Below are 60,877 nucleotides of genomic sequence, written 5' to 3' on the forward strand. Positions count from 1 at the left end.
CTCCATAACTATCAGCCAATCAAGTTTGAAGTGCGATGCATTGCGTTATCTGTTGGTTCTCTCAGCAACCTCAAATCGCGCATTAATTTCCCCTGCAACACACCTTCCCACCCCCCAACAATTAGTGCGTGTGACAATAATATTTAAGTTTGCACCCCTCTGAGGTGGACAATTCAGAGGCACACAGCGTCAGGGTGCCCCAGGGGAAAGCCGCACGGTCCCAGGGATCACCTGTGTTACGGTTAGACCCCTGTCCTCTGGCAATTGTGAACAAGCCGGTACTTCATAAAAGTGCAAGTTCACGGCCAAGACACTCTGTGGCTTCACTTACCAAGGCCCAGTTTCTCAATGCTTATTTTTAGCCATCTCCGCAACTCGCCCCCAATCACATTTGACAAATTACTTATTTAACCGCTTCCCCCATCTTTAGCAGCTTCACCAGTGGCGTGAAGGTCAGAACTGGTGACCTTCAGTGATGATTACACTATATCAGATTCAGATTTATTTATTGCATGTGCAAAGTTCAAAGTAAGTTTATTATTCCGAGATTAAATTTCTAACATGTGCATCAAAACCTGCAGTGGAATGTGACAGCCAACTCGTCTGAGGATGTGCTGAGGGCAGCCTACAAGCGTTGCCGTGCTTTGGTTTGTGAAAACACAGCACGGCCGCAGTTCTCTGTGGAACAACACAAAACCCAACAAGGCAATAACAGTTCCTCCCTCAACCTCACCCATGCACAGACATCTTTGGCCTCTAACCTGTTATGGACTTGGACTGACAGACGTTGCTCCACTTCCTGAGGAGATTGAGGATTGAGGCAAGCAAGCCCCCCCTGAATCGTAACTGAGCTTTACAGGAGCACCATCGTTTGTCCTGACAAGCTGCATCTCCACCTGGTATGGGAGCAGTTGAGCATTGGCCCTGAAGTGCCTACAAGGGTCTGTGAGAACTGCTGAGAGGATCATAGGGGTCTCCTTACCATCCGTAAGACACAGAAGCAGAATTAGGCCATTCAGCCCTTCGAGTCTGCTCTGCTAAACTGTCATGGCTGATCCCGAATCCCACTCAACCCCATACACCTGCCTTCTCGCCCTATCCTTCGATGCCCTGAGCAATCAGGAATTTATCAACTTCCATTTTGAATATATCCACAGGCTTGGTGTCCACCACAGTCTGTGGCTGAGCATTCCGCAGATCTACTACTCTCCGGCTAGAAAAAAAATCCTCCTTTCCTCTGTTCTAAAAGGTCAACCCCTCAATTTTGAGACAATGCCCTCCAGTTCTGGATACTCCCGACATAAGAAACATCTTCTCCACATCCACCCTATCTAGTCCTTTCAAAATTCAGTAGATTTCAATGAGATTCCCTGTGTTCTTCGAAATGTGGGGGCATTTATCAGGAGCACTGCAATCACAGGACCCTTAGTATTATCAAGGATCCCACTCATCCATCCAGCATCCTCTTTGACCTTCTACCATCAGGCAGGAGACTCTGATGCATAAAGATGAGAACGGTCAGGATGGGAAACAGTTTCTTCCCCCAGGCCTTTAGGCTTCTGAACTCCCTGCCACATAACATTTGAAATGTCGCCAGATAAATTGTCCTGTCCCCTACAATATTTAATTTATGCACTTTAACTATGCATAATTCATTTGTAGATTTAATTCTTACTTTGCTAAGTTATGGTGTGTTGATGTGTGCTACTGTGCTGTACACCCTTGTCCAGAGCAGTGTCGTGCCATTTGACAGTACACGTGTATATAGGTAAATGACATCACACGACTTGACTTCTCCACAGGACCCACAGAGACTCGCAGACTCGGGGCTCCAGCCATTGGGCCCCAGTGTCTGTTCCATTTGCAGCCCCTCAGCAACCGAAGCAGCTCGCCCAGTCCAAAAAGACAGCACTGAACACTGAGGCAGGGGCAGTGGCCTCTTACCATCTCCAAGTTCGCCACTGTCAGCATTCGGGGTGGGACTCGGGGGGGGGGGGGGGAGCTGCCCCTGCAAGTTGCACGCTATCCTGACTGAGAAGCGCATCTCTGGCACACACACACACAGAGTCCTGTCTCACACAGATACACCCAGCCTTGTTATACACACACACACACAAACGTTCTGCTCTACCATTTCTGGTCACTGTGGAGACTCAGCAGGCTTGGGGGACGGGAGCTGCCCCTGGCAGTGAGAGGCGAAGGGAGGCAGGTGTTCAGAAAATCATCTTGTCCACTAGAGGTCTCTTCCCTGTCATGGGAAGCCCAGCCCACGGGCTCTGCTTTCAACGAGAGCCCGTGCTGAGCTGACAGACCTCCGAGAAAGGAGGCCATTCAGCCCCTCTTAGCCTGTCAGCTGGAGAGAGCAGGAGACTCATGTCAGCAGTGTAGGGTTTGTATGCTACCCCACTGACCATGTAGGTTTCCCCTCACTTTCCAAAGTACAAGTCAGGGTTGGTAAGCTGTGGGCACCGGAACATGATGACACTGCGGGCTGCACCAGCACATCCTCAGACTGTGTTGACGCAAAAAGACACATTTCACTGTACCTTTCAGTTGTCATGTGACAAATAAAACTAATTCAAATAAACACATGCTTAACAATAGGCCGGTCCCAGTAATACCAGGTTGGCAGTGGTGGCAGTCAGGATTAAGAGTGATGGGCGATGCTGGCACTGAATGGGAGGGCAGCTTCGTTGTCCTTCTGTGTTGTGTGTGCTCTTCCAATCCTCCCCTGCTCCATTCGAGATTCCACTTCCACATCTATCACACCCCTCGGGATAGAGTCTGCCAGCTGCCCGCTGCCTTTCCCGGCTCCCTCTACCCATCCACCCCGTGCTCACCACACTGCCCGAGTCTTTGGCTCCCTCAGCCTTAGAGTCAGCGAAAAATACAGCACAGAAACAGGCCCTTCAGCCCATCTAGTCTGTGCTAAACCACTTCAGCTACCTACTCCCACAGATTTACTGGGATCTGCGCTAAAACATTGGAATTCTTTATCTACATCTTGCTGTATCTTGGCTAACTCTTAGGAAGGCAGGCTTCAACTTCACAACAGCCGATGCCTCATGTGGCTGAGCTGTCTCGTGTCCTATTGGCACAGTGACCCAATGGTTAGAACCACTGCCTCATGACTGCAGAGATCCCCCAGTTCAATCCTGATCTCCGGCGCTCTGTGTGTGTGTGTGTGTGTGAGAGAGAGAAAGACAGAGAGAGAGAGTGTGTGTGTGTGTGTGTGAGAGAGAGAGAGAAAGACAGAGAGAGTGTGTGAGAGAGAGAAAGACAGAGAGTGTGTGAGAGAGAAAGACAGAGTGTGTGAGAGAGAGAAAGACAGAGTGTGTGTGTGAGAGAGAGAGAAAGACAGAGAGTGTGTGTGTGTGTGAGAGAGAGAAAGACAGAGAGTGTGTGTGTGAGAGAAAGACAGAGTGTGTGTGTGTTGAGAGAGAGAGAGAGTATGCTTGTGTGTGAGAGAGAAAGGCAGAGTGTGTGTGTGAGAGAGAGAGAAAGACAGAGAGTGTGTGAGAGATAGAGAAAGACAGAGAGTGTGTGAGAGATAGAGAAAGACAGAGAGTGTGTGTGAGAGAGAAAGACAGAGAGTGTGAGAGATAGAGAAAGACAGAGAGTGTGTGTGAGAGAGAAAGACAGAGAGTATGCTTGTGTGTGAGAGAGAAAGGCAGAGAGTGTGTGTGTGAGAGAGAGAAAGACAGTGTGTGTGTGTGAGAGAGAGAAAGACAGAGTGTGTGTGTGTGTGAGAGAGAGAGTATGCTTGTGTGTGAGAGAGAAAGGCAGAGAGTGTGTGTGTGTGAGAGAGAGAGAAAGACAGTGTGTGAGAGATAGAGAAAGACAGAGTGTGTGTGAGAGAGAAAGACAGAGTGTGTGTGAGAGAGAAAGACAGAGAGTATGCTTGTGTGTGAGAGAGAAAGGCAGAGAGTGTGTGTGAGAGAGAGAGAAAGACAGTGTGTGTGAGAGAGAAAGACAGAGTGTGTGAGAGATAGAGAAAGACAGAGTGTGTGTGAGAGAGAAAGACAGAGAGTATGCTTGTGTGTGAGAGAGAAAGGCAGTGTGTGAGAGAGAGAGACAGAATGCATGTGTGTGTGTGAGTGAGAGTCTGTGAGTGTGTGTCTGAGCATGTGTGTGTGTTTGTGTCACGGTCTGGACACAGCCTTCGCTCTCTTCCTGAGACTCTGGTTTTCCCCGGACATTCTGGTTTTCTTCCACATCCTGAGTTGGTGGATTAATCAGCCGGTGTGAAATGTCAGATTTCACCCCCACACACACATAAACACACTCTCACACACACACACTCTCTCTCTCTCACACACACACACAGACACACACACACACACACACACACACACACACACACACACACACAGTTGCGGAGTTATCTGGGGCCTGAGATTGTTCTGAGCCAGCTCTGACTCAATGGGCCGAATGGCCACCCGGAATTATTCACTGGTTGTCTGTCACTGTCACCCCTAAAAACTCCCCTGTCAAGAACAGGGAGGAACACTCACAACACGCTGGAGGAATGCAGCAGGTCGGGCAGCATCCGTGGAAACGATGAGTCGATGTTTCGGGCCGGAACCCTTCGTCGATCCATCCCAGTCCTCATGGGGGAGGTGTTCCCGAGTCACCATCGGCTAGAGATTTCTGTGACTTAGTTTTGTAAAAGCCGTCTAAATGTACCTTCCAGTCAGGAGAGGGGAGGGGGACCTGCGGGCCGTGTTCTTCCATCTGCAGACTCAGCCCACGTGATTACCAGGCTACTGAGGGGGAGTGGGATGGGGAGAGAGGGAGGTGGTGGAGGGAGCTGCAGTGACTGAGGTTGGCGATGGAGGGTAGGACGAGAGTACTGAGGGTATTCACCAGGACGGAGACTTCTGTTACGGGGGGCAGGCTGGGACTGCTTGCTCGGAAGCGAAGGAGGCTGAGCGGTGAGCAGCCAGAGACATATACACGTTAGATAGCGTGCTTCTCCTGATGTGGGTAGATTTAGGAGAATCTTTCTCAAGCAGTGGTGAGTTTCTCACTGTTTGCTGTTACATCAGACTGGACCAGGAGTATTGGAATGGGTTTCTTATTCGCACCTGCACTGAGACACGGTGAAAGGTTTGTCGCAGACTGTCCATACAGGTCAGATTGTTACACAGGTAGGAACAAGCTAAGGCAAGGGTGAGCCTGGTGGCGTGTTCATTCAGGCTTCTGTACCTTCTGCCCAGTGGGAGAGCAGGAGAGAGAATGTCTGTGGTGGGAGGGGGTCTCTGATTAAGCTGGCTGCTTTACTGAGGCAGAAGTGTAGTTAGAGTCCGTGGAGGGGAGGCTGGTTTCACCGCACTAAACATACCAGATCCTGAGGAGATGCAACAAGAGAGATATGTTTCCACCAGCCAGAGAGCATCAAACGAGAGGTTAGACTCACGAGGATAGGGTCTGGTCGTTTAAAATTGCAGGGAGGAGGCACCTCTCCTCGCAGAGGGTACTGGATCTTGGAATTCTCTGCCCTGGGGATCGGTGGAAGCCGGTGTTTAAAAAGGGAAAGATCGGGATGCTGAGGCCTGGCGTGGATGAGTGAACGAGCCTTGGGGCAGATCAGCCATAGTCATATTGAACACCAGGGCAGGGCAGGCTTGAGGGCTCCCCTTTGTTCCTGTTTTGTTGAGATCAGAGGTGGGAAGGGAGCAGCGAGAGGGGAAAAGGAGAACCCCAAAAGAATGAACAACAGAAAAATGTCAGTACCCCAAAGCCCCCTCTCCCACCTCCCCCCCCACACAAGCAGCAACAAAGCAAAAACCCTCCCGCTCCCCCACCCATTTCAGCATCCACCAGCCACCAAGGAGAGACCACGATCTGCAGGCAACAAAAACTATTGCTTACCCAAGAGTTCAGTAAGCCACGGACTCCCTCTCTCTCACTAACAAGTCCCTCTGTAATAGTCCATTAAGCTCCAACAGATTGTTCAAATATCCCATCTAATAAGTGGTTTCACTGCTTCTAACACTTTCTCAGTATGTATTCCCCCTACAAAACACTAGTTAGGCCGCACTCGGAGCACTGCGTACAGCTCTGGCCACCACATTGGCTTGGAGACGCTGCCGAGGAATTCCATGGATTTGAGGACTTTAGTTATGGGGAGAGGATTGGTAGGGACTATTTTCCCTCAAGTGAAGGAGGCAGCGTGCTGAGGGATATTGATAAGGTAGATAGTCAGAATCTTTTTCCCTTCATGTGCAGCGTCGTATGACGTGGGCAATCACAGTCTCATCCATCACCATGAAAGTTCTTGACAAATTTTTCACTCTGGGCTGTGTCTTTACAAGATGGGTGCCCCCCCCCCCCCCCCCCCAGCCACTATCAAGGCTCTTCAGAGATTGTCTGCCTGGCGTCAGTGGTCACATAATAAGGAACTTGTGACATGCACCGTCTGCTCATACGACCATCCACCATCTGTTCCCATGGCTTCGTGTGACCCTGATTGGGGGGCAGGTGCTACACCTTACCCAAAGGAAACCTGCAGGCTAGTGGAGGGAAGGAGCACCTCACACCTCCCTTCACCCTTTCCCCTCATTGGGGTATCAAAAATAAGGTGAGATTTTGAGGGGAAGGGTTCTCTTTTGCACAGAGGGGGTGATATCTGGGATGTGCTCCAAGAAGAACTGGTGGAACCAGATCAAAGCGTGCATCTTAGAGATGTTTGAACAGACACTTGGCAGTGTGTAGATACGATGCTAGTGCAGGTAAATTGGATTAGTTCAAAGAAACTTTATTATCAGAGTACACATGCCTACTGCCCGTTTCACCACTGGCGTTCAGGGCAGCAATGAAGGTCCTCCATCTCTGGCGGTGTCAGGGTTTCCTTCGTCGTGCCGATAGCTTCCTCTCGGCTTTCACTGCTGTCAGCCACGCAAGTCCCGGGTGGAGACTCAGGAATACCGTCACACAGATGTAGAAGGATTCTTCATTGTTTCTGTAACCGTTTTGCTTGACCGGTCAGGGTTGTTAGCCCTGAGCTGAACCCCTAAACCTGGAGGAGCAGTGGACCCCTCTTAGTCTGGCCTCTACCCTTTGACCTGTTAGGCATGGGTGACTCGACCAAGATCCAAAGCAGAAGGCCCTGACTCCAGCCAACATGGCTCTCCAGGTCATTGAGGCACACAAGCCTCCAAACCCATCGACAAGATTGTAGTCCTCTTGGAGGAAAAGTGCACGTATATCACCATGTATCACCCTGAGATTCCTGTCCTTGCAGGCATTCACAATAAATACAAAAAGACAGCAGTATCAGTGAAACCTGCACACAAACAGATAATGCATAAAAAAACAAGTAATATTTTAGAAGAGTAGCGCTGAATCTGTAAGTAAGTAAAATTAACTCAGTTCCATTGAAGAAATCCCCTTTCTCGTTAACCTGCGATTTCTTTCCCAAACTCAGTGGATTTGAAAAGCTGTCCCTTCAGTACAATTGACAACTTTTAAAAAATGTTGCCCTTCGGTGAGCAGGGAAGTCAAAAGGCTTTAGCGATCTCTTCCCTTTGCAAAACACAGTCTCACAAAGTGCAAACTGATTAACTGCGGTATCCCACCCAGCCAATGAGTTGGCCCATCTGGCCCCTCCCCATTTAATAATTCAGTACAATTAACACCCTGGGCCGGTGGTGGCTGGATGGCAGGAGTGGTTTCTCAGCTGTCGAGGCAGTGACCCATTTTAAATGGGAAAGTCTTTCTCTCAGGTATCTGGAGCTCCCTTCCTCACTGGCCACGAATGAATCAGAAACACGTTTATTACCGCCCAGATATTCCATGAAATCGCTTCTTGTGGCTGCAGTGCAGGACATCAAAAAGCTACTTGCCTTTCCTTGCCTTGCCTTGTGCCCTTAACTCCTGGTGAAGTCATCGTGACAGGCTTTGCACCAGTCTGTCGCGGTTGTGTGCCAGAGCCTGGGTCACTGCAATGTTACTGTTACATTAAAAAATAAATTGTGCTGAAGTGGAATAGTGAGGTCGTTCCCATGGGCCCATGGACCATTCGGAAGTCCGATGGCGAAAGGGAAGAAGCTGGTTTAAAACTCTGAGCGGGCTCCTGTACCTCCTCCTCGACGATAGTAATGAGAAGGCATGTCCCAGATGGAGAGGCTCCTGAGTGACAGATTCTGCCTTCTTGAGGCATCGCCTTTTGAAGATTACCATGATGGTGCGGAGGGTTGTGGCATGATGGAGCTTGCCGAGTCTACGATCTTCTTCATTCCCTTGTGATTCCGTGAATTGGAAACTCCATAACAGGCAGTGATGCTCTCCACGGTTCATTTGTTCATTATGTGCCGTGCCATAGCTCTTTCCATGACCTTGATTGCTCTTGGCAAATTCCTCTACAGAAGTGGTTCGCCTTTGTCTTCCCCTGGGCAGTGTCTTTACAAGATGGGTGACCACCGGCCATTATCAGCACTCTTCAGGGGTTGTCTGCCTGGCGTCACTGGTCGCATACCCAGGACCTGTGATATCTACCAGCTGCTCCCACGGCTTCATGGGGCTACACCTCGCCCAAGGGTGCCCTGCAAGGCTAGCAGAGGGAAGGAGTGCCTTAAATCTGCTTTGGTAGAGATGTATCTCCACTCTGCCACCCATCTGTACCCCTCCTCGGTACATGTGTAGAAATCTGCTGGAGTCTTTGGTAAGACCAAAGGAGACAGACTCTTAATATGTGGTGGGAGAGGGTAATTGAAGATCCCTGGGACTGGCTGAAAATGTGAGGTACCAAGAGGGGCAAGACAGTTTGGGTTTGAGTTCCTTGGAGTTCAGAAAAGTGACAGGCGGCATTATTCAAACACACAAGGTCCCGCACAGTTGGATGCAGAGATGTCTCCACTAGTGGGGGAGTCCCAAACAAGGGAACGTAGTTGCAAAATAAGGGGTTGGTCGTTTAACTGTGAGGTGCGTAGTAATGTCTTCCCTCAGAGGGTGGTGGATCTCTGGAGCTCTCTGCCTCTGAGGGTGATGGAAGTTGGATTATTCGAAGAAAAGATGGGGTCTAAGGCAGATCAGCCTCAATTGTCCCAAATGGCAGGACAGGTTTGAGCTTGATAACCTTTGGTAAGTTGTCCCTCTGCACGCACACTGTCTTAGTCACCAGACAGATGCTGCTGGTAGATGTGAAGCAATCTTTTACTGGACAAAAGGAGACACAGCACACATCATATTGAAACCCTTTCGGAGGAATAGGTCTGCTCGACCCAATATTACATGACTTTTATATGCTAAAGATCAAGTATAACTTTCACATTTCCTTCTTTGCACCCATCCTTCAAAAAATCAGAAATGGATATTAAATCAGCATTGTCTGGTCTTCCAATAACTATGGTTCATAGTTATTGTGCAGAGCTGCATTTTAAATTTAATCTACAGTCCATATTCAGATCTGAAGATTGGCAGCTAAAGTTAATGTTTTGCTAGTGCACCGCTGTCCAGAATCTGCTCTGACACATATACATGTGCACACTCTATCAGACACACACACACACACACAAAAATACACACTCACTCTATCTAAAGCACGTAACACACTCGAATACACAAGCACACTCAGAATCAGGTGCATTATCACTGTTGTAAATGTGACATTAAATTTGTTTTTTGGTAGCAGAAGTAAAGTGCAAGACATAAAGTCACGATGCATTAGAAAGTCTAGCAGTAATATGTTAATATGCACCTACAGTCTCTCACACCGTGCCCCCCTCACACTCTGTCTGATTTTCTCTCCCACACACACACTTACACTATTGTAACCGGTTGCTCCATGGCCTGGCACGGAAGCACCAGTGCCCAGGAACGGAGAAGTCTACAGAAAGTGGTGGATACAGCCCAGTCCGCCAAGGGCAAAACCCTCCCCACCAGCGAATACATCTATTGGCACAAGAAAACAGCACCCTTCATCAAAGACCCACCACCACCATCCAGGTCACTCTCTCTTCTCGCTACTATGATTGGGCAAGATAGACAAAAGCTTCAGGTCCTACACCACCAGGTTATTACCCTTCAGCCGTCAGACTCCTGAGCTGGCGCGGATAAATTCATTCACCGCTATGAACTGATTCTGCAACATACCCACTCACTCTCGCGGACTCTTCACCAGTTGTGTGCTCAGTTATTTCAGCTTATATAGTTTGTTTTCTCTTACACATTGGTTGCCTACCAGTCTACGTCTATAGCTTTTCATAAATTTTATTGAATTTTGTTCCTGCAAAAATTAATCTCAAGGTTATATATGACATAACCTGTTTGTACTTTGATATTTACTTTCAATGTTGAGCTGCCACTCTCACATTGTCTCTCAAACTCTTCCTCACACACACACTCACACACGCTGTCTCACACACACATACACACTCACACACGCTCTCTCACACACACTCACACACGCTCTCACACACACACACACACACACTCTCTCACACACACATACACACTCACACACGCTCTCTCACACACACTCACACACGCTCTCTCACACACACACACACACACTCTCTCACACACACATACACACTCACACACGCTCTCTCACATACACTCACACACGCTCTCACACACACACACACACTCTCTCACACACACATACACACTCACACACATAGTCAAACACACGTTCTTTCACACACACTCTCTCAAACACTTTCACACTCACACAAGCTCACTTGTACACACTTTCACACACATGTTCTCTTACCCACAAACACTCACACATGCCCTCTTACACACACACACACGCTCACACACACACACACGCACGCTCTCAAACACTAACACTCTTTCACACATATTCACTCTCTCTCTCCCCGTCTCTAACCCACCGTTGAGGACCCAGTGCATTTGTGCATCCACCATCTCACCGAGTGAACTGCTTTTAGCTCAGTAACACAAACACCATCCCAGGAAATCGGGCCAGGCTGAAATCGGCATTGTGCAATCTGTCTTGGTGGGGAAAAGGTAGAGTGTTTACAAGGCAGATCCTGAGTCAGCTCCTTCTGCCTTGGTGTTATTCTGCTGTGTGCGTTATTCTGCCAGGCGTGAGTCAGCGGGGCTGAGAGCTGAGAGCTGAGAGCCAGCAAACACCCCCCCCCCCCGCCCCATCTCCAGCTGGCCAAGGACTTCTCTGTTTCTAATGCTGCATTGAAGGTGCAGGCTGCTCTTGTAAACTTGCTCTAATCTTAATTCAGTCTCCGTGCGTTGGACACTAGCAATGTATGTTTATGCTTGCCTTCTGCATGCCTGTGTGGTGTTTTTCCTTTGCAGCTACATTTTCACCCCCTCCGCTCTCTCCCTCTCTCTCTCTGTCTCTCTCTCTCTCCCCTGTCTCTCCTTCCCCCCTCCCTCTCTCTCTGTCTAAGTCTCTGTCTCTATCTCTCTCCCTCCCTCGCTCTCTCTCTTTCTCTGAGTCCCAGTCTCTATCTCTGTCTCTGTCTGTCTCTCTCTCTGTTTCTCTCTGTCTCTCTCTGTCTCTGTCACTCTGCTCACTCTCTCTCTCTCTCTCAGTCTGTCTCTGTCTCTCTCTGTCCCTCCCCAATTCCAACCCCCTCAGCGATAAGGTCAGGCTTCTGAAGCTGGGAGGAGCTACTGGTGATGTAAATATAGAAGGGAAAGGTAGGGGGGTGGTAGAGAGAGAGAAACAGATATAAGAGATTGGAACAGTAATCACCTCAGAGAGAATAGCAAATCTGGACTGCATAAGCACACGCTCTAACTGCTCCCAGTACAAGGACACTCAGCAGGTTCTGATCTCTGCCGTACCAGTTGATCAGTCTGTCCTTCAGCAGAACCAGGTTGGGAGTAGGTAGTGAGGAGGAGGGAGAGAAAACTTGTTAAGTATTTTGAACGCTCTCCCACCAGCCCGCTCCCGTTTCCTCTTTGATGTCTGACCTCTCTCTCTCGACCTCCACGCCATCTACTTCCCATCTGTTGCCGTTTGCTCCCTGTCCGAGGTAGAGGTGAAGAACGTCTGAGATCGCGGCTGGCTGTCTTGGAGTTGGACCGTTTTTTTTTTTGCCCCCTGGACTTTGATTTGACTTGTGCTGTCTAGCCACCGACCACGACTGCTTTTTCCACCCCCTTCAAGCTGCTTTCAGACTTGCTCAGGTTGTGAGTTTTCACTGTTAACCTCCGAGTCTTCGTCCATCCGTCCCCTTCTCCACAGACTGGACTAACTCCTGGCGGGCAAGATGACTGAGGGGAGCCGACAGCGAAACCTGCCCCCGGCCAGCAAGGGGTCCATGGACAAGTTGCCGGGCAGCGGGAAGAAGGAGGAAGGCGGTGTTTCTCTGAAGAAAGAGATCGGACTGATCAGTGCCTGTGGGATCATTGTTGGTAAGTGACACCACTGTTGACCCACCACAACCGAGGGGTTCAATACCCGAATGCAGTGTGTAGCGGGAGTAGGTGGGGGGTGATGAAAGTCACTGTGTTTGCCTGTGTGTGACCAAGGTTAGACCCCCTTCCAATCCTCCCAACCCCCTCTCCCCTCATACCAGCCCACCACCATCCACAGTAGGGTACCCAACTTCCCCAGGTCCCCATGGGGCCTCTGCGAGAGGAAGTGCAGTGACTGGGAGGATGGGGTCACAGCTGGGGTTGGGGGAGACATGGAGGGGGGGCACCAGTCACTGGGTGTGAAGGGGGCAGGGGTTTGACACTGGGGGTGAAGGTAGGGGAAGGGGAGAGAGGGGCAGGCAGTGGGAGAGTTGAGAGCTTGAGGAGGAGGGTTGGGGTGAGAGATGAGGGTGGCGGGAGGTTCGGCAGTGGCAAGGTGACGGAATGGGGAGGAGGGTGTTGCCACGGGGGGCGGGGGGGGTGTTGTTGGTGGTCCCATTTCTGACCGATTCCCACCCCAAAGGACCCGTTGGGACACGGAGGGACTGACAGCACAGATGTCAAGGGGCAGCAAGGGTTTGAGGTGAGCTCCCTGTGGTACCTATACGCATGTCCTGTTGTCCCTACTCACACTACACACAATCCTAATGGATAGTGGGATTGAAAGGGAAGGGGTGGGGGTCTCTTCCACCTCCCCTCAACCACCCCCGTAACCTACGTTAACCCCTTCCGCAATCTGTGCGCCTCCCAAATCCAGCAAAGCGATGGCTCACTGCCAACTGTCATGCCTGCTGCTACCCAGCCATGGAGTTACTAATCCTAAACTCCTTTCAAAAGATCCTGCTCCTCCAAGGTGTTTCTGTGTCTCAGGCCTAATTGTTCCAGTGAGGAACTTTGGAAGTACGGGCGCTATACAAAGGCAGGGTGTGTCGTCAACACGAGTAACTCCACCAGGACAATGAGCGATTAACTATTTCCAGACAGCAAGTCAATCAGTAATCAGCAGTTCCTGGGTGACCAAAGCATGGCCAGGGAGCCATGAGTTTCAGAAGTAAAATCTAATTATCTGTAAATTAAATCTTCCCCTCTGCTTTTGTCTGAGCCTTGGCTCATTAGATTGTTTGTTGATTGAATTTAGTCGTAGGCAGGCAGGGAGGGATGTGTTCACAGCTAGGGACCCTCCCCCCCACCCTCACCATGCCCAACCCTGCTGCCCACTGAAAGACCTTTGACCATCTCCTCACAACAGAGGATATGGTTCCTCAAGGATATGGTGCCATTGTGGGAAAGGATGGGAGATGTGGGTCCACTGGCGAGTTCAAAGTAAATTTATTATCAAAATACATATATATAATGCTGAGATCCAATTTCATGAGGACATAATCAATAAGTCCGTAGAATAACCAAAATAGAATCAATGAAAGACCACGCCAATTTGGGCATTCAACTAGTGTGCAAAAGACAGCAAACTGTCAAGAAGAAAGAAATAATAATAATAAATCAGCAATAAATATTGCAGACATGAGATGTAGAGCCCTTGAGAGTGGGGTCCCATTGGGATTGTGTGTGGTGGAATTGAATGGGAAGGGGTAGGGTCCCATTGGGATTGTGTGTGGTGGGATTGAATGGGAAGGGGTAGGGTCCCATTGGGATTGTGTGTGGTGGGATTGAATGGGAAGGGGTAGGGTCCCATTGGGAATGTGTGTGGTGGGATTGAATGGGAAGGGGTAGGGTCCCATTGGGATTGTGTGTGGTGGGATTGAATGGGAAGGGGTAGGGTCCCATTGGGATTGTGTGTGGTGGGATTGAATGGGAAGGGGTAGGGTCCCATTGGGATTGTGTGTGGTGGGATTGAATGGGAAGGGGTAGGGTCCCATTGGGATTGTGTGTGGTGGGATTGAATGGGAAGGGGTAGGGTCCCATTGGGATTGTGTGTGGTGGGATTGAATGGGAAGGGGTAGGGTCCCATTGGGAATGTGTGTGGTGGGATTGAATGGGAAGGGGTAGGGTCCCATTGGGAATGTGTGTGGTGGGATTGAATGGGAAGCGGTAGGGTCCCATTGGGATTGTGTGTGGTGGGATTGAATGGGAAGGGGTAGGGTCCCATTGGGAATGTGTGTGGTGGGATTGAATGGGAAGGGGTAGGGTCCCATTGGGATTGTGTGTGGTGGGATTGGAAAGGAAGGGGTGGGGTGCAGTGGGATTGGAAGGGAAGGGGTAGGGTCTGCTGAGATTGTGTGTGGTGGGATTGGAAGGGAAGGAGTGGGATGTGGTGGGATTGAATGAGAAGGGGTAGTGTCTATTGGGATTGTGTGTAGTTGGATTGAATGTGAAGGGGTGGGGTCTGTTGGGATTGTGTGTGGTGGGATTGGAAGGGAAGGGGTGGGGTGCAGTGGGATTGAATGGGAAGGAGTAGGATCTGCTGGGATTGTGTGTGGTGGGATTGGAAGGGAAGGGGTAGTGTCTGTTGGGATTGTGTGTGGTGGGATTGAAAGGGAAGGGGTAGTGTCTGTTGGGATTGTGTGTGGTGGGATGGGAAGGGAAGGGGTGGTGTGCAGTGGGATTGAATGGGAAGGGGTAGGGTCTGCTGGGACTGTGTGTGGAGGAAGTGAATGGAAAGGGGTCCCAGGGCAAGAGGAACACCCTGATTGCCTGTGGCTTGCTGGGTGTAAACTGAGGCCCATCATGATGGCAGACACCTCACTTGGAAGAGTAATAACAGGGGCCACCAGTACGCTTTCAGTCGCGGTGTTCTGCAGGAAAGCAGGGAAGGGCTGGAGATGTGGCAGGATGATGGACAAAGGATGGGGATGGTGTCAAGCCACTGCCTTCAAGCCTGCGCCACAGACCTGCTCTGGTGCTTCACACGCACCGCATTCTGGGGCTCTGCGCCAATAACAATAAGTCAGTGGCCCATGTTGTCTCTCTGAATGAACAAAGCCAACAAGATGCCTTTTATACTCCCTTGAGTGCACAGAAATGTCCCACACCGGATTAAGATCAAACATTAAATGACTGCAGAGTTCAAAAGGTTACAAAATTGGCCAGCGTTGTCAGTTTTGATCATAGAGACCCAGGGAAGGGGAGAAGGAGAAAGAAACAGAGGGAGACAAACAAGATAGAGAAAGAACAACAGAGATGGAAAGAGAAACACAAAGGAAAAGAGAGACAGAGAAAGAAAGAGGTGGCGACAGAGAAACAGACAGCGAAAAGCACACACACGTAGAGGTTCAGAGACAGAAGCGTGAGGGGCTACAGAGGGTGGGTTTCCTGAAGGTACAATGGAATGGTTCGCTGTCCAGGCATGAATTGTTGGGGGGAGGTGGGGGCTGGAGTCAGAGACTCAGATGAAGGATGTGTGTGGTTTCTGCCCATTGAAGACGCAGGGTGGTAGGGTGTGAGGTGTGTTGGGAGGCACAGGATGTGGACACGGAGGTTTGAGCATGGGTGGGGTTTAAAATAAAGGCATAATTGGAACACGTAGCAGCCCCCTTCCCAAAGGCCTGTGTCGGTTGAGTCTGGCATGGATCCTAGCCTTGTTGACCATTTGCTGGGGGATAGGGTCAGCAGTTGAGTCCCCAGCCCCGACGGACAGCCCAAACCTCTGCAAGGCTGGAGACCATGGGGGCGTTAGGACGAATGGAATGCATCACACATCCTTCTCGACCCTCCTGGTAAAAACACTAGAGCAGAGACACGCAGCTCCAGAGACCCCGGTTCAGTCCCAGCCTCTGCCAGTGTGTGCGTGTGTGAAATCTGCACGTTCGTCCTGCGACCCGATGGGTTTTCTCCATTTCCCTCCCCCGTCCCAGAGACGTGCGGATCAGTGAAATAATCAGCTATTGTGAATACCCCCACTCGCCTCCCCAGTGTGGGGAGAATTCCACACGGGCGGATCGGTGTGGTAGGGGGTCAGCATGGAGTCTGTGGGCTGAGGGGGTCTGCTTCCATGCTGGATGCCTAGATGACAGCTCACCACAACGGGCCCTCTTTCTACCTTAAGGACCATGGGAGGTCCCCCATTATCAAGAGACAGAGAGAGGGATAGAGTGGGGGTGGGAAGAGAGAGAGAAGAGATTGATGGGGTGAGAGAGAGCGGAGGTGGAGACGGAGGGAGAAAGAGAGGGAGATGGAGAGACGGGTGATCGGGGGAGAGTGAGAAGAGAGGGGTTAGGAAAGGAGGGAGAGAAGGTTGAAGTAAAGAGAGGGAGGAGGAGAGAAAAAGTAGGGGTGGGGGGAGAGAGTGAGAGAGATGGGGTAAAGTGGAAAGAGAGCGGATAGCAGGATGGAGGAATGAAAGAAAGAGAGAGAGAGGAAGTATCCAGTACTGTGGGGCTTCCACAGAACTGACACCAACCCTCATCCTAAAGATATCCCCCTTCCCATCCCCAATTCCTCTGCTCTCGCACCCGTCTCCAGGAGGGCTGCCGAGGGTGAGGGCCGTCAGATTAACCTGCCTCCCTGCCCTTGTCAGTTTATCTGAAAAGGAGCTCTATGAATCAGTCCCTCTGTTCTCCCTCAGAACGCCACTTCAGATAAGTTTTAATCTCATTATGTCAAGCTCTGAACAGATTACTCAGCACATGACCACATTACCCTCGCAACAACTCCCTGCTCTCGCCTTAGTTCAGCTGTGCCTTCCCCCCTCCCTTGTGCTGACACATCGATGGCCTATCCCCTTCCCCACTCTCTCTTCCACCTCGCCCTTACCCCTTAGCCTGTCTTAGTGCCTCATCCATCTCTCTTCCGTCTTTCTTCAACCTGTCATCCCCTTCTCCCTCTTGCACTCCCTCCCCTCTCACCTCTCCCCTCCTGATCTTTCCTTTCCCCCTTTTTCACCCTATCCTCTCCCCACAGTCCAACCCTCGCCCCAACTCTCCCTCTTGCACACTTCCCCCCTCCTCCCGCTGTATCTCCCTCTCTCTGTCTACTAAACCCTGCCCCCCATATCTCCTTTTCAATTCTCACTTCTCCTATCTCTCTCTCCCTCGCCTTTCCTCCCCCTCTGACTGCTGCTCCTGTTTCCTCACTGCACAGAACCAGACTGGCCCACTTTTACTTCCTGCCTCAGCTTCCCCTTTGAGCCCTATTGCATGTGTAGCTTCGATCCTGCAGGCTCAGCTGTCATCTGGCAATCACCACATCCACGTGAGTGTGTGTTCTTGCCCCACACCGTTCAACCACAACACCCCTGCCCCTGCTCAATCAGCGGGAAGGATGAGGCCCTGCTCTCTATCACAGTCCGTCCCTCAGCAGCGGGTCACTGTTAGGGACAAGTAAACACTGGTTTATTTATGGCAGTCGGTGTCCCACTCAGCTCCCAGCTACATCCACGGGACAAACAACACCGCAGGAGATAATGTGACACTGAAAAATGGCAAACTGCTAGACAACTGAGTGCTTCTGGGCTCTCCCTCCCTCCACAGGTGCTGCCTGGCCCAGTGCTGGTGCTTTCTCTTTTCCTTCTCAGTCTTCCACCATCGTTAGCGATTCGATTTTCACTCAGCCTCAGGTTTATTGAGATGTGCCCGTGTGTGATCAGGCGTAATGAGAAACTCACTCGCGGCAGCATCACAGGCAATCATTAGAAAAGCATTGATTGAATATACAAGGAAAGTGTCCATGGTAGTGCAGAGCGGGCGCGTCGTTGCTGACCTGAGGGAGTGACTAGGGGTGTGCAGGTTGGGTCAGGGACCGAACGGTTTAAGGGAAGCAGCTGTTCCTGAACCAGGTGGTGTGGGACTTCAGGCTTCTGTACCTCCTGCCCGATGGGAGCTGTGAGAAGGTGGCACGGCCCGGGTGGTGAGGATCTCTCACGGAGCGCTCTACAGGAAAGCAGCAGCCTTCATCAGGGACCTCCACCCCCAGGTCGTGCTCTCTTCTCACTGCTGCCATCAGGAAGGAGGTGCAGCAGCCTCAGGACCCACACCACCAGGTTCAGGAACAGTTATTACCCCTCAAGCATCAGGCTCCTGAACCAACATGAACAACTTCACTCACCCCCACTCTGAACTGATTCCACAACCTATGGACTCTCTTTCCAGAACTCTTCATCTCATGTCCTCAGTATCTATTGCTGATTCATTCATTATTGTTATTTTTGTATTTTCAGTTTGTTGTCCTTTGCACGTTAGTTGTTTCCCTGTCTTGTGTGCCACTTTTCATTAATTCTATTGAGTTATTTGCTGTGTTTGCACGGTAGAAAATGAACTTCAGGGTTGCATATGGTGACATAAATGTACTTTGATAATAGATTTACTCTGAACTTTGACAGATGTTGCCTCATGTAGTTACGGGCGATGGTGGGGAGGGATGTGTTTGCAGCTTCTGGCAATGCTGCACATTCAAATTGCTGGAAGAGGAGTTTATTGTCACGTATGCCAGTGTGCAACAAAACTCCTTGTTCTGGTGAAGCTGACAGAGGGAGCAGTGTCACTGGCAATAATAAACAGCAAATAATACGGCGATGAGCACCAAACCAACTGTTCAAAGTCCAGCAGAGCGCTGCAGTGATTGTAGTAATGCAGAGAGAAATGCTGATGTGACACTAAGTGAGAAAGGAGGAACGAGGAGCCCGAGGACGTGGCAGCTGCACCGGGGAACAGGATGGGGAAGAAACGAGGCGAGGCTGGCGTTCCACTCCTGAGGTCTGAGCGGGTGACGGACTGAGGTCAGACCGCAGCAGTCAGGACACTTGACCTCCGGGAGAGAAGGGTTCGGAAGGTTGAGACAGAATTTGACTGGGTTCCCGATCAAAGCGGGTGCCGGCAGGGGGAGGGGGTCGACTGATAGTTTGAGGGCCAGAGTCAAGGTGGATGCAGTTGGAAATGCCCCTTGCAGAATTCACACGTCACTGGGACTAGACGAGCTCTTGCAGAATCCACGTGGGGTAAACATCGTGCTCTGACGAAGGGTTTTGGCTCGAAACGCCAACTGTTTATCCCCCCCTGCTGAGTTCCGCCAGCATTTTGTGTGTGTAATGTCTGCGAGGGTAAACGTTGCCAGGAGAACGGTGAGGGTTGGCGCCCACGGCGGCTGCAGGGAGGGGAAGAGGGATGTGAAGGGGTAACCCTGCTGGGCTGCTGGGAACGTGGGGAGACGTGAGGGGTCAAATCTTCTCCTGGGGAGCCACATGGGAGAAGGGCAATGAAAAGAGGGGTGATTAGGGACCTCGTGATTGGCGGCTGGGGCAATGTAACTGGGGGGGGGGGTGTCTTGGGTCAGAAAACTTAACCAACGTCCTTTCTCTGAAGCAGAGATTGAATGATCCCACAGACTGGAGACTATCTCCACAATCTGCCCCATCACTCTCGTCTCCCTAATCACTCTTCCATCCTCTTTTCACCACCCTTCTCCCTTGCTGCCCCCTGCCGTTCATCCCTCCCTTCCTTCTGATCCCCACCCCTCCTCTCCATCCCCATCACGCACTCTCTCATCCCTCGGTTTTCCCCTCACCACTTACCTCTCTGACCGCCTCCTTCACTCTCTCCCCACAGGGAACATCATTGGCTCAGGGATCTTCGTCTCCCCGAAGGGCGTGATGGAGAACGCTGGTTCAGTCGGCCTGGCCTTGATCGTCTGGATCATCACGGGCTTCATCACCGCCATTGGCGCGCTCTGCTACGCCGAACTGGGAGTCACCATCCCGAAATCAGGCGGTGACTACTCCTACGTCAAGGATATCTTCGGCGGACTAGCAGGGTGAGGTGCTAGCGGTGCCCTCTCACCCCAGGGACAGGGGCCGGTCTGGGCGGGGACACACTCTCTCCTTGAGACCCATGGCAGTGGGGTGCACGGTTTGGGTTGCATCAGGCCCTTGGGGGGGGGGGGCGGATCATGGGGGATCAGACACATCAAGAGTGGGATGATAAGATCAGCCCCAGTTGGAGACGGTGGGTGTGAGAGGGATGAGTGTTGTTTCTTTCTGATCCCATTGGAGGGGGTTTGTGGATTGTATCTAGGACTTCTGGGTGAGGCAGTGGCCAGATGTCTCTCTGTTCTCTCTCCACCGATTTGTCCCCTCTATACCTCTCCCTTCCCCACTCCTTTCCCTGTCCCCTTCCATACTTGCCCTCCAATCCCCTCCCTTCTTCTCTCCCTCCCCTTCTCCCCATTAACCTCCCTTTCCCTCTGTTCTCCTTATTCCTCTCCCCTCTCACTTACCCCTTCTTCCCTCTCCCTCCCATTCTCTCCCCTCCACTCTCCCTCTCCACTCTCCCCATCTACCCCTCTCCCCGTCTTCCTCCCCTCCTTCCTCCCCCTCCTCTATCTTTCCCTTTCCCTCTTCCCCGCTCCCTCTTCCTCTCCCTATGTATTTCTCCTCTCTTCCTGCCCCTCTTCCTCATCAACCTCCCTTTCCCTCTGTTCTCCTCATTCCTCTCTCCTCTCGCTTTCCCCTTCTTCCCCCTTCCTCCCCCTTCCTCCCCTTCTCTCCCCTCTTCTCCCTTCACTTTCCTCCATCACCTAACCATCTCCCTCTCCACCCTCCCCATCTACCCCTCTCCCCGTCTTCCTCCCTTTCCCCCTCCGCCTCTGTCCCTTTCCCTCCCTCTCCCTATCTATTTCTCTCCTCTCCCTCCCTCCCTTTTGCCTTCTATTCTTTCCCTCCCATTCCTTTCTTACTTTTCCCTTTTTCCTTCCCTTCTCTCTGGCTCTCCCACTCCTCCCTTTCCTTCTCTCTTGCTCCATGCCCTCTACCCCTTCCCACCATTTCCCTCTCCACCCCTTCTACTTCTTCCCCCGTCTCCCTCTCTCTCCTTCCTCTCAATCCCCCCTCACCAGTTCTCCTCTCCTTGCCCCTTCCCTCTTCCCCCTCTCCCCAGTGCAATGTTACAGGAGGAGTGCCGTGAGTCAGTTTACCTGCTGCTGTGTGTGGGTTTCAGGCCGGGGATCGGATTATCCAGCGGGTTGAGTGTTACGGGGCAAGACAGCCTCGCCTGCTCCCCCAGTGCTGGTCTGCCTAACTCCCCCCTCCCCACCTCTGCTTTGTGTGCAGCTTCCTGCGACTCTGGATCGCCGTGCTGGTCATCTACCCAACCAACCAGGCCGTCATCGCACTGACCTTCTCAAACTACGTCCTGTACCCGCTCTTCCCCACTTGCCTGGCCCCCGAACTGGGCCTTCGTCTGCTGGCTGCCATTTGCCTCTGTAAGTACATGCCGGTCCCTCGTCAAGCTTGTGTGTTGCTTGGATTTCCACAATCTGCAGATTTTCTCTTGTTTGTGACAAGAAGCATAAGGTTGTGATGGTAGGCGGTCTTAATTTTCCACATATTGACTGGGAATCCCACACTGTAAAAGCACTAGATGGGATAGAGTTCGCTAAGTGTGTTCAGGAAAGTTTCCTTTATCAGTACATAGAAATCCCAATGGGAGACCTTGCGATACTGGATCTGCTAGTAGGGAATGAGACAGGGCAGGCGTCAGAAATGTGTGTGGGGGAACACGTTGCATCCAGTGACCACAAAGCCATTAGCTTCGAGTTGCCAAGTGTGGATTGGGACAGGCTGTTTTCTGGCAAAGGTGTACTTGGTAAGTGGGAAGCCTTCAAAATAGAAATTCTGAAAGCACAAAGCTTGTATGTGCCTGTCACAATAAAAGACAAGGATAACAGGTTTAGGGAACCTTTGGATTTTGAGAGATATTGAGGCCCTGGTTAAGAAAAAAATGGAGATGCATAGCAGGTATAAGCAGGCAGGAGCAAATGAGGTTGTAGATGAGTAAAAGAAATGCAAGACAACACTTAAATCAGGACGCTAAAAGAAGACATGAGGTTGCTGTAGCAGACAGGGTGAAGGAGAATCCGAAGGGCTTCTACAGATATGTTAAGAGCAAAAGTGGGACACAGTTTGTCCTCTGTAAGATCAGAATGATAATCTATGTGTGGAACCAAAAGAGATCAGGGGATCTTCAATGGATTTTTTGCATCTGCATTTACTCGGGAGATGGGCACAGAGTCTACAGAATTGAAGCAAGGTGGCAGCGGGGTCATGGACTCTCTACAGATTACAGAGGAGGAGGTGTTTGTTGTCTTGAGGCAGCTTAGGACAAATCCCCTGTGCCTGACAAGGTGTTCCCGCGGACCCTGAGGAAGGCAAGTGCAGAAATTGCCGGGGCCCTAGCAGAGATATTGAAATCATCCTGAACGACAGGTGAAGTCCCAGAGGACTGGAGATAACTAATGTTGTTTCACTGTGTCAGGAAGGTTCCAAAAATAAACCAGGAAATTATAGGCTAGTCAGTCTGACATCAGTCGTGGGAAAGTATTCCAAGAGACTGGATATATGAATTGTTGGATAGACATGGACTGATTGGGGATAGTCAGCATGGCTTTCTGCATGGTAGATTGTGTCTAACCAATCTTATAGAGTCTTTTGAGGAGGTTACCAAGAAAGTTGATGAAGGGGAGGCTTGTTGTCTACATGGACTTCAGCAAGGCCTTTGACAAGGTCCCGCAAAGGAAAGTTTCAGTCACTCAGCATTCAAGATGAGGTTTTTTTAAACGCAAACAACAGGAATTCTGCAGATGCTGGAAATTCAAGCAGCACACATCAAAGTTGCTGGTGAAGGTCCTGACGAAGGGTCTCGGCCTGAAACGTCGACTGCACCTCTTCCTACAGATGCTGCTTGGCCTGCTGCGTTCACCAGCAACTTTGATGTGTGTTGCTTCAAGATGAGGTAGTGGATTTGATTGGACACTGGCTTTGTGGGAGAGGCCATAAAGTGGTAGTAGATGGTTGCCTCTCTGACTGGAGCCCTGTGACTAGTGGAGTGCCACAGGGATCGGTACTATGTCCGTTGTTGTTTATTGTCTATATCAATGATCTGTGTGATAACTGGATCAGCAAATTTGTGGATAACACCAAGGTTTGGGGTGCAATGGACAGCAAGGGAGATGATCAAAGCTTACCGTGGGATATGGACCAGATGGATAAAAAGCAGATGGAATTTACTGCAGGAGGAATGTTGCACTTCAGTAGGACCAAGCAGGGAAGGTCTTACACAGGGAACAGTAGGGCACTGTGGAGTGCGGTGGAACAAAGGGATCTGGGGATACAGGTCCATAATTCATTGAAACTGGCATCACAGGTAGACAGAGTCGTAAAGAAAGCTTTTTGGCACATTGGCCTTCATAAATCAATGTACTGAGTTCAGGAGATGGGAATGTTATGTACAAATGTTTGTAGGAATTGTATAAGAGGTTCGTGATACCTAATTTGGAGTATTGTGGCAGTCTGGGTCACCTACGTACAGGAAGGATGTAAATAAGATTGAAAGTGTACAGAGAAAATTTACAAGGATGTTGCCAGGACTGGGGGACCTAAGTTATAAGGAAAGATTGAATAGTTTAGGACCTTACTCCATAGAATGTTAAAGATTGAGAGGCATACGGTGTATTGGCCTTCATCAATCGTGGAATTGAATTTAAGAGCCGAGAAGTAATGTTGCAGCTATATAGGACCCTGTCAGACCCCACTTGGAGTACTGTGCTCAGTTCTGGTCACCACACTACAGGAAGGATGTGGAAACCATAGAAAGGATGCAGAGGAGATTCACAAGGATGTTGCCTGGATTGGGGAGCATGCTTTATGAGAATAGGTTGAGTGAATTCAGCCCTTTCCCCTTGGAGCGACGGATGAGAGGTGACTTGATAAAGGTGTATAAGATGATGAGAGGCATTGATCATGTGGATAGTCAGAGGGTTTTTCCAGGGCTGAAATGGTTGCCACAAGAGGACACAGGTTTAAGGTGCTGGGGAGTAGGTACAGAGGAGATATCAGGGATAAGTTTTTTACTCAAAATAGTAAGTGTGTGGAATGGGCTGCTGGCAATGGTGGTGGAGGCAGATACGATAGGGTCTTTTAAGAGACTTTTGGATAGGTACATGGAGCTTAGAAAAGTAGAGGGCTATGGGTAAACCTAGTTATTTCTAAGGTAGAGACATGTTCGGCAGAGCTTTGTGGGCCGAAGGGCCTGTATTATGCTGTAGGTTTTCCATGTTTCCATTGAGAGGAGATTTGATAGATGTATACAAAATAATGAAGGGTATGGATAGGTTTTTCCCATTAAGGTTGGGTGAGACTACAACTAGAGGTCGTGGTTTAAGGGTGAAAGGTGAAATTTTTAGGGGAACATGAAGGGAAACTTCTTCACTCGGAGAGTGGTGAGAGTGTGGAACAAGCTGCCTGTGTCTGTGTTGTAGTTTTCTGTGACTTTAGGACTCTATCAAGACTTCAGAATCCCAAACAAGTTTATTATCATTGACAGGTTGTGAAATTTGTTTTCTGGTAGCAGTACAGTGCAAAGAGACAAATTGTTACTATAATTTACAATAAGAAATATAAAAAGAAAGTAAATAAATAACACAAAAATGGAGCAAAATAACAAGGTAGTGGTGATGGGTCCATGGACCGTACAGAAATCTGAAGAGGAGAAGAGACACACAGAATGTTGGAGGCTCTCAGCAGATCAGGCAGCATCTATGGAGAGGAATAAACAGTCGACGTTTCGGGCCGAGACCCTTCTTCAGGACAGAATGGAAGGGGGAAGGAATAATAAGAAGGTGGAGGGAGGGGACGGTGTACCGGTTAGAAGCCAGATGGGTGGGGAAGAGGGGGGAATAAAGTGAGAAGCTGAGAGGTGATAGATTGAAAAGGTAAGTGACTGAAGAAGGAATCTGATAGGAGAGGAGTCCTGACGAAGGGCCTCAGCCCAAGACGTCGACTGCTTATTCCGTTCCACAGATGCTGCCTGACCTGCTGAGTTCCTCCGGCGTTCTTGCGTGTGTTACGCTGGATTTCCGGCATCTGCAGAATCTCTTGTGTTTTGTGAGGTGGAGAAGGATTTGAGTGTGGATGTTCAGTTGCAGTACCTCCTCCCTAATGCGAGCAATGAGAGAGCGTGGCCCTGACCCAGATGCTGAGAGTCTTTAGTGATGGGTGCTGCCTTTTGTAGATGTCCCTGATGATGGGGAGCGTTGTGCTGGTGGTGGAGCTCGCTGAGTCTGTAACCCTCTGCAGCCTTTTCCCGATCCAGGCCGTAAAGCGCCCAGTCAGAATGCTCCCCATCGTACATCTGTAGAAATTTGCCAGTCTTTGATGACATACCAAATCTCATCCAACCCTGAATGAAATATAACCACAAGGTGGTGTTCATTTTGAGAGGTGCTGGAGGATCTCAGCATGTGTTCCAGTTCAGAGACCCTTCATCCTGACTTCCTCCAGCGCTTTTTGTGTGTTGCTCAAGATCTCCAGCATCTGCAGAGTCTCTTGTGTCCAAGAGTTCATCTTTCAGTCCATGAGAGGTCTGTTCAAGAGTCTGATAACAGTGGGACAGATCCCATCCTCTGCTCTGCTGGTGCATCTGCTCAAGCTTCAGTATTTTCTGGGGAGGAGAGGAGGGTGGGATGTGGCCTTCGCTGCTTTCCCAGGGCAGTGGGAAGTACAGGGGAGACTAGTATCTGTGATGTGCTGAACCGTGTCCGCAACCCTCTGCAGTTTCATCACAGTCAGTGGCATTAGCAGAATGTCGTCTTTCAGTTACAGAGAAGGTGCATTGCATGCAGGGTCCCAAGAGCTACATGGGGGTAGATTGGGAGAGCTTTTGTGTTTGAGAGTGGGGTAGAAGCTGTGCTTGAGACGGGGTGGTATGTGCTTTGAGGCTTTTGTATCTTCTACTCGATGGGAGGAGGGGGGAGAGGAGAGAATGACCTGGGTGGGAGTGTTCTGGGTTATCTTGCTGCCTGACCATGTGTAGCCGGCGGAAACAGAGGGGATGTTCACTTTATTCAGCAGGTTAATGACCTCAGCGTATCGCCGTAGCGGCTGGTGGAAGGGGTTTGGGTGTCAGAAGCTGGGTCACTCATCACAGGATCTCCAGCCTGTGGTGGGTCTGGGGGGACAGGAGTAGAGAGAGGGGCTCAGTGTGGTCACTGTTCCCTGTGGTCAGCGCGTCCTCCGGAAAACGGAGGTTCTCTGGTGCCTGAGGGGTCAGCACGAGGCTGAGGTTGGTGGATCTCCAGCCTGTGGTGGGTCTGGGGGGACAGGAGTAGAGAGAGGGGCTCAGTGTGGTCACTGTTCCCTGTGGTCAGCGCGTCCTCCGGAAAACGGAGGGGTAGTTGCTCGGGTCAGCACGAGGCTGAGGTTGGTGGATATCAGGATGCTTGGGAATGGAATCATGGGGTTTGAGCAGGTGGCGCACACACACACACACACACACACACACACAGAGTCTCCATGCCCCCCCCCCCCGGCAGTGATCTCTTGAGACCAGAGTCACCTCCCACTGACCCCCTGACCCTCACTCTCTACGCTGAGGTGCTAATCTCCTTGCTCACAGCCCAGCCCCAGTCACTGGCCCCTCAAATCTCTGCCGGTCACCTCTTCCTCTGCCATAATTCCCTCTCATTGCCATCTTCTGGTTCATTTGCTCTCAGTCACTCTTTTTATATCTCTTCTCTCCATTCTGACACTCACTCGCTCCCTATGTCTCCATCTCTCTCTCTGTCTCTGTTCCTTTCTTACACACCTTCTCCCCATTTTCTGTGAGTAAGCTTTATCTGTCTCCCCTTTTCCAGTCCTCACCGCACTCTCTCTCTCCCTGTATGCCTCTGCCTTTAACTCATTTTGTGCTTGTCACTGTCCTTGCCTGTCTCTATCTGCCTGTCTGTCTCACTCATGCTCTCTATATATACCGCCGTCTACCACTCTCTCTCAGTTACCTCTCTCTGCCTCTGTCTGTCCACCCCTCTCTTGTCAGTTTCCTTCCATCATCTTCTTCATCTTTCATTCTTCTCTCTCTCCGTCCCCCTTCCCCCTCACCCCCACCTTCCCTTTCCTCTGTTTTGCATTCCTGCCCCTCTCTCCAACCTGGATAGGACAAGCCCCTCACCCCAGGAGCCTCTCCCGCCTGGTGATCTGTCTCCACATTTCTTCGGCAAGAGGAGCAAGGCTGTGGCCTGTGGATGGAGTGTGGTCTCCCCAGCGCCCTGTACCATCCCGACAAAACAACCTTCTTTCTCACCTCGCGCCAGTTTGCAGTAAAGGCCAGAGTGCGGAGATTGAGCTGTTCACTACACCTGAATCATGCATGGGAGGAAGAGCCCTCTGACACATCTCTCCAGGATCTGTGCCCTGCCACAATCCTGGCCCCTTCAGACACACTCTCTCTCTCTCTCTCTCACACACCTGTCTGCTTGTCCTCTCCTCTTCTGTTCTCTGCTCTCTCTCTCTCTCCCCATCTCTCTGCCCTGCCCTTTCTCTCTATCTCACTCCAACTTCTCTTTCTCCCTTTCTCCCATACTCTCCCTGATCTCTCTTTTCCTCTTTCCCTGTTCCCCTTCTCTCTCACTATCCCTTTATCTCCCTCTTCACATTCCCTCCTCTTTCCAGCCCCTCTCTCCCTCCTCCTCCTTCAAAACCACCCTCTTTGCCACCTACAGGGGTGCTTTTCACTGCCGATTAACATTAAGGAGTGCTGGAGATGGTGAGGGGCATTCATTAGGCTTCTGCAAGTCAGTGGTGGGAGAATCGATCTTCCATCTCCTCATGCCTTTTGGCCCTAAAGGTCTCTGCCCGCTCACAAGATCCCATTACGCCCCCCCATTTACCTGTAACTCCTCCCCACATCCCCATCAACAACCCCCAGCTCGTCCACGTAGCCCACACAGTGGGGCAATTGACACCCAGCCGCAAATGGCTTTGGGATGTGGGAGGGAACAGGAAACCCAAAGGGTTACGAGGAGAACGTGCCGTCAAACCCCACCCATGTACAGGTTCACACAGACAGACAGACACAAACCCCACCCACATACAGGTTCACACAGACACAAACCCCACCATCAGCCCTACCCCCACACATACACACAAACCCCACCCTCAGCCCTACCCCCAGCCCACATTCACACAGACGCAAACCCCACGCCACAACCCTCCCCCACACACCTACACCCACCCCACATACTCATTCACACACACACAAATCCACCCATACACCTCAACCCCCACACCCCCACACACAAACCACAGAGTCTCTACCCCGTGTGCTGCGAATGGGATCAGAGAGGGCTGAGTGAGAAAGGAACTTGTTAGTTGCATTTTGAAAAGACAACTGGGGTCACCATCTATTTAATGGGCAGAACAGCCTCTCGTGGTGTTGCTTGAGAAACAGGGTGGCATCGAGGTGCCAGTGGGCCCCTTCTCCTTTTCCCCCAGTACCTGACTTCCTCCCACCCTCACCATCCGCTCCAGCCATGTGGAGCCCCACCCTGTCCGTGCTACCTAAACCCTTCCCCCCCCGTGTGATGGTGAGACATCGCCATTGGGTCCAGTCCAGGCCATATCGAGTGACACTCGCAAACAAGCTCTTCCAGAAGTAGCTGGCAACGGCCCGTCCTATCTGTGACTCCCCCCCACCCCCACCCGGCCTTCCCCGGGGACAACTCACAAACACCGAACTCACCGTCCCCACCCCTGAGCGGCCCCAGGTTGCCTCAGGAGATGGGCAGCTCAGCTTCTTGGCACCTTCCTCGACTCCCCCACCAACACCTGAGGGGGGAGCAAAGTACTGCCGTCTTCAAGTTACACACCCTCAGTACTCTGTTTACCTGATCTGCTTGTCTCCCTCTCTCACTTTTCTGTGTCTCTCCCATTGTCCACGTCTCTCTCTCTCTCTCTCTCGCATCACTTGTCAGTGTGCCCCCTTCTCTCTTTTACCTATCCCACTCTTTCTGTGAGCGTATCTCACGCTCTTCCTCTCCCTCTCTCCATCCTCCCTGCTCGCTCTCCCTCTCTTTCACATTCACTCTCTCTTCTCACCTCTTCACTGCCTCTGGCTCTGTTGTCCCCTCTCTGCTGGTCTCCATCTCTGTTACCAACTCTGCGCGCCTACCCACGTGCCCTCCCTCCCTCACTCAAACACCATTGCCCACCTCATCCTCCCCACTTCACTCTCCCTGCCCCACCGCATCCCTCCACCCCTCTCCCCTTCCCTCTCTCCCTTTGCCAGACCCCCTCCTCCCCTTTACCCTTCTCCCCCCAGCTCCTCTCCCTCCCTCTCTCTTTCTCTCCCCCCCTCACCCTTGCTCTGTGCCTCTGCAGTCCTCTGCAGTCTCCCTGGGCTTGGGGCCAGAGCTCTGCTTCAGACAAATAAACATGTTTGGTTCTATTACAACTTGTTGTTCCTGAAAGACCTGCACCTCCTCCAACCCCCGGCCCAGACTTCTGTCCCCATTCCACTTTGCCCTCTCACTCTCCCTTAATTCCCCTCTCACTCTCCCTCAAATTCTCCTCACAAACCCCTCACACTCCTCTCAAATGCCCCTCTCACTCTCCCTCACTTTCCACTCACACTCTCCCCACCTGTTCCCACATTTTCTCCCTCCGTCCGTCTCTCGGAAAGTTGTTGGCATTGCTGATTTGTTTACTGGGATTCGACAGCTGGTGAGGGTTTAGATGTGATCTAGTGCTCTAAGGGGGGAGGGTGGCCAAGGGGTCAGCAGACATGTGGGAGAGGTCAATGAGGGGTCAGGGGCCAAAGCAGAAGGGATGGAAGTCAGCAGGTAGGTTGAGGGGTCATTAGGTGAACTCTGTGGCATGGGAGCAGTTGGGAATGGAGGGTAAGAGCTTGGCAGTGGGGCAGGTCGGAGGTCACTTGTCAGGAGCTTAGCAGTGGGGCAGGTACGAGGCATTGGTCAGAGGCGTGCTGGCAGGTGAATGGAGGTCACAGATCAGCAGAGTGAGGACCATAGAGGGAGGTAGGCCCTACACCTGGCACCAGTCCCCACTCCAACTTCACACTCGCCCCTCCGGTGACCAGATTCCAAAAAGCCCGTTCACCGCTTTCACTACTGTCATTTGTAGTAAGCCTCGGTTTTCCATTTGTATGTTCTCTCACATTTCTCCATTGGCTGTTTGCAATGTATCTCAGTTCACTCTGATTCTGCAGTGTACCTCACTGCCCCTTCCAGCGGCTATTTGCCGTGTACCTCACTGCCCCTTCCAGCGGCTATTTGCCGTGTACCCCACTGCCCCTTCCAGTGGCCATTTGCAGTGTACCCCACTGGCCTTTCCAGTGGCCATTTGCAGAGTACCTCAGTGCCCCTGCAGCGGCCATTTGCAGTGTACCCCACTGCCCCCTCCAGTGGCCATTTGCAGTGTACCCCACTGCCCCTTCCAGTGGCCATTTGCAGTGTACCCCACTGGCCCTTCCAGTGGCCATTTGCAGTGTACCCCACTGGCCTTTCCAGTGGCCATTTGCAGAGTACCTCAGTGCCCCTGCAGCGGCCATTTGCAGTGTACCCCACTGCCCCTTCCAGTGGCCATTTGCAGTGTACCCCACTGCCCCTTCCAGTGGCCATTTGCAGAGTACCTCAGTGCCCCTGCAGCGGCCATTTGCAGTGTACCCCACTGCCCCTTCCAGTGGCCATTTGCAGTGTACCCCACTGCCCCTTCCAGTGGCCATTTGCAGTGTACCCCACTGGCCCTTCCAGTGGCCATTTGCAGTGTACCCCACTGGCCTTTCCAGTGGCCATTTGCAGAGTACCTCAGTGCCGCTGTTGGAAGCCAACTGCAGGGAGTGTTGGGGACCCGTGTGCAAATACTGACCCAGGTGCCCGGGTCAATGACTGCATCAAGTGTGCAGCATTGAACTAAAATCAATGATACTCTGCAAGCTGAGAAACAAATCCAAATGTTATTTCTGTTTACATTCAGGTAATTGGGATGTTTAGTGATCATATTGTCCACAATTATTAGGAATCTGTGATGTCTCATCATCATCCAGTCCTCGTGGGTGAAACCACGGGCGGAGGGATGTAACTCCAGGTTTTATCAGGCCGAGCCACTCCCACTCCCCACCTCAGGACTGTGTGACGGGACTGTGTGGAGGGAGTCTGACCCTGTCCCTGGGAGTGTGTGACGGGACTGTGTGGAGGGAGTCTCACCCTGTGTCTAACCCTGTCCCTGGGAGTGTGTGAGGGGACGGTGCCTCACCCTGTTTGACCCTGTCCCTGGGAGTGTGTGACGGGACTGTGTGGAGGGAGTCTCACCCTGTGTCTAACCCTGTCCCTGGGAGTGTGTGACGGGATGGTGTGGAGGGAGCCTCACCCTGTGTCTGACCCTGTCCCTGGGAGTGTGTGATGGGATGGTGTGGAGGGAGCCTCACCCTGTGTCTGACCCTGTCCCTGGGAGTGTGTGACGGGACGGTGTGGAGGGAGCCTCACCCTGTGTCTGACCCTGTCCCTGGGAGTGTGTGACGGGACTGTGTGGAGGGAGTCTCACCGTGTCCCTGGGGATGTGTGAGGGGACGGTGTGGAGGGAGTCTCACCCTGTGTCTAACCCTGTCCCTGGGAGTGTGTGAGGGGACGGTGCCTCACCCTGTTTGACCCTGTCCCTGGGAGTGTGTGACGGGACGGTGTGGGGGGAGCCTCACCCTGTGTCTGACCCTGTCCCTGGGAGTGTGTGAGGGGACGGTGCCTCACTCTGTTTGACCCTGTCCCTGGGAGTGTGTGACGGGACGGTGTGGGGGGAGCCTCACCCTGTGTCTGACCCTGTCCCTGGGGGTGTGTGAGGGGACGGTGTGGAGGGAGTCTCACCCGGTGTCTGACCCTGTCCCTGGGAGTGTGTGACGGGACGGTGCCTCACCCTGTGTCTGACCCTGTCCCTGGGGGTGTGTGAGGGGACGGTGTGGAGGGAGTCTCACCCAGTGTCTGACCCTGTCCCTGGGAGTGTGTGACGGAACGGTGTGGAGGGAGCCTCACCCTGTGTCTGACCCTGTCCCCGGGGGTGTGTGAGGGTACAGTGTGGAGGGAGTCTCACCCTGTGTCTGACCCTGTCCCTGGGGGTGTGTAAGGGGACGGTGCCTCACCCTGTTTGACCCTGTCCCTGGGCGTGTGTGAGGGGACGGTGTGGGGGGAGTCTCACCCTGTGTCTGACCCTGTCCCTGGGGGTGTGTGAGGGGACGGTGCCTCACCCTGTTTGACCCTGTCCCTGGGAGTGTGTGACGGGACGGTGTGGAGGGAGTCTCACCCTGTGTCTGAACCTGTCCCTGGGGGTGTGTGATGGGACAGTGCGGAGGGAGCCTCACCCTGTGTCTGACCCTGTCCCTGGGAGTGTGTGATGGGACAGTGCGGAGGGAGCCTCACCCTATCTGACCCTGTCTCTCTCTGCAGTGCTGCTGACGTGGGTGAACTGTTTCAGTGTTCGGTGGGCTACTCGGGTCAGGACATCTTCACAGCTGGCAAGTTACTGGCCCTCGCACTCATCATCATCATGGGCTTCGTGCAGGTGTGCCGAGGTGCGTACTCAACCTGGTCACAACTCCCTCACAGTCGCCATCCTCAAGCCCGGTCCAGAACGACCAGAGAGACTGCCCAGTGTCACATGACTGATCTCCTCCACAGTTCCTGACACTTCCTCCACCCTGTGACCTCTGGCACTGCCCTTTGACCCCACTTACTGAACTTATCCCACACCCCACGGACACTCTCCCCCCGTCACTGACTCTCCCCACACTCAGTGAATCCTCTCCCCCACCCCACGGACACTCCCCGTCACTGACTATCCCCACACTCAGTGAATCCTCTCCCACACCCCACAGACACTCTCCCCGTCACTGACTCTCCCCACACTCAGTGAATCCCCTCCCACACCCCACGGACACTCTCCCCCCCCCCCCCAATCACTGACTCTCCCCACACTCAGTGAATCCCCTCCCACACCCCACTGACACTCTCCCCATCACTGACTCTCCCCACACTCAGTGAATCCTCTCCCCCACCCCATGGACACTCTCCCCCCGTCACTGACTCTCCCCACACTCAGTGAATCCCCTCCCACACCCCACGGACACTCTCCCCGTCACTGACTCTCCCCACACTCAGTGAATCCCCTCCCACACCCCACGGACGCTCTCCCCCCCGTCACTGACTCTCCCCACACTCAGTGAATCCCCTCCCACACCCTACGGACACTCTCCCCGTCACTGACTCTCCCCACACTCAGTGAATCCCCTCCCACACCCCACGGACGCTCTCCCCCCGTCACTGACTCTCCCCACACTCAGTGAATCCCCTCCCACCACCCCACGGACACTCTCCCCGTCACTGACTCTCCCCACACTCAGTGAATCCCCTCCCACACCCCACGGACGCTCTCCCCCCGTCACTGACTCTCCCCACACTCAGTGAATCCCCTCCCACACCCCACGGACACTCTCCCCCCCCCCCCATCACTGACTCTCCCCACACTCAGTGAATCCCCTCCCACACCCCACGGACACTCTCCCCCCGTCACTGACTCTCCCCACACTCAGTGAATCCCCTCCCACACCCCACGGACACTCTCCCCGTCACTGACTATCCCCACACTCAGTGAATCCTCTCCCACACCCCACAGACACTCTCCCCGTCACTGACTCTCCCCACACTCAGTGAATCCCCTCCCACACCCCACGGACACTCTCCCCCCCCCCCCCCAATCACTGACTCTCCCCACACTCAGTGAATCCCCTCCCACACCCCCACTGACACTCTCCCCATCACTGACTCTCCCCACACTCAGTGAATCCTCTCCCCCACCCCATGGACACTCTCCCCCCGTCACTGACTCTCCCCACACTCAGTGAATCCCCTCCCACACCCCACGGACACTCTCCCCGTCACTGACTCTCCCCACACTCAGTGAATCCCCTCCCACACCCCACGGACGCTCTCCCCCCGTCACTGACTCTCCCCACACTCAGTGAATCCCCTCCCACACCCCACGGACACTCTCCCCCCCCCCCCCATCACTGACTCTCCCCACACTCAGTGAATCCCCTCCCCACACCCCACGGACACTCTCCCCATCACTGACTCTCCCCACACTCAGTGAATCCCCTCCCACACCCCACGGACACTCTCCCCGTCACTGACCTCTCCCCACACTCAGTGAATCCCCTCCCACACCCCACGGACACTCTCCCCATCACTGACTCTCCCCACATTCAGAGAATCCTCTCCCACACCCCACGGACACTCTCCCCGTCACTGACTCTCCCCACACTCAGTGAATCCCCTCCCACACCCCACGGACACTCTCCCCGTCACAGACTCTCCCCACGCTCAGTGAATCCTCTCCCACACCCCACGGACACTCTCCCCATCACTGACTCTCCCCACGCTCAGTGAATCCTCTCCCCCACCCCACGGACACTCCCCGTCACTGACTATCCCCACACTCAGTGAATCCTCTCCCACACCCCACAGACACTCTCCCCGTCACTGACTCTCCCCACACTCAGTGAATCCCTCCCACACCCCACGGACACTCTCCCCCCCCCATCACTGACTCTCCCCACACTCAGTGAATCCCCTCCCACACCCCACGGACACTCTCCCCATCACTGACTCTCCCCACACTCAGTGAATCTTCTCCCCCACCCCATGGACACTCTCCCCCCGTCACTGACTCTCCCCACACTCAGTGAATCCCCTCCCACACCCCACGGACACTCTCCCCGTCACTGACTCTCCCCACACTCAGTGAATCCCTCCCACACCCCACGGACGCTCTCCCCCCGTCACTGACTCTCCCACACTCAGTGAATCCCCTCCCACACCCCACGGACACTCTCCCCGTCACTGACTCTCCCCACACTCAGTGAATCCCCTCCCACACCCCACGGACGCTCTCCCCCCGTCACTGACTCTCCCCACACTCAGTGAATCCCCTCCCACACCCCACGGACACTCTCCCCCCCCCCCCATCACTGACTCTCCCCACACTCAGTGAATCCCCTCCCACACCCCACGGACACTCTCCCCCCGTCACTGACTCTCCCCACACTCAGTGAATCCCCTCCCACACCCCACGGACACTCTCCCCGTCACTGACTATCCCCACACTCAGTGAATCCTCTCCCACACCCCACAGACACTCTCCCCGTCACTGACTCTCCCCACACTCAGTGAATCCCCTCCACACCCACGGACACTCTCCCCCCCCCCCCAATCACTGACTCTCCCCACACTCAGTGAATCCCCTCCCACACCCCACTGACACTCTCCCCATCACTGACTCTCCCCACACTCAGTGAATCCTCTCCCCCACCCCATGGACACTCTCCCCCCGTCACTGACTCTCCCCACACTCAGTGAATCCCCTCCCACACCCCACGGACACTCTCCCCGTCACTGACTCTCCCCACACTCAGTGAATCCCCTCCCACACCCCACGGACGCTCTCCCCCCGTCACTGACTCTCCCCACACTCAGTGAATCCCCTCCCACACCCCACGGACACTCTCCCCCCCCCCCCCCATCACTGACTCTCCCCACACTCAGTGAATCCCCTCCCACACCCCACGGACACTCTCCCCATCACTGACTCTCCCACACTCAGTGAATCCCCTCCCACACCCCACGGACACTCTCCCCGTCACTGACTCTCCCCACACTCAGTGAATCCCCTCCCACACCCCCGGACACTCTCCCCATCACTGACTCTCCCCCACATTCAGAGAATCCTCTCCCACACCCCACGGACACTCTCCCCGTCACTGACTCTCCCCACACTCAGTGAATCCCCTCCCACACCCCACGGACACTCTCCCCGTCACAGACTCTCCCCACGCTCAGTGAATCCTCTCCCACACCCCACGGACACTCTCCCCATCACTGACTCTCCCCACGCTCAGTGAATCCTCTCCCCCACCCCACGGACACTCCCCGTCACTGACTATCCCCACACTCAGTGAATCCTCTCCCACACCCCACAGACACTCTCCCCGTCACTGACTCTCCCCACACTCAGTGAATCCCCTCCCACACCCCACGGACACTCTCCCCCCCCCATCACTGACTCTCCCCACACTCAGTGAATCCCCTCCCACACCCCACGGACACTCTCCCCATCACTGACTCTCCCCACACTCAGTGAATCTTCTCCCCCACCCCATGGACACTCTCCCCCCGTCACTGACTCTCCCCACACTCAGTGAATCCCCTCCCACACCCCACGGACACTCTCCCCGTCACTGACTCTCCCCACACTCAGTGAATCCCCTCCCACACCTCACGGACACTCTCCCCCCGTCACTGACTCTCCCCACACTCAGTGAATCCCCTCCCACACCCCACGGACACTCCCCGTCACTGACTCTCCCCACACTCAGTGAATCCCCTCCCACACCCCACGGACACTCTCCCCCCCCCCCATCACTGACTCTCCCCACACTCAGTGAATCCCCTCCCACACCCCACGGACACTCTCCCCATCATTGACTCTCCCCACACTCAGTGAATCCCCTCCCACACCCCACGGACACTCTCCCCATCACTGACTCTCCCCACATTCAGAGAATCCTCTCCCACACCCCACGGACACTCTCCCCGTTACTGACTCTCCCCACACTCAGTGAATCCCCTCCCACACCCCACGGACACTCTCCCCATCACTGACTCTCCCCACATTCAGAGAATCCTCTCCCACACCCCACGGACACTCTCCCCGTTACTGACTCTCCCCACACTCAGTGAATCCCCTCCCACACCCCATGGACACTCTCCCCGTCACAGACTCTCCCCACGCTCAGTGAATCCTCTCCCACACCCCACGGACACTCTCCCCGTCACTGACTCTCCCCACACTCAGTGAATCCCCTCCCACACCCCACAGACACTCTCCCCCCCCCCCATCACTGACTCTCCCCACACTCAGTGAATCCCCTCCCACACCCCACGGACACTCTCCCCGTCACAGACTCTCCCCACGCTCAGTGAATCCTCTCCCACACCCCACGGACACTCTCCCCGTCACTGACTCTCCCCACACTCAGTGAATCCCCTCCCACACCCCACGGACACTCTCCCCCCCCCCCCATCACTGACTCTCCCCACACTCAGTGAATCCCCTCCCACACCCCACGGACACTCTCCCCCCCCCCCATCACTGACTCTCCCCACACTCAGTGAATCCCCTCCCACACCCCACGGACGCTCTCCCCGTCACTGACTCTCCCCACACTCAGTGAATCCTCTCCCACACCCCACGGACACTCTCCCCGTCACTGACTCTCCCCACACTCAGTGAATCCCCTCCCACACCCCACGGACACTCTCCCCGTCACTGACTCTCCCCACACTCAGTGAATCCCCTCCCACACCCCACGGACACTCTCCCCCCCCCCCCCCCAATCACTGACTCTCCCCACACTCAGTGAATCCCCTCCCACACCCCACGGACACTCCCCGTCACTGACTCTCCCCACATTCAGAGAATCCTCTCCCACACCCCACGGACACTCTCCCCATCACTGACTCTCCCCACACTCAGTGAATCCCCTCCCACACCCCACGGACACTCCCCGTCACTGACTCTCCCCACATTCAGAGAATCCTCTCCCACACCCCACAGACACTCTCCCCATCACTGACTCTCCCCACATTCAGAGAATCCTCTCCCACACCCCACGGACACTCTCCCCGTCACTGACTCTCCCCACATTCAGAGAATCCTCTCCCACACCCCACGGACACTCTCCCCGTCACAGACTCTCCCCACGCTCAGTGAATCCCCTCCCACACCCCACGGACACTCTCCCCCCCCCCCATCACTGACTCTCCCCACACTCAGTGAATCCCCTCCCACACCCCACGGACACTCTCCCCGTCACTGACTCTCCCCACATTCAGAGAATCCTCTCCCACACCCCACAGACACTCTCCCCATCACTGACTCTCCCCACATTCAGAGAATCCTCTCCCACACCCCACGGACACTCTCCCCGTCACTGACTCTCCCCACACTCAGTGAAACCCCTCCCACACCCCACGGACACTCCCCGTCACTGACTCTCCCCACATTCAGAGAATCCTCTCCCACACCCCACGGACACTCTCCCCGTCACCGCCTCTTAATACACAGCTTTTCACATCCCAGTGTATCTCTCCTGCACCTATCTGTTGGATTTAACCTCAGGAAATGAGTCCAAGGCAGCTGCTGTCCTGCAGTCAGACAGAGACTGAACCTGGCTCAGTGTAAGCTTCTATAATCTGGAACTCTCGTGTCCTTTGACCTTTCCCCCTCCTCTGATGTCCTGTGCATGCTTACAGGTCACTATTATTGGCTGGAGCCCAAGAATGCCTTCCAGATGTGGCAGAAGCCCGAGATCGGTTTGGTGGCCCTGTCGTTCCTGCAGGGTTCATTTGCTTACGGAGGCTGGAACTTCCTGAACTATGTGACGGAGGAGCTGGTCGACCCGTACAAGTAAGCAGAGGCCCCAGTCCGGCAACAGAGGACCCAGACGGACTGTGTGTGTGTGTGTTCTGCACTGTCCCAGTGATGGGCTCTGTGTTGTGTACCAGGTGATGTGAGTGTGTGTGTGTGTGTTTGAGAATGAGTGAATGTGTCTGTGTGTGCGAATTAGTGTGTGTGTTCTCACTCACTCTCACTTTCTCCATCTCTTTCTCTCTCACACTCATTCTCTCTCTCCATCTCTCACTCACTCTCTCTTTCTCCATCTCCCACTCTCTCTGTGCTTGTTTCTATTTTCTCTATATTTCTATTCTTCCATCTCATCAATCTAACTCTTTAAAATCTTTTATTGTTCCTCTCATCTCCCTTCCCTCCTCCCCATCTCTCTCCTCTATCTCTCCCCTCCCTACTCCCTTCCCTGAATCCCCCTCTCTCCTGTTGCTTTCCCCTCCCCTGCCTCTCCTCTCACCTTCTCCTCCTCTCTCCCCTCCCTCTCCATTTCCTCTCCACTCTCTCCTCCGTGTCTCCCCCTTCCCCATAACTTCAGCCCCTGCCCTCCTCTTCCCCGCCCCCTTCTCTCCCCTCTCTCCCTTCCACCTTCACTCCCTGTGCCCATTTTCCTCCCCTCTCTCTGCGCCCTCGCACCCCTCCCTCTGCTCTCCCTGAAGTGATGGTGTCACCCTCTCCCTCCCCTACAGGAACCTGCCGCGAGCGATCTTTATCTCCGTCCCACTGGTGACCTTCGTCTACGTGTTTGCCAACATCGCCTACGTGACAGCCATGTCACCGATGGAACTGCTAGCCAGCAACGCGGTGGCCGTGGTAAGCTCATCTCTGACCTCACTCTGACCCCACTTACACCCTCACCCTGAGCTCTTCGACCTCTGACCATGGCCCCATTGGCTCCCTGACCCCCAACCAGAACCCTACATCCGTCATGGTTCAATCCCAATACTGACTCCATCCCCACCATGTCCCCAACTCTGACCCTGAGCCCAACCACTACCATGACCCCAACTCTGACCCTGAGCCCAAACACTACCATGTCCCCAATTCTGACCCCGAGCCCAAACACTACCATGACCCCAACTCTGACCCTGAGCCCAAACACTACCATGACCCCAGTTCTGACCCTGTGCCCAAACACTACCCTAAACCCAATTCTGACCCTGAGCCCAAACACTACCATGTCCCCAATTCTGACCCCGAGCCCAAACACTACCATGACCCCAACTCTGACCCTGAGCCCAAACACTACCCTAAACCCAATTCTGACCCTGAGCCCAAACACTACCATGACCCCAACTCTGACCCTGAGCCCAAACACTACCATAAACCCAATTCTGACCCTGAGCCCAAACACTACCATGACCCCAACTCTGACCCTGAGCCCAAACACTACCATGTCCCCAATTCTGACCCTGAGCCCAAACACTACCATGACCCCAACTCTGACCCTGAGCCCAAACACTACCATGTCCCCAATTCTGACCCTGAGCCCAAACACTACCATGACCCCAACTCCGACCGTGACCCTGACCCTATGCCAACCTCTCTCTGACCCAAAGAGTAGGGTTTAATCGCCTTTACAGGAACATCGATGATTGGGAGTGGAATCTCCAAGGGTGTCAGGTAATAGGGTCTGATCCACTGGAAGGTGAGGGATGTGGGCTGGTGAGAAATGGTGAAAGATGTGAGGAGCAGAATATTGAGTTTGTCTCGATAGAGATTCGGGGTAGTAAAGGGAATAAAATCACTGAGCAAGTTGTCCACAGGCCACTGAGGAATAACATTACTGCAGTAAACCAAGCAGTGTCTGACACGTGTAAGAATGGAACAGCACGTCATGGGGGACTGTAATCTGCACGTTGATTTAGCAAATCAAGTAGGTCGAGGCAGTCTTAAGGAGGACTTCATACAATACTCGTGAGATACCTTTCTAGAACAGCACGTCACTGAACCTGCAAGGGAAAACGCTTTCCCTGAACTGGTCCTATTGAATGAGACAGATAGAATTAACGGTATAATAATCAGGGATCTTTGTGGATGATTGAATTTCTCATCCAAATGGAGGGTGCAACAGTTCGATGTAAAACAGGAGCCCTGGCTGAGACTGCAATGCGATGAGGGAACAGTAGGCCAGGAACAGATAATACGGGGGCACAGGGGAGGAACAGTGGAAGGTATTCAAAGGCTTTTCACACTGCTCAACAAAAGCATATTCCAGGTAAAAGCAAGGAGTGTAAGGGAGGGGAGAGCCAGCCTGGAATAACTAAGGAAATAAAGGAAGGCATCAGACAGTGGTCGGCACAACGCTCTACAGTATCAGCGACCCGGGTTCAATTCCCGCCACTGTCTGTGAAGGGTCTGTATGTTCTCCCTGTGAACGCGTGGGCTTCCTCCGCGTGCTCCGGTTAGTCATTGTAAATTGTCCCGCGTTAGGCTGGGATTAAATTGGTGGGGGGGGTGTTGGTGGGCAGTGTGGCTGGAAGGGCTAAAGGGGCCTATTCCACACTGTATCTCAATCAATCACTAAAGAAAGAAATAGTCGCTCTATGGCCTCCCCTTCTGCCACGACGAGGCCACCCTCAGGGTGGAGGAGAACACCTCATATTCCGAATGGGTAGCCTTCAACCTGATGGCATGAACGTCGATATCTCAAACCTCCGGTAAAGAAAATTCCCTCCCCCTCCCCTCTTCCATTCCCCACTCTGGCCTCACCAGCTTGTCACCTCCCCCTGCTGCCCCTCCTCCTTCCCTTTCTCCCACGGTCCACTCTCCTCTCCTATTGGATCCCTTCCTCTCCAACCCTTCACCTTTCCCACCCACCTGGCTTCACCTATCACCTTCAAGCTGCCCTCTTCAGATCCCTCCCCCATCTGTCTATTCTGGCGACTTTCCCCTTTCTTCTCAACTCTGAACAAGGGTCTCGTCCAAGAACCTTTGTCTATCTCCATCGATGCTGCCTGACCTGCTGAGTTCCTCCAGCATTTTGTGTGCATGTCTCTGGATTTCCAGCATCTGTAGAATTTCTTGTATAAAGCAGATAGTAATGTAAAAGGGTTGTTAAAGTGAACACAGGAAGATGAGAATTAATGTGGAAATGGCTACTTTGTGTTGGACTTCTCAGTGGAGGACGTGTCGAACATGCCAAAGAGCATGTTATGGGTGCAGCTGGGGATTAGGGTCTCTCTCAGTGCAATCTTTGTTGCTAAAGAGGTAGTGAGGGGCTTACTACTGAGTCTAAAGGTGGCCAAGTGCCCTGGTCTTGTTAAAATGCATCTCAGGAGACTGAAATGGCAGAAGTTATAGTGGAGATGTTTATGATCATTTACCAAAATTCTCTGGACTCTGGGCAGGTTCTGACAACAAATGTCACACTGCTGTTTAAAAAAGGATGTAGGCAAAAGGAATATAAGTATAGGCCAGTTAGTTTAACGATTGTAGAAAGGATCTAGTGCTTTCTCAGCATACACATCTAATAACCTCTTCTCGAGCTTCTAGTCGGGTACCGGTATCGATTACAACCAACGTTTCAATGACAAACTCATCCCTGAAGTAGATGGCAGAATTTGTCATCGAAACATTGGTTACAATCGACACCTGCACCTGGCTGGAGCCCAAGAAGAGATTATTCGTTAAAGACGGTGGTTGGGAAAATGCTTGGTGCTATCATTAAGATAAAAATAGTGAGGCATCCTGATAGAAGTGTTTCCATTGGGCAGGCACAGCATGGGTTCATGAAAGGCGGGTCCTGTTTGACAAACTTACTGGAGTTCTTTCAGGATAGAATGAGTGCAGTGGATAGAGGAGAACAGGTGAATACTTGGATTTCCAGAAGGCGTTTGATAAGGTGCCACATGAAAGACTTATCCATAACATCAGGATGCATGGTTCAGGGAGTAACGTATTAGACTGGATGGAGGACTGGTTAACCAACAGAAGGCAGAGAGATGGGATAAATGGATGCTTCTCTGGTTGGCAATCCGTGGTGAGCGGTGGTGCCATACGGGTCGGTGCTGGGCCTGCAACTGTTTACGATATACATCAACGATCTGGAAGGGGGACCAAGTGTAGCATATCGAAGTTGCTGATGACACTAAATTGAGTGGAAAAGCAAATTATGCAGAGGATGTGGAGAGACTGCAGAGAGATTTAGATAGGTTAGGTGAGTGGGCCAGGGTCTGGCAGATGGAGTACAATGTTGGTAAATGCGAGGTCATCCACTTTGGAAGGAAACATAGATTAGATTATTTAAATGGTGAAAGATTGCAGCTGCTGTGCAGAGAGACTTGGGAGTGCTTGTGCATGAATCACGTGGATTGGTGTGCAGCTGCAACAGAAGGCAAACAGAATGTTGGCCTTCATTGCTAGAGAGATTGAATTTCAGAGCAGGAAGTTTGTCCTGCGGCTGGTGAGGCCACATCTGGAGTACTGCGTGCAGTTCTGGTCTCCTTAATTGAGGAAAGATGGACTGGCTTTGGAGGCGGTGCAGAGAAGGTTCAGCTGGTTGATTCTGGAGATGAAGGTGTTAGCCTATGAGGAGAGATTGAGTATACTCGCTGGAATTCAGAAAAGTGAAAAGGTATCCTTATAGAAACATATACAATTATGAAAGGGATGGATAAGATGCAGGGAGGAACATTGCTTATATTGGTAAATCAGACAAGAACTAGGGGATATAGTCTCAAGATTTGGAGGAATAGATTTAGGATGGAGATTAGGAGAAACTGCTCCCAGAGACTAGTGATCGGTGGAGTTCTCTGCCTGGGGAAGCTGTGGAATCTGCCTCATCACCTATATTGAGGAGACAGATAGATTTTTACAGAGTAGGGGAGTTGAGGGTTGTGGGGAGAAAGCAGGTGGGCCCCAGTTTACTGCCAGATCAGTCATGCTTTATTGAATGGCCGACTCCTGCTCCTGTTTCTTTTGTTCTTATAACCCCATCACACCCTGACCCCATCTCACCCTGTGTCTGACCCTGTACTGGAGCCTGATTCCCGGGCCCTCTTTGACCAGATTGACTGCGGTAGCTGTCATTGTGCAGTGGAAAACGGTGAATAAAATCTGTGTGGAGTACACGTCCACACCACCTGAGTGCAGGTGTGCCGGCTTATCAGGGGTTTACGGTCACTCACTCCTCTCTCTCCCTCCCTCAGACCTTTGGGGAGAAGCTGCTCGGGGTCATGGCCTGGATCATGCCGATCTCTGTGGCTCTTTCCACCTTTGGAGGTGTCAATGGTTCGCTCTTCACCTCGTCAAGGTCAGTGCATTTGCCTTTGTGGCAACAGAGGGTGGTTCCAGGGCCCCTCGTGGGGATTCTGCAGCAGTTACCGTCAGATCCGCACACATCCATCATTCCTCATGGGTTGGTGCCGTTAGGTGGGGGAGGGAATGAAACTTGGGTGGTGAGATGTCAGGGAAGAACTGTAGTGGGAGAGTCTGGGGCCAGGGAGCACAGGCTCAGAATACAAGAATGTCCCCTTAGAGCAGAGGTGAGGAGGAATTTCTTTTACCAGAGTGTGGTGAATCTGTGGAATTCATTGCCACCAACGGCTGTGGAGGCCAAGTCATTTCATACATTGAAAGTGGAGATGGATAGGGTCTCGATTGGTAAGGGTCTGAAATGTTACGGGAACGAGGCAGGAGAATGGGTTGAGTGGGAAAATAAATCACCCATGATAGAATGGTAGAACAGACTCAATGGGCTGAATAGCCTAATTCTGCTCCTGTGACTGTGGAGTGTTTAGGATTCAGGAGTTAGGTTGTGTGTGTGTGTGTGTGTGTGCTCATGAGTTGTCACCTCCCCCTGTGATGTTATCGTGGGTGAATGCATTGTCTGTGGGTGAAGGTACCCTGTAACTTGCTGTGAGAACCAGGATGACCTTCCTTCAGCAGCTCAGCCCTTTGGTATGTCTTCCCTGTCCCAGGCCAGTGACACGCCACACAGCAGCTGCAGTCCTGGGGCTCCAACTTCTGTCTCTTATTCCTTTCTGTCTTTCTCTGTCCCCCCCTCTCTCTCTCCCTCTCACTATCTGTTCTCTCTCTGTGCCCATGTCTCCCTCTGTCCCTCTCCCTGTGAGTGTTTGTCTCTGTGTGCACATGTGTGTATTTGAACCCTCTCCCTATGACCTGTGACCCTGGGGTCTGATTCCCACCCACACCCAGAGATGTATGAGTCGGTGGGCTAATCAGCCCCTGTGAGTTGTCCCCCCAGTGTATGGGTGAGCTGTGGAATGTGGAGAGAATGAAATGGGACAAGAAACAGGCCATTCAGCCCATTGATACTGTTGTGCCATTGTGTTATTTTACTTGACCCCACTTTCCTCCGTTACTCCCCTCTGTGCCCTAATGTACAAGTGTTACATGGAGGACCAGGAGACACGAGATGCTGCAAGTCTCCTGTAACATACACAAAGTGATGGAAGATCCCAGCAGGTCAGGCAGCTCATATGGAGGGAAACGGACAGTCGAGCCTTTGTGCCAAGTCTCTTCGCCGTGACTGGGAGATGGGGAGTAAGTGGGTATTGATTCTCGAGAGTGACAGAGGGGTAGAAGTAGCACAGGTAATGTAAATCTCTCTCTACAATCAATATCACCGGCCCATGAGACTCAGTGATGCTGCGGAGTGGCAGGCCACATCCGGAGTGTTGATTGAATCGGTTTAGTTATAACGAAAGGTTGACTGGGTTCTCTGGTGTGGATAACAATAAGGAGCGATCTTATGGAGGCACACAAAACAAAACTGTGGAATACATGCATTTGTATATACAGAGCCTGTAAAAAGTATTCACCACCACCCCTTTGGAAGTTTTATCTTTTATTGTTTTACAACATTGAATCACAGTGGATTTAATTTGGCTTTTTTTGACACTGATCAACGGAAAAGGACTCTTTTGTGTCAAAGTGAAAACAGATCTCTACAAAGTGATCGAAATGAATGACAAATATAAAACACAAGATAATTGATTGCATAAGTATTCACCCCTGCAAGTCAGTATTCAGTAGATGCACCTTTGGCAGCGATTACACTTTGAGTCTGTGTGGATGGTCTCCCATCCACACACCCGTCCAATCTCTGTAATGTTGCACCTGAACCGCACCCTCCAGTTCCGCTGGAAGCTCATCGCACGCTCGCGACATCCCCTGAGTGAAGAAGCTCCCCCATCAGATTCCCCCGAAATACTTCCCCTTTCACCCAAAACCTATGACCTCTAGATGTAGCCTCACCTGACCCAAGGGGTGAAAACCTGATTGGTTAATCAGGGAAGCCTCTAGTTTGGGACAACTCTTAAAGAACAAAAGCTGACGGAGAAAAGAGATGTTTATTTGGGACACTACGCTGGTTATCAGGACAGGAGACTATTACCGAACAGTTTCTAACTAATGTCAGTCGCGTGCACCTTGACTTAGTGTCCAGTTAGACTCTACACTGTGCTGAGAGCCAGCACGTTTCAAATAGCATCAGTTGCATGTGGTTGTGTTCAAAAAACTCTGCAATTTCCCCCCGATCTTCTTCACCAGTTCTGTCAGACTGCACGGGGATCACGAGTGAACAGCCACAAATTCTCAGTTGGTTTGAGGTCTGGATTCTGACCTGGACACTCCAGCTCAGAACTTTGTTGTTATAAAGTCACTCCTGCGTAGCTTTGGCTTTATGCTTGGGGACATTAAATAGACTATAGGGAGCTTTTGGTCTGTAATGACAGAGGAGGAAGCTTGTTAACTCAGCGACGGTTTTATTGTGATAGACACAAACAGACTGGACACCACGATCCAGAGAGTGAACCCAACCAGTCTCACACCGATGGGAGAGGTGACCATCACGCACCCCGGTTACGGTCAGGGTGACCCACAAATACACAAGCGAATAACTGTATAACCCAAACTAAAATGTGACATTAAATGAACTGGAACTTCCCACAAAAAGCATTTAAACACGAGAACAATAAACAGTGCTGGTCATTAGAGATGCAGGGGCAGGCTGTTGACTATGCACCCCCCCACCCCCCGAACACCAGCACAGAGCGTTACCATATATTATAAAGTACTTATCATTATTAGTATTGTCTTGCTGGAAACAAACCTTCTCCCAGGTCACAGTTCTCTTGCAGACTGCATCAGGATTTCCCTGTCTTTTGCTGCATTCATTTTGCCCTCTACATTCACAAGCCTTCCAGGACCTGCACCAGTGAAGCATCCCCACAGCCTGAGGCAGCCACCACCGTGCTTCATGGCAGGGATGCTGTGTTTCTGATGATGTGCGGTGTTTGGCTTATGCAGACATAGTGTTTAGTCTGATGGCCAAAAAGCTCAATTTTGGTTTCATCAGACCATAGAACCTTCTTCCAGCAAAAACAAAGAGTTCTGAATTGTCTTCGTGCTTATTTCACGACAACTATCAGTGACAAAAATCGCTATTTGAAAAGAGTTCTCTCTGAGCATTGTGTACTGTCTAACTGGGCACTAAGTTGAGTGTGTGTCTAGCTACACATATGCACCCTTGGGTTAGGGGAGGTTAGATCTTGAGGTCATAGGTTTTAGGGTGAAAAATAAAGTATTTCAGAGGAATCTGATGGGGAGCTTCTTCACTTGGGGAGCGTGGAACGAGCTTCCAGTGGAACTGGGTGGCTGCAGGTTCGAGTGCAACGTTAGGGGAGTTGGTTGGTATGTGGATGGGAGAGGGTTGGAGAGCTTTGGTCTGGATGGGACTGGACAGGACCTGATGGGCTGAGTGGCCTGTTTCTGTGTTGTGGTACTTACTCTGTGACTCCAGTGGCCATCACGTTTACTGAGGTACAGCGAGAAGCTTTTTGCTTTGCACGCTATCCAGACAGATCCAGAACGGAGGCTCTGCCTGAGCCAACTGATACAGTAGGTGCTCCCAGGATTTCTGGTCGCCCCATTATGGGAAGGTCTCTGAGGGTGTGAAGAGGTTCACAGGGATGTGTTTGATCTGTCTCCATCATTCACCACAGCCCGTTCCCCCTTTATACCGGCTGTCTTCCCTCTCCAATCTCTGTCCGGATGCCGGGTTTCAATGCAAACATTGCAGACCTCACCTCCTCCCCCATTACTGTCGCTACTCCGCCTGCTGGCCAATTGTCACTCTGGGTTCCAGCGCCCGCAACCTGCTGGACAGTGCTAAGACCTCAGACCATGAGGTCTATCGAGTCTGCCCCACCGTTACATCAAGGCTGATTTATTTTCCCTCTCAACACCTTTCTCCTCCCTTCTCCCAGTGACTTTTGACTAATCAAGAACCTGTCAACCTCCACTTTAAATGTACCCGATGCCTTGCCCTCCACAGCCGTCCGAGGCGATGAATACCACTGAGTCCCCACCCTCTGGCCGAAGAAATTTCTCCTGTTTCCTGTTCTGAAGGGATGTCCCTCTGTGCTGAGGTTTTGTCCTCTGGTCATGGATGGTCACCAGGGTATTGTCTGCTTTGGACAGTATTGGTTACACGGAGAGGCTGGACAGTCTTGGATAGTTTACCTGGTCTGCTGGAAGCTGAGAGGTGACCTGATAGAGGATTTATGGTTTATGGATAGGGTAGACAGTCAGAGCCTTTTCCCCCGGGCGGGAATGTCAAACATTAGAGGGTGTGGGGTTAAGGCAAGAGGGAGAAAGTTTAAAGGAGACGGTTTGCCGTGTTGGGTGGTGGAAGTACGTGGATACGACAGACGTGTTTACAAGGCAGCTGAACACAGCAGGGAAAGGGGGTACACTCCCCTGCATTCCCCTGTTTGCTTGTCACAGACACCCCGGTCCTGTGCCGATCCATTCTGTGTTCTCTGACGTAACGCAGAGAACAGGCCGTTCAACCCATCGAGTTCATGCTCACCATTAACCACCCACTTACACTGATTACGTTTTGATCCCCCCCCCCCACCCCAGTTGAAAGTTAAGGTTGACTTTATATTGCACACACACAGGTCCAATAGAAAACTTAACTACAGCAGCATCAGATAAGCAGCATTCACGAGAAAAACCTAATTTAACATAAATTATGCACGATTTTTACAAGAAAGAGCACAATCACAATGAAAGAACAAAGTCCGTTTTAGTGCAAAGAGATTAAAGTGGTTTGAGGTCGTGCCGGCTGGTTCGAGGGCTGAGTGTTGGAAGGGAAAGAGGCCTGGTGCTGGGGCAGTTCAGGCTTCTGGGCCTACTGAGAAAAGGTGCTTCGGTGGTGGGGGGGACAATTAACCCACTGACCCGCACGTCTCTGGGACATGGGGGGGGGGAACCCATGGGGTCACAGACAGGTCAATACTGACCCTGACCCTCTGGGGCTGTGTGTACGAAGTGGGTCACATGGTTAAAGGACAGGTTCAAGGTCAAAGGACCGAGCAGCAATAAATGGACCATATATGGGTTATACAGCCAGAGAAAGCAGGCCCTTCTGCCCATCTCATCTATGCTGCCTTCCTGAGCTGGTCCCATTTTGTCTGCATTTGGCCCACATCCAGACTTTCCATGTAGCTGTCCGAGTTTCTTTGGAACACTGTAATTCAGGCTGTGGTCATGGGCTACCATGGTAAATATTTACCGTAATCACCTTGACTAAAGGACAGAACGCTACTGATCCCAGTCAGCTGATAACACAGAGAGTGCTCGGGCTGTGTGCAGCAAGGTGCCCAGTAGGATGGGCTGGATTGTTAATTCTGGTGCAGAGAGTTTCCTTTTCTCAGGTGGGACACTGTGATCCCAGAGCGAATGTTGCAGATGCTGGCAGTCCAAGATAAATGGCAAAAATATCATCCCCACCCTCACTCCCTACCCCCATCCTCCTCCTCCCTCTTTATATCTTTCACAGTTGTTCCTATGTTCACTGTCTCTTTAGAGAACAACTCCCTCTTCTGTCCCCCGTCCCTACTCCCCTTCCTTTTCTCTCTCCCCCACCCCATTGTTTCACATTTCCCTTCCCCTGTTCCACACTTTCCTTTCCTCCACACTTTCTCTTTTCAGGCTGTGCGCCATCTCCCCCTCTCCTCCCTACACTGTCCCATTCCCCCTCTCACATTCCGCTTCACGTTCCCCGTCTTCCCTTTCTCTCTGTCCACTCTGTTGCTCTTTTTCCTCACCTATTTGCTTTCCTCTTTCTCTCGACCCCTGCCCACTCTCTTTACCTCCCATGTCACATTTCCTTCTCCTCTTCCCTCCATCATCCCATCCCTGGATATCACTTTTACTCCTCTAACACTCCCCACCACCTCCCTCTCGCTCCCTGACCTTTTCCTCTGTCATTCTCTCTCTAACCCTTCCCTATTTTGCTCACACATTCCCCTCTTTCTTTCCCCTTCTTTCTCTGATTCCCTCCCTCTCCTCTCTCACCCCTCCTCCCTCTACCCATCCTCTCCCCTTTACTCCTCTCCCCTGAAGCCTTTCCCCCACCCCTTCCTTCCCTCTCTCTCTCCCCCTGCACCTTTCCTCCCCCCTCCCCTCCAAAACTACACACTGTGACGGGCATCCCTTCCCTTTCTCCCGCCCCCGAGACTACACACTGTGACGGGCATCCTTTCCTTCCTTCCCTTTCTCCTGCCCCCCGAGACTACACACTGTGACGGGCATCCTTTCCTTCCTTCCTTTCTCCTGCCCCCCGAGACTACACACTGTGATGGGCATCCTTTCCTTCCTTCCCTTTCTCCTGCCCCCCGAGACTACACACTGTGACGGGCATCCTTTCCTTCCTTCCCTTTCTCCTGCCCCCCGAGACTACACACTGTGACGGGCATCCTTTCCTTCCTTCCCTTTCTCCTGCCCCCCGAGACTACACACTGTGACGGGCATCCTTTGCTTCCTTCCCTTTCTCCCGCCCCCCCGAGACTACACACTGTGACGGGCATCCCTTCCCTTTCTCCCGCCCCCGAGACTACACACTGTGACGGGCATCCTTTCCTTCCTTCCCTTTCTCCTGCCCCCCGAGACTACACACTGTGACGGGCATCCTTTCCTTCCTTCCCTTTCTCCTGCCCCCCGAGACTACACACTGTGACGGGCATCCTTTCCTTCCTTCCCTTTCTCCTGCCCCCCGAGACTACACACTGTGACGGGCATCCTTTCCTTCCTTCCCTTTCTCCTGCCCCCCGAGACTACACACTGTGACGGGCATCCTTTCCTTCCTTCCCTTTCTCCTGCCCCCGAGACTACACACTGTGACGGGCATCCTTTCCTTCCTTCCCTTTCTCCTGCCCCCCGAGACTACACACTGTGACGGGCATCCTTTCCTTCCTTCCCTTTCTCCTGCCCCCCGAGACTACACACTGTGACGGGCATCCTTTCCTTCCTTCCCTTTCTCCTGCCCCCCGAGACTACACACTGTGACGGGCATCCTTTCCTTCCTTCCCTTTCTCCTGCCCCCCGAGACTACACACTGTGACGGGCATCCTTTCCTTCCTTCCCTTTCTCCTGCCCCCCGAGACTACACACTGTGACGGGCATCCTTTCCTTCCTTCCCTTTCTCCTGCCCCCGAGACTACACACTGTGACGGGCATCCTTTCCTTCCTTCCCTTTCTCCTGCCCCCCGAGACTACACACTGTGACGGGCATCCTTTCCTTCCTTCCCTTTCTCCTGCCCCCCGAGACTACACACTGTGACGGGCATCCTTTCCTTCCTTCCCTTTCTCCTGCCCCCCGAGACTACACACTGTGACGGGCATCCTTTCCTTCCTTCCCTTTCTCCTGCCCCCCGAGACTACACACTGTGACGGGCATCCTTTCCTTCCTTCCCTTTCTCCTGCCCCCGAGACTACACACTGTGACGGGCATCCTTTCCTTCCTTCCCTTTCTCCTGCCCCCCGAGACTACACACTGTGACGGGCATCCTTTCCTTCCTTCCCTTTCTCCTGCCCCCCGAGACTACACACTGTGACGGGCATCCTTTCCTTCCTTCCCTTTCTCCTGCCCCCCGAGACTACACACTGTGACGGGCATCCTTTGCTTCCAGGTTGTTCTTTGCTGGAGCTCGCGAGGGTCACCTGCCGAGGCTGCTGGCCATGATTCACATTAAACGCTGCACTCCAATACCAGCCCTGCTGTTCACCGTAAGACTGCGATCTCTGTTCATCATTCTCGCTGTCAGTCGTTAATCTTAGTCACAGCGTTGACTGCTCTGTTTCTGTCTGTGATGTGCCCTCACTGGGTCTGGGAGCTAGGATCACCTTGGCCTTCCATCACCAGAGACCGGTCCCTTCCCAACTGTGACCAATGCCTCACTGCTCCCGCACCAAACCTACGGGTCAGGCACTCCCTCCATTTGTCTGTCTGATTGCCCAGGGCCACGGACTGGAATAGGTCCAGTGATGCTCCTCCCCACACTGAGGGTAACATAACACTGCCCTCGCCCTCTACCTCAGTCCATGTCACTTTGCAATTATAGAGCCCCTCCTCCCACACCCTCCCCTTAGTCCCTGGCCATGAACTCCAATGTAATGCAGCCCTGTCTAAAGCAACCAGGAGCTATTTACAGTGTTCCACTCCTGACCCACTCTAACGGCCATTTGCAGTGTCCCCATCTTGACTCATTTCTGACGGCCATTTGCAGTGTCCCCCTCCTGACCCACTCTGACGGTCATTTGCAGTGTCCCCCTCCTGACCCACTCTGACGGCCATTTGCAGTGTCCTCCTGACCCACTCTGACGGTCATTTGCAGTGTCCCCCTCCTGACCCACTCTGATGGCCATTTGCAATGTCCCCCTCCTGACCCACTCTGACGGCCATTTGCAGTGTCCCCCTCCTGACCCACTCTGACGGCCATTTGCAGTGTCCTCCTGACCCACTCTGACGGTCATTTGCAGTGTCCCCCTCCTGACCCACTCTGATGGCCATTTGCAATGTCCCCCTCCTGACCCACTCTGACGGCCATTTGCAGTGTCCTCCTGACCCACTCTGACGGTCATTTGCAGTGTCCCCCTCCTGACCCACTCTGACGGCCATTTGCAGTGTCCTCCTGACCCACTCTGACGGTCATTTGCAGTGTCCCCCTCCTGACCCACTCTGACGGCCATTTGCAATGTCCCCTCCTGACCCACTCTGACGGCCATTTGCAGTGTCCTCCTGACCCACTCTGACGGTCATTTGCAGTGTCCCCCTCCTGACCCACTCTGACGGCCATTTGCAGTGTCCTCCTGACCCACTCTGACGGTCATTTGCAGTGTCCCCCTCCTGACCCACTCTGACGGCCATTTGCAATGTCCCCCTCCTGACCCACTCTGACGGCCATTTGCAGTGTCCTCCTGACCCACTCTGACGGTCATTTGCAGTGTCCCCCTCCTGACCCACTCTGACGGCATTTGCAATGTCCCCCTCCTGACCCCACTCTGACGGCCATTTGCAGTGTCCCCCTCCTGACCCACTCTGATGGCCATTTGCAATGTCCCCCTCCTGACCCACTCTGACGGCCATTTGCAGTGTCCTCCTGACCCACTCTGACGGTCATTTGCAGTGTCCCCCTCCTGACCCACTCTGACGGCCATTTGCAGTGTCCCCCTCCTGACCCACTCTGATGGCCATTTGCAGTGTCCCCATCCTGGTCCCATGCCAGCAGCCACTCACACCCTTCACTCAGCCGGCTCACATCTCCCCGGAAGTGAAGCCCTCCTCCTACACGGATTAGCTTTAAGCAAATCGACACCCGGGGCGGGGAGGGAAGGGGAGTGGCTGGGGGGTGTAGCTGAAAGGGGCTGATTTATTGGCTCTCCCACTACCCAGCTTGTTGTGTCTATGTCTCTGTGCAGCCTCAGCCCCTAGTCTGCGGCATTGTGTGCATTGCTATGGGGGTGGCAGCCTCACACACCTTCCCCTGGTCCACTGTACTCTCCCTCTCTCTGCCCCTCATCTCCAGTGCGCTTCCACCCTGCTGATGCTGGTGACCAGTGACATCTACACTCTGATCAACTACGTGGGCTTCATCAACTACCTGTTCTACGGGGTGACCATCGCGGGGCAGATCGTGCTGCGCTGGCAGAAGCCCGACATGCCTCGGCCCATCAAGGTGAGTGGAGTGGGGGGGGGGGAGAGGGGTTGTGGGTCTGTTTTGTCCCGCGAGGGAGGAGTACAGAGGATGGGGCGAGGAGAGGGGATTGGTGGAGGAGACTCGCACTTTGACAAGGTGGTGAGTCCTGGGTCAGAGTGAAGTGGACGGAGTCCGAGTAGACCCCAATGCTTTGTTCTCTTCCCTCTTCCTCTCCCTCCTCTTCTCTCTCACTCTCTCTCTCTCTCACTTTCCCTCTACTTCTATCCATCTTCTCTTTCTCCCTCCATCCTTTCACCCTTACCCTCTCTTATCTTCTTCTGTCCCTCTTTTGTTCCATCTCCACCTCGTCCTCTCTCCACTCCTTTGCATTTTCACTCTGTCCCCCTCCTCCTCTCCCTCTCCCCATCTCCTTCTCTCCATCGCCCTCGCTCTCTCCCCATCTCCACTCTCCATTTCACTACCTCCCTCTCTCCCATCCCCTCTCCCAGTCACTTTCCCATAGAACGGGAGGCAGCCTCACCGGGTATGCAGTGGGTAAGGGCTGACGGGGGGGTTACTGAGAGAGTGGGACGGGTGGAGGGGTGACGGGGGGGTTACTGAGAGAGTGGGATGGGTGGAGGGGTGATGGGGGGGTTACTGAGAGAGTGGGACGGGTGGAGGGCTGACGGGGGGGTTACTGAGAGAGTGGGACGGGTGGAGGGCTGACGGGGGGGGTTACTGAGAGAGTGGGACGGGTGGAGGGGTGACGGGGGGGTTACTGAGAGAGTGGGACGGGTGGAGGGGTGACAGGGGGGTTACTGTGAGAGTGGGACGGGTGGAGGGGTGACGGGGGGGTTACTGAGAGAGTGGGACGGGTGGAGGGGTGTCGGGGGGGTTACTGTGAGAGTGGGACGGGAGGAGGGGTGATGGGGGGGTTACTGTGAGAGTGGGACGGGTGGAGGGGTGACGGGGGGTTACTGAGAGAGTGGGATGGGTGGAGGGGTGACGGGGGGGTTACTGAGAGAGTGGGATGGGTGGAGGGGTGACGGGGGGGTTACTGAGAGAGTGGGACGGGTGGAGGGGTGACGGGGGGGGTTACTGTGAGAGTGGGACGGGTGGAGGGGTGACGGGGGGGTTACTGAGAGAGTGGGACGGGTGGGGGGGTGACGGGGGGGTTACTGTGAGAGTGGGATGGGTGGAGGGGTGACGGGGGGGTTACTGAGAGAGTGGGACGGGTGGAGGGGGTGACGGGGGGGTTACTGTGAGAGTGGGACGGGTGGAGGGGTGACGGGGGGGTTACTGTGAGAGTGGGACGGGTGGAGGGGTGACGGGGGGGGTTACTGAGAGAGTGGGACGGGTGGAGGGGTGACGGGGGGGTTACTGAGAGAGTGGGACGGGTGGAGGGGTGACGGGGGGTTACTGTGAGAGTGGGACGGGTGGAGGGGTGACGGGGGGGTTACTGAGAGAGTGGGACGGGTGGAGGGGTGACGGGGGGGGTTACTGTGAGAGTGGGACGGGTGGAGGGGTGACGGGGGGGTTACTGTGAGAGTGGGACGGGTGGAGGGGTGACGGGGGGGTTACTGTGAGAGTGGGACGGGTGGAGGGGTGACGGGGGGGTTACTGAGAGAGTGGGACGGGTGGAGGGGTGACGGGGGGGTTACTGAGAGAGTGGGACGGGTGGAGGGGTGACGGGGGGGTTACTGAGAGAGTGGGACGGGTGGAGGGGGTGACGGGGGGGTTACTGAGAGAGTGGGACGGGTGGAGGGGTGACGGGGGGGGTTACTGAGAGAGTGGGACGGGTGGGGGGGTGACGGGGGGGTTACTGTGAGAGTGGGACGGGTGGGGGGGGTGACGGGGGGGTTACTGTGAGAGTGGGGATGGGTGGAGGGGTGACGGGGGGGTTACTGAGAGAGTGGGACGGGGGGGTTACTGAGAGAGTGGGACGGGTGGAGGGATGACGGGGGGGTTACTGTGAGAGTAGGACGGGTGGAGGGGTGACAGGGGGTTACTGAGAGAGTGGGAGGGGTGGAGGGGTGACGGGGGGGTTACTGTGAGAGTGCGACGGGTGGGGGGGTGACGGGGGGGTTACTGTGAGAGTGGGACGGGTGGAGGGGTGACGGGGGGGTTACTGAGAGAGTGGGACGGGTGGAGGGGTGACGGGGGGGGTTACTGTGAGAGTGGGACGGGTGGAGGGGTGACGGGGGGTTACTGTGAGAGTGGGACGGGTGGAGGGGTGACGGGGGGGTTACTGAGAGAGTGGGACGGGTGGAGGGGTGACGGGGGGGTTACTGAGAGAGTGGGACGGGTGGAGGGGTGACGGGGGGGTTACTGTGAGAGTGGGACGGGTGGAGGGGTGACGGGGGGGGTTACTGAGAGAGCGGGACGGGGGGTTACTGAGAGAGCGGGACGGGTGGAGGGGTGACAGGGGGGTTACTGAGAGAGTGGGATGGGTGGAGGGGTGACGGGGGGGTTACTGTGAGAGTGGGAAGGGTGGGTTACTGAGAGAGCGGGACGGGGGGGTTACTGAGAGAGTGGGACGGGTGGAGGGGTGACGGGGGGGTTACTGTGAGAGTGGGACGGGTGGAGGGGTGACGGGGTTACTGTGAGAGTGGGACGGGTGGAGGGGTGATGGGGGGTTACTGTGAGAGTGGGACGGGTGGAGGGCTGACGGGGGGGTTACTGTGAGAGTGGGAGGGGTGGTGGGGTGACGGGGGGGTTACTGTGAGAGTGGGACGGGTGGAGGGGTGACGGGGGGTTACTGTGAGAGTGGGACGGGTGGAGGGGTGATGGGGGGGTTACTGTGAGAGTGGGATGGGCGGGGGGTGACGGGGGGGTTACTGTGAGAGTGGGATGGGTGGAGGGGGGTGACGGGGCGGTTACTGTGAGAGTGGGATGGGTGGAGGGGTGATGGGGGGGTTACTGTGAGAGTGGGATGGCTGGAGGGCTGATGGGGGGTTAACTGTGAGAGTGGGATGGGCGGGGGGGTGACGGGGGGTTACTGAGAGAGTGGGACGGGTGGAGGGGTGACGGGGGGGTTACTGTGAGAGTGGGACGGGTGGAGGGGTGATGGGGGGGTTACTGTGAGAATGGGACGGGTGGAGGGGTGACGGGGGGGTTACTGTGAGAGTGGGACGGGTGGAGGGGTGACGGGGGGGGTTACTGTGAGAGTGGGACGGGTGGAGGGGTGACGGGGGGGTTACTGTGAGAGTGGGACGGGTGGAGGGGTGACGGGGGGGTTACTGTGAGAGTGGGATGGGTGGAGGGGTGATGGGGGGGTTACTGTGAGAGTGGGACGGGTGGAGGGGTGACGGGGGGGTTACTGTGAGAGTGGGATGGGCGGGGGGGTGACGGTGGAGTTACTGAGAGAGTGGGACGGGTGGAGGGCTGACGGGGGGGTTACTGTGAGAGCGGGACGGGTGGAGGGATGACGGGGGGGGTTACTGTGAGAGTGGGATGGGTGGAGGGCTGACGGGGGGGTTACTGAGAGAGTGGGACGGGTGGAGGGGTGACGGGGGGGTTACTGAGAGAGTGGGACGGGTGGAGGGGTGAAGGGGGGGTTACTGAGAGAGTGGGACGGGTGGAGGGCTGACGGGGGGGTTACTGAGAGAGTGGGACGGGTGGAGGGGTGACGGGGGGGTTACTGAGAGAGTGGGACGGGTGGAGGGGTGACAGGGGGGTTACTGAGAGAGTGGGACGGGTGGAGGGGTGACGGGGGGGTTACTGTGAGAGTGGGACGGGTGGAGGGGTGACGGGGGGGTTACTGTGAGAGTGGGACGGGTGGAGGGGTGACGGGGGGGTTACTGTGAGAGTGGGACGGGTGGAGGGGTGACGGGGGGGTTACTGTGAGAGTGGGACGGGTGGAGGGGTGATGGGGGGGTTACTGTGAGAGTGGGACGGGTGGAGGGGTGACGGGGGGGTTACTGTGAGAGTGGGACGGGTGGAGGGGTGACGGGGGGGTTACTGAGAGAGTGGGACGGGTGGAGGGGGTGACGGGGGGGTTACTGAGAGAGTGGGATGGGTGGAGGGGTGACGGGGGGGGTTACTGAGAGAGTGGGGACGGGTGGAGGGGTGACGGGGGGGTTACTGAGAGAGTGGGACGGGTGGAGGGGTGACGGGGGGGTTACTGAGAGAGTGGGACGGGTGGAGGGGTGACGGGGGGGTTACTGTGAGAGTGGGACGGGTGGGGGGTGACAGGGGGGTTACTGTGAGAGTGGGATGGGTGGAGGGGTGACGGGGGGGTTACTGAGAGAGTGGGATGGGTGGAGGGGTGACGGGGGGGTTACTGAGAGAGTGGGACGGGTGGAGGGGTGACGGGGGGGTTACTGTGAGAGTAGGACGGGTGGAGGGGTGACAGGGGGTTACTGAGAGAGTGGGAGGGGTGGAGGGGTGACGGGGGGGTTACTGTGAGAGTGGGACGGGTGGGGGGGTGACGGGGGGTTACTGTGAGAGTGGGATGGGTGGAGGGGTGACGGGGGGGTTACTGAGAGAGTGGGACGGGTGGAGGGGTGACGGGGGGGTTACTGTGAGAGTGGGACGGGTGGAGGGGTGACGGGGGGGTTACTGAGAGAGTGGGACGGGTGGAGGGGTGACGGGGGGGTTACTGAGAGAGTGGGACGGGTGGAGGGGTGACGGGGGGTTACTGTGAGAGTGGACGGGTGGAGGGGTGACGGGGGGGTTACTGAGAGAGCGGGACGGGGGGGTTACTGAGAGAGCGGGACGGGTGGAGGGGTGACGGGGGGGTTACTGTGAGAGTGGGACGGGTGGAGGGGTGACGGGGGGGTTACTGTGAGAGTGGGACGGGTGGAGGGGTGATGGGGGGGTTACTGTGAGAGTGGGACGGGTGGGAGGGGTGACGGGGGGGTTACTGTGAGAGTGGGACGGGTGGAGGGGTGACGGGGGGGTTACTGAGAGAGTGGGACGGGTGGAGGGGTGACGGGGGGGTTACTGAGAGAGTGGGATGGGTGGAGGGGTGACGGGGGGGTTACTGAGAGAGTGGGACGGGTGGAGGGGTGACGGGGGGTTACTGAGAGAGTGGGACGGGTGGAGGGGTGACGGGGGGGTTACTGAGAGAGTGGGACGGGTGGAGGGGTGACGGGGGGGTTACTGTGAGAGTGGGACGGGTGGGGGGTGACAGGGGGGTTACTGTGAGAGTGGGATGGGTGGAGGGGTGACGGGGGGTTACTGAGAGAGTGGGATGGGTGGAGGGGTGACGGGGGGGTTACTGAGAGAGTGGGACGGGTGGAGGGGTGACGGGGGGGGTTACTGTGAGAGTAGGACGGGTGGAGGGGTGACAGGGGGTTACTGAGAGAGTGGGAGGGGTGGAGGGGTGACGGGGGGGTTACTGTGAGAGTGGGACGGGTGGGGGGGTGACGGGGGGGTTACTGTGAGAGTGGGATGGGTGGAGGGGTGACGGGGGGGTTACTGAGAGAGTGGGACGGGTGGAGGGGTGACGGGGGGGTTACTGTGAGAGTGGGACGGGTGGAGGGGTGACGGGGGGGTTACTGAGAGAGTGGGACGGGTGGAGGGGTGACGGGGGGGTTACTGAGAGAGTGGGACGGGTGGAGGGGTGACGGGGGGGTTACTGTGAGAGTGGGACGGGTGGAGGGGTGACGGGGGGGTTACTGAGAGAGCGGGACGGGGGGGTACTGAGAGAGCGGGACGGGTGGAGGGGTGACAGGGGGGTTACTGAGAGAGTGGGATGGGTGGAGGGGTGACGGGGGGGTTACTGTGAGAGTGGGACGGGTGGGTTACTGAGAGAGCGGGACGGGGGGGTTACTGAGAGAGTGGGACGGGTGGAGGGGTGACCGGGGGGTTACTGTGAGAGTGGGACGGGTGGAGGGGTGACGGGGTTACTGTGAGAGTGGGACGGGTGGGTTACTGAGAGAGTGGGACGGGTGGAGGGGTGACGGGGGGGTTACTGAGAGAGCGGGACGGGTGGAGGGGTGACGGGGGGGTTACTGTGAGAGTGGGACGGGTGGAGGGGTGACGGGGGGGTTACTGAGAGAGTGGGACGGGTGGAGGGGTGACAGGGGGGTTACTGAGAGAGTGGGAGGGGTGGAGGGGTGACGGGGGGGGTTACTGTGAGAGTGGGACGGGTGGAGGGGTGATGGGGGGGTTACTGTGAGAGTGGGATGGGTGGAGGGGTGACGGTGGGGTTACTGAGAGAGTGGGACGGGTGGAGGGGTGACGGGGGGGTTACTGAGAGAGTGGGACGGGTGGAGGGGTGAAGGGGGGTTACTGAGAGAGTGGGACGGGTGGAGGGCTGACGGGGGGTTTACTGAGAGAGTGGGACGGGTGGAGGGTGACGGGGGGGTTACTGAGAGAGTGGGACGGGTGGAGGGGTGACAGGGGGGTTACTGAGAGAGTGGGACGGGTGGAGGGGTGACGGGGGGGTTACTGTGAGAGTGGACGGGTGGAGGGGTGACGGGGGGGTTACTGTGAGAGTGGGACGGGTGGAGGGGTGACGGGGGGGTTACTGTGAGAGTGGGATGGGTGGAGGGGTGATGGGGGGGTTACTGTGAGAGTGGGACGGGTGGAGGGCTGACGGGGGGGTTACTGTGAGAGTGGGAGCGGTGGTGGGGTGACGGGGGGGTTACTGTGAGAGTGGGACGGGTGGAGGGGTGACGGGGGGTTACTGTGAGAGTGGGACGGGTGGAGGGGTGATGGGGGGGTTACTGTGAGAGTGGGATGGGCGGGGGGGGTGACGGGGGGGTTACTGTGAGAGTGGGATGGGTGGAGGGGTGATGGGGGGGTTACTGTGAGAGTGGTACGGGTGGAGGGCTGATGGGGGGGTTACTGTGAGAGTGGGATGGGTGGAGGGGTGACGGGGGGGTTACTGAGAGAGTGGGACGGGTGGAGGGGTGACGGGGGGGTTACTGTGAGAGTAGGATGGGTGGAGGGGTGACAGGGGGTTACTGAGAGAGTGGGAGGGGTGGAGGGGTGACGGGGGGGTTACTGTGAGAGTGGGACGGTGGGGGGGTGACGGGGGGGTTACTGTGAGAGTGGGATGGGTGGAGGGGTGACGGGGGGGTTACTGAGAGAGTGGGACGGGTGGAGGGGGTGACGGGGGGGTTACTGTGAGAGTGGGACGGGTGGAGGGGTTGACGGGGGGGGGTTACTGTGAGAGTGGGACGGGTGGAGGGGTGACGGGGGGGTTACTGAGAGAGTGGGACGGGTGGAGGGGTGACGGGGGGTTACTGAGAGAGTGGGACGGGTGGAGGGGTGACGGGGGGGTTACTGTGAGAGTGGGACGGGTGGAGGGGTGACGGGGGGGGTTACTGAGAGAGCGGGACGGGGGGGTTACTGAGAGAGCGGGACGGGTGGAGGGGTGACA

General features: G+C 54.3%; 1 protein-coding gene across 1 annotated transcript; it reads left to right on the forward strand.

Annotated features, from left to right (window-relative positions):
• Positions 1–11,347: 11,347 nt before the first annotated feature.
• Positions 11,348–53,583, forward strand: LOC140193682 (large neutral amino acids transporter small subunit 2-like; the record flags this gene model as incomplete). Its single annotated transcript, XM_072250844.1, is given in 10 exon segments — positions 11,348–12,351; positions 19,851–20,055; positions 21,350–21,501; positions 32,521–32,565; positions 32,568–32,645; positions 38,443–38,596; positions 39,283–39,406; positions 43,744–43,847; positions 51,538–51,634; positions 53,434–53,583. Coding segments are annotated over 10 exon segments (1,254 nt in total), but the record flags the coding sequence as incomplete, so codon positions are not given.
• Positions 53,584–60,877: the final 7,294 nt, after the last annotated feature.

Source organism: Mobula birostris, unplaced genomic scaffold, assembly GCF_030028105.1.
Source record: "Mobula birostris isolate sMobBir1 unplaced genomic scaffold, sMobBir1.hap1 scaffold_705, whole genome shotgun sequence".
NCBI classification, from domain to species: Eukaryota; Metazoa; Chordata; class Chondrichthyes; order Myliobatiformes; family Myliobatidae; genus Mobula; species Mobula birostris.